The 72,089-nt window shown below is 41.2% G+C and overlaps 2 protein-coding genes and 2 pseudogenes across 2 annotated transcripts; all 4 read left to right on the plus strand.

The window, feature by feature from the left end:
- The first annotated feature begins 6,797 nt into the window (after positions 1–6,797).
- On the plus strand, positions 6,798–10,823 carry LOC140611432 (olfactory receptor-like protein OLF4; annotated as a pseudogene).
- A 21,541-nt stretch (positions 10,824–32,364) lies between these two features.
- On the plus strand, positions 32,365–33,297 carry LOC140611433 (olfactory receptor-like protein OLF4). The gene has a single exon (XM_072788191.1). It carries the CDS (start codon positions 32,365–32,367, stop codon positions 33,295–33,297), a length of 933 nt encoding a protein of 310 aa, XP_072644292.1.
- A 2,260-nt stretch (positions 33,298–35,557) lies between these two features.
- Positions 35,558–38,322, plus strand: LOC140611434 (olfactory receptor-like protein OLF4; annotated as a pseudogene).
- Positions 38,323–48,468: 10,146 nt separating this feature from the next.
- Positions 48,469–49,419, plus strand: LOC140611436 (olfactory receptor 7C1-like). The gene has a single exon (XM_072788192.1). The coding sequence runs from the start codon at positions 48,469–48,471 to the stop codon at positions 49,417–49,419; it is 951 nt and encodes a 316-aa protein (XP_072644293.1).
- Positions 49,420–72,089: the final 22,670 nt, after the last annotated feature.

The raw sequence follows: 72,089 nt of genomic DNA on the forward strand, positions 1-72,089 counted from the left end.
CAGGGAACTGTAAATATCTCCTCATCTCCAGTCCCTCAGCCCCTGCAACTTTGGACGGGAAGGGTCATGCTCCTTGTCTGGTTGTTCCAAGTCCTAATTCTGGCTGGGGGCCAATGCTACACTCCTTCCTGCTGCCTTGGCTGAGGACAGAGCTTGAGTCCCTATTCTCTGCTGTCCAGGGAGGAAGTCAGATTTCCTTTCCAAGGTGTCCTTCCTGTCAGACACCTCAGCCAGGTGAGTCCAACTCACAAGTGTACTGTGGATGAGAGGGTCAGAGAGAATGGAAGCCAAGAACATGGACCCGTCATCATCTGAGATCCAATCCAACTTAGCCCAGATCCAGTGATCACTGTGTTCGTTTGCTTGATTAGGTAATTAATGTATTAATTCAGTGCTAATGTCAATTTCACAGAGTGACTGCAGCTCAGACTCTTGAATGCCTTTCATATTGTTGATCATTAAATTATTATTGTAGCAATGTTAGAAAAAATATGTTGATATTGTTAAGTTCAATGTGTGGTTCTAATCAGGTGTGATTTTGTCCCCTGGGGGTCATTGGTCACTGTCTGAAGCCAACTTTGCCTGTCACACTGGAGAGGGGTGAGTGGAGGCCAGAGATGCTCTAAACACCCTATCATACACAGGACACACCCCACCTAGGGCAGGGTCTGGCCAGAATGTCGTTGGTGCATAGACAGAGAAACCCTCAGTTAAAGATTATTAGTGTTTTATGTGGGTGGAGCTAGAGTGTATTATGCTAAGTGAAATAAGTCAGTCAGATGAAGACCGATACCATATGATTTCACTCATATGTTGAATTTAAGGAAAAAAACAGATTAACATAGGGGAAGGTAAGGAAAAATAACATATGAAAAAAACAGACAGAGGCAAGATGTAAGAGACGTTGAACTCTAGGAAACAAACAGGGTTGCTGGAAGGGGTGGTGAAGAGATGGGGTAACTCTTGATGGGCATTAAGTGGGGCACATGATGTAATGAGCACTGGGTGTTACATGCAACTGATGAATCACTAAATTCTACCCCTGAACTAAAAATTAAGAAAAAAAGGGAAATACCAAATCCCTAAGCAATAAAAAAATCCTTTAATCATGAGGGAAAATAAAGAAAATCAGTATTTGGAACACAGTTGTCTTCAGGTTCTGTCTTCAATCTTATAACACTTTAATGTCAGCAAATTAATAGTAATTCCTTAGCTATCAGTTTAAAAGTTCCAACCACAAAGAATATAATAGCTCTGTAAGTTTCTTCCCCCAGGCTGCTGGGTGAAAGGACATTTCTTGTTTTCTTAAACTATCCCTCAGTTTTAGCAAACTTTATATATATGATGACTATTCTGATTGGCTTGATTTAGTTTTCTCTCCCTTCCCCGATGATTATCTGAAGTGTTTCTTATATTCCACATATGAATGAAATAAGATGATAATTGTCTTTCTCTGATTGACTTATTTCATTCAGTATATTACCTGCCAGTTCCAACCACATCGATGTAAATGGTAAGTTCATTTTTTTCTGATGGCTGAGTATATATGTATGTATACACACACAGCATATCTTTTTTATCCATTCATCTGTGGATGGACATCTTGGCTCTTTCCACAGTTTGGCTACTGGGGACATTGCTGCTATGAACATTGGGGTACAGGTACGCCTTCAGATCACTACATTTGTATCTTTGGGGTAAATACCTAGTAGTAAAATTGCTGGGCATTTGATTTTGAACAAGTGCACTCCTAAATCCCCATCAACTATTTCTCTAATTCCTCACCCACATCCTCTCTGGTAGCCATCAGTGTGTCCTCTATAGTTAAGGGTCTGTTTCTTGGTTTCTCTCTCTTTTTTTCCCACTTGATCATTTTTTCCCTTTAAACTCCATACATGTGAAATCATATGGTATTTGTCTTTCTCTGACTGACTTATTTCCCTTAGTATAATACTCTCTAGCTCCATCCATGTTGTTGCAAATGGTAAGATTTTATTCTTTTTGATGGCTGAGTAATATTCCATCATATATATGATATATTATTATATATCATATGATGGAATCATATATATGATAATATATTATAATACAATATAGTAATATATTATAATATAATATTTCTTAATTTTTCATTTATAATACAATATTAATATTATATAATTCATTATATATGAATATAATTCATATATATTATATATTATATTATATTATATTATATATAATTATATATTATATCATATATTGATATATTAATTATATATATTATTATTTTAATTATATATTAATTATAAATATATTGCATCTTTTTTTCTTCAGGTCTAGGATTAGAGTTAGGGTTAGGGTTACAGTTATATTTAGGGTCAGAGCGAGGGTATGTGCATGGCATCTTGCATTTCAGGGACCCCTCCAGAGGGTTAGGCCTCGGTTAGGGTTAGGCATTAAGGTGGGACTAGGGTTAGGGTTTGGGTATGTGTCTAGCATCCTGAAGTTCAGAGAACTCTTCAGAAAATAATACCCCAGATTTCTGCTGGGGTGAAAAAAAAATCACAGCCATGGGATCCCTGGGTGGCGCAGCGGTTTGGCGCCTGCCTTTGGCCCGGGGCGCAGTCCTGGAGATTCGGGATTGAGTCCCACGTCGGGCTCCCGGTGCATGGAGCCTGCTTCTCCCTCTGCCTGTGTCTCTGCCTCTCTCTCTCTCTGCGACTATCATAAATAAATAAAAATTAAAAAAAAATCACAGCCATCAACTGAGTAGAGGCAAGAGGGGATTTGAAGGTCTAAATTCTCTTTAAATAGATATCCAATTGTTCCTTCTGCTTTTATCTCTAACTTCGAGCAATTTAAAAAATATTGCCAGTTGTTTAATATTTGGGTTCCACTTCAGAATAATTAGGCTGAGGATGCCTGGGTGGCTCAGCAGTTGAGCGTCTGCCTTTGGCTCATAGTGTGATCCTGGAGTCCGGGGATTGAGTTCCACATCTAGTTCCCCGCATGGAGCCTGCTTCTCCCTCTGCTGTGTCTCTTCCTTGCCCTCTGTGTCTCTCATGAATAAATAAATAAAATATAAAAAAAAGAATAACTAGGCTGCCATACAGGTTTTCTTCTCATGAATTTAGGAGACAAAACAACCAAGCCTATGGAAAAAAGAGAGATACAGAGGCAAACCAGGAAACAGATTCTTCACTCTAGAGAACCATTGCTGGTTACCAGAGGGGTGGGGTTGAGAGAATGGATGAAATGAAGGATGAAGGAAGGCAATTGTGATGAGCAATGGGTGGTGTATGGAATTTAGTTGGATCACTAAATTCAACTCCTGAAACTAATACTACACAGTATGTTAACTAACTGGAATTTAAATAAAAACTTAAAAAAAAAAGAATTGATAATATTTCTGAAGATGGGTGTGAAGACAGAAATAAAACCAGAGGCAACTAAATAACAATTTAAAGAGCACTGAGTGTTATATATGCAACCAAAGAATTACTGGACACAGTATATAGTGTATCTGAAAATAATGATGTACTATATGTAGATTATTTGAATTGAAATGAAAAAAAAAGGAAAAATAAAGAGTATTGAGATCTCCAACTTCTTCTGCCTCAGCATGGTGGATGTATACTCTGTCTAGTGTCATCCTAGCAGAAGACACAGGTTTTGTTCTCTGGAGAGATCTCTGAACTGTAGGATGTAGGGTATATAACCTAACCTTAACACCAGCCCTTTCAAAAAATCTAACTCTAACCCTAGCTCCAAAAGTAACCCTTGCCCTACCCCTAAATATAACCCTAACCCTAACCCTAAATCTGGGAAAGTGGGTTCTTGAATGCATGATAAGAAAAGCTAAGAAGCAGCTGAGTTATTTTGGAGAAGACCCCAAACTTTTAAGTATTGGTAATATTTCTGAAAATGGGTATGAAGAGAGATAAAACAAGTAACAATTGAATTTCTATTCAAAAAGTATTAAAAAATACAAAATATTTAGAGTCCCAAATCCCCTCCTTGCCTCAGGTTGGTGGATATCTGCCCAGTTCATTCTCACCCCAATAGAAGTCAGGGGTTTTACTCTCCGGAGAAATCTCTGAGCTGCAGGATACTGGAGACACACCCTCACCCTCACCCTCCCCCTAAATCTGGGAAAATAGGTTCTCGACACTATTCATTTTAACCTGGCTTCATTACGCCTTCATTATTTTTATTCTATAACTTTTTATGTTCTTAGGTTTGTTTGTATATTCAGCAAATATAGTCATATACCTTTGTGGAAAAAAACCAAAAGTGAACAAAGAAGGTGAATTCCCTGCACCTCTGAATCCCCCATTGTAACAGTGAGGACAGAGTACAATGATATGAATCTGTGGATGACATCATGTCCTCAGGCATAATCATATGAAAAACCTTATTCAGTATAAAAAGATAGACAAAATGAGTGGGAAATATCAGAAAGGAAAAAAACAAAACAAAACAAAAAAAGGAAATATCAGAAAGGGAGACAGAACATGAGAGACTCCTAACTCTGGGAAATGAACTAGGGGTGGTGGAAGGGGAGGTGGGCGGGGGGTGGGGGTGACTGGGTGACTGGCACTGAGGGGGGCACTTGATGGGATGAGCACTGGGTGTTATTCTATATGTTGGCAAATTGAACACCAATAAAAAATAAATTTATAAATAAAAAAATAAAAAGACTGTCATAATATCAAAAGAATTTATAGAGCATGGTCTTGGGAGGCCTTTGTACATGGAATGGAATCTAGAATGAGGATTAGAGGTGCCCACTGGGCTTGTTAAGGACAGATCAATACCCAAAGCCCAAGAATATCAATGAAAGAATGCCACCAAAAAAAGGGATAAAGGAGAGGCACCAGGCTGGCTCAGAGGAGTATGTGACTCTTGATCTCAGAGTGGTGAGTTTGAGCCCTCCATTGGGTGGAGAGTAGTGGAAGTATGTAAAACTTGGGGAAAAAAGAAAAGGAATAAAGAAGCTAATCTCATCCCCTATCAAATTCATAAAAATGAACTGGTCAAATAATGGAGGAGGTACAAGGAAAACAAAATTTCTATGCTTGACTTTAAAAATGCCCATGTTTTGCTATTTTGTGCATAGTTCCTTTTGTGAAGTATTGATTGATCTCTTTGCTCATTTTCTCTTGGGTCTATCATGGGTGCTATTATTTGACAACAGAAATATATCACTATTTTTGTCTTTTGGAAGTTTATTTTGTTCTCTTACTATTTTTGGTAGGCATCAGGGAATGGATTCCTGTGTGGAAAGTTGCCAAAACTAAAGAAACCCACAGTTTTTCAGAGCCCTCCTGAGCTTACAAGACGTAAAACAGCCATACCAGCTGGAGCCCCAAGTTTATTTTTCCACAGGAGGCTTAAGAATTGAAATTTCTGCATTTTGCAGTGGAAAAATCACTGACCTGACCTACTTGGATTGAATCCATTCTTGGCATCACCAAGATGGTAGGGCTGAGAAAGACAGGGAAATAACACAACCCAGGAGGCCACAGTGTCTTGTGGCTGTATGACTTGCAGAGCATGATCAGTACCTACAGCAGGGTGCCAGGACTCATAAATCCCAAGGTGACACAATCCAGGGGCCAGAACTTAATCAAGACAGGCCACTAAGAAGTGGATCTGGCTCAATTCCTGGGATGCCTTTGCAACAGGATGAACACAGTGGGAGAGGCAGTGTGGATAGGGAAGTCCCTGTGCCTTGAGTTTCCAGAGATAGCAGATAGGCCACTTCCCCCCTCTGCATGTCTGACCGTGTCTCTCCTCAGTCTTCCTCCTACTAATTCTCCTTGCAGCAATAGTTGTACTTCTCTCTGAACATTTGATACAAATAGATTCCTTGGGGCCTTTGCACTGGTCATTCCCTCTACCAGGCACCACTCCCCACATAATCCTTCACCTACTTCCCTCCCTAACTTGAGGTCTTATTCCAATGTCACCTTGTTTGCAGAATTGGCCTAAATATTCATGAAAATAGAATACCCCATTCACTCTATCTTCTACCTATCACCATCTGAAGTAGCATTTTAAAAGGTTTTATTGGGATCCCTGGGTGGCGCAGCGGTTTGGCGCCTGCCTTTGGCCCAGGGCGCGATCCTGGAGACCCGGGATCGAATCCCACATCGGGCTCCCGGTGCACATGAATAAATAAATAAATAAAATCTAAAAAAATAAAAAATAAAAAATAAAATAAATAAAAGGTTTTATTTATTTGAGATAGAGAGAGAGAGAGAGAGAGAGAGAGAGAAGAGAGCACAGAGAGAGGCAGAGGGGAGTGAAACAAAGGGAGAAAATCCCAAGCAGACTGTGTGCTCAGCATAGCTGGGTACAGAGCTCATTTCCACAACCTTGAAGCATGACCTGAACCAAAACCAGGAGTCGGACACTTAATCAACTGAGCCACCCAGGTGTCCCATCTGAAGTGATATTTAATTTCATTATTTGCTTCATCATTGAATTTTAGAGACATTTGTTCTTTAGTACTCTAGACTCCTTGCTTAACAATTGGTAAGCACTCAATTTATAATCTTTAAAATTGGAAGGATATTTCATTAAAACTGTAGAATATATAAACCATTAAGTGAAAGAGTATTGGAAGAAAAATTGAATAACTAAGATGACATGGGGATCCCCTACAGGAGATGATGTACATACATAGAATACTAAAATAAATTTCTGGATGGCAAAATATAAAATGTAACATTTCAAATATGTGAATAATGCAAGTTTGTATGAAAATCAGTCAAGCTATTTTGTTCTTTCCCAGAAGTCACCTCCACCACATGGAATCAGGAAATGATACACAAATTTCTGAATTTTTTCTTCTGGGATTTTCAGAGGAACAAGAACAGCAGCCCCTCGTTTTCGGGCTTTTCCTCTCCATGTACCTCATCACTGTGTTTGGAAACCTGCTCCTCATCCTGGCCGTCAGCTCTGACTCCCATCTCCACACCCCCATGTACTTCTTCCTTGCCAATCTGTCCTTTGTAGACATTTGTTTCACCTCCACCACCATCCCCAAGATGCTGTGGAACATCCAGACTCAGAGCAAAGTCATCACCTATGCAGGCTGCATCACTCAGATGTACTTTTTCACCCTCTTTGCTGTGTTGGATGTCTTTCTCCTGAGTGTGATGGCCTATGACTGGTATGTGGCCATCTGTCACCCCCTGAACTACATGGTCTTCATGAACCCCCTGCTCTGTGGACTGCTGGTTATGGCATCCTGGATCATGTGTATCCTGAACTCCTTGTTACAAAGTCTAATGATGTTGCGGCTTTCCTTCTGTACACACCTGCATATCCCCCACTTTTTCTGTGAACTCAACGAAATGGTCCAACTTGCCTGTTCTGATACATTTCTTAATAACTTGGTGATGTATTTTGCAGCTGTCCTGCTGGGAGGTGGTGCTTTTGCTGGGATCCTTTACTCTTACTCTAAGATCGTTTCCTCCATACGTGGAATCTCATCAGCTCAGGGCAAGTATAAAGCATTTTCCACCTGTGCATCTCACCTCTAAGTTGTCTGTTTATTTTATTGTACAATGCTTGGTGTGTACCTTAGCTCTGCTGCTCCCCAGAGCTCCCACGCAAGCGCAATAGCCTCAGTGATGTACACGGTGGTCACGCCCATGCTGAACCCCTTCATCTACAGCTTGAGGAACAGAGACATAAAGAGGGCTCTGAAAAGAATTGTTAGGGTTCCAGTGATACCAGGGCCAATTGTCCCAGGTCTGAAGAAGTGCCCATGATTGCAGGGCTCACAGTCACAGAACCAGGATCTGCTATTATTTGATCAGGCTGTGGAAGTAGAATCTGCTGCTTATATTTATTTCCTGGAACTTCCATTTGTATGATTTCAACATATCCATACATTTAAGTAACTCACTTTATTAAGCTTCTGCTCTGTCTGATATACAAACAATTTCCTCTTTGTCCATTTTCAGACATTCCCAGTGTTTTCCCCAATCTTGGATCACAAATGCCTAGAAATTTCTGTATCTTACATTGGACATATTGGATTTCTTTTTAAAAAAGATTTTATATATTTATTAGACAGAGAGAGAGAGAGAGAGGCAGAGGGAGAAGCAGGCTCCACGCAGGGAGCCCAACCTGGGACTTGATCCCGGGTCTCCAGGATCATGCCCTGCTAAAAGCAGCACTATACTGCTGAGCCACCCAGGCTGCCCCATGTTGGATTTCTTAAAGATAATTTCATTTCAAATAACTATATCATGCCAAGTAAATTTTCCCTACTAGATTTCCCAAAAGAATAATCATGGGTTAAAAAAAAAAAAAAGAATAATCATGGGTTGTGTTATTCTTATGGAAAAAGAACTATACTTAAAAAAAAAAGAAAAAAAAAGAAAAAGAACTATACTTAGCCACTAGGCCTTTTACATAATTTTATTGTAGATAAAAATACAAAAACCCAGTTTTCACCTTGAGCCTGTCAATCTATTTACATCACTACTTTCACTCCTCTTCCTGATAATGTGGACTCTAATATTGCTCTGTTTAGGACTCAGGCTACTGACAGGGATGCTCAGGCTAGAAAAGCCTGGGCACTCCCTTGTACCGATGTGCTTGTGGACCTTCCCACAGAGACTTCTCTGAGCCTCTTCTGTGGCTGCACCTTCCCTTTGCCTCTTATTGGGATTGCAATGCATGCCTCAGCAACACCTATCAGAGAACTCTAACAAAACCAGGTTTATTATTCACAGGTCCTGGGTGATACATGGGCTGCCCAAAGGCCATTTGGGGAGATCTCAGGGCAGGGTGGGGAGAGGCATTGAGACAGAGACAGAGACAGAGACAGAGAGAGACACTGAGGGATCTATCTTCATTGGAGTCCATGGGTATGGTGGCTGGGAGTCTGTGGGCTCATTTTTTATTGGAGAATTAAAACATGGGTGGAGTTGGAGGATGGGCAAAATTGACAAAGGAGAGTGGAAATGGAGTTATAGAATGAATTAAGTCATAGGAATGGGAAAGTACAGCTTAGGGAATACAGTCAATTATATTGTACTAGTGATGTAATGGGACATAGGGCAATTAGAATTGGGGTCAAGACAGCATAAGGTTTAGAGGAGTTGAATTACTATGTTGTACATCTGAAACGAATGTAATATTGTGTGTCAATATACTCAAATAAAAAATTAAAGAGAAAGTAATAAAATATTTTCCTACAGTGCTTAAAAATAATAACAACAAAACCATACAAAGAGCACACTAATATAATTTGGTACAGAAAGGGAAAAATAGAGTCACTCATGATAGTTATCTAGATTACCAGGGCTTTCTAAAGGGGTGCTTCCTTGATGCAGTGGCCTCAGAGCTTATATAATAATTATGTGATACATACAACTGGCAATATGTTAATTTGAATGGCTGTCTTTGAAATGGATGCCTCAGAAATCAAAATCATAATTTCAGTCATGTACATTACAATCAAAAAGCTTAATGTCAGCCACTTACTCTACAAACCTGCTACTGTGTTTCCTAACTGGTCTCCTGCTTTAATTCTGTGATTCAGTATAATGTCCAGAAAGCCATCCATAGTCACTGCAAACACTGATTAGCAAGTATATATCTTCCAGTGGAATCTACATGGAAAGACAAATTTTAAGAAATACATTGTTCTAATGCATTCTTAGCATTAGAGATGTCCATAAATATGAGAAAGCAAAATTTCATTACACCCATCTTACTATGCAAAGCATTTCTGTTTAATGCTGTGCATGTATTTGTGGAAGCATGGAATATTAGTGTCAAAAACTGAAGAGATTTATTCATTTGGGTGAAGGGTTGATAGTGTCATATATATTTATTACCTAATTATCTTGTTTCTACTTGAAAACTTCCAATGCTACCTGTTAATCTGACTCTTCCTATTCTCACACGAATAAGCCTCCTTTCCTAATATTTGTCACAAATGCTAAGGGATGGCAATGAACAATACCAACATTATCCATTTCATACCTCCTTCCTTCTCTGAAATCCCTTCTCCCTGCATGACCAGAGGATGCTTCACAGGAGAGCTGGATGTCCTGCTGGTCATGTGGTTCAGGGTCACCAGTTCTTCTGCACAAATGTGCATGTCCTTCAAACTCTCCCAGTGCTCCAGAAGGGAGGCCACATATAGTCACTTGTTTGTAAAGACATCAGAAATAAACTTGAATAATGGAATTATCATGCCGTCTCTCCTTAATGTCAGATCATATATCCAAAGCAAGAAACAGCACATATTCTAATTGCCTCATGCATGTTTGCTTTGATTATTATGTCAGTCAGCTATTGTTCTATAACAGGTATTCCTTGTCAAATGGGATACCTTAATGGAATTACAATCAAAGGGAATTATATGCTGGGAGCATTTCTGATCTCTTCTGAGTCCTCATGGATCTGGAGTCAGGTGAAAATCTCTACATTGTGTTTCTAAATCTCATCCATGGTATTGTGTGTGGCTATAGTGGTGTTGCATGTGGCTATAGTGCTCTTCTGTTTCAGCCAATTTATGGTTAGATTACTATGTTTCTATATGTAAGTTGATCTATTTATAGATAAAAATTAGTTTACCATGTAAATTACTTAAATTTAATTACACTATTCATATAGTCATATTAACGCTTGGCTTTCTTCCCCATTAGAAGTGCTGTCTCCCACTCTTCTTTTTTTTTAAAGATATTATTTATTTATTTGAGAGAAAGAGCATGAGCAGGGGGAGGGGAAGAAGGAGAAGCAGACTCCCCACTGAGCAGGGAGCCTGATCCAGAACTCGATCCCAGGACTCTGAGATCATGACCTGAGCAAAAGGCAGTCATTTAACTACCTGACCCATCGAGGTGCCCCCTCCCACCTCTCTTAAGTGATAGTTAGCTACCTATGTTTTAGATCCAACCTGCAGCCATGCACCATTAGGTTTTTTTCCACTGAATAAATCACTGGAGAATAATTATACACAATAACCTGCATGTGTAAAGTGTACACTTTGATGAATGAAAGGAACTTCACAAAAATGAAGAGTATGTAGTGCAAGTTTCTATTTGTGTAAAATTAAACACTGTCACATGAGTTTTAACTGCTTTGTTAGGGGATTTTTGTTTTTTAAGTAGGCTCTACACGCTTCATGGAGCCCAGTGTGGGGCTTGAACTCACAACCTGACATCAAAACCTGAGCTGAGGGGCACCTGGGTAGCTCAGTTGTTGAGCACCTGCCTTTGGCTCAGGTTGTGATCCCGGGATCTGGGATGGAGTCCTGCATCAGGCTCCCTGCAGAGAACCTGCTTCTCCCTCTGCCTATGTCTCTGCCTCTCTCTGTGTGCCTCTCATGAATAGATAAAATCTGAAGAAAAAAACTCCAAAAAACCTGATCTGAGATCAAGAGTTGGACGCTTAACTGACTGAGCCACTGAGGTGCCCCAGTGCTTTATTAGGTAATTTCTAAAAATTTAAGGAGCCTGAGCCTTGGTCTCCTTATTTCTGAGGGCAGTGTTGCATACTGAACATAACTCCATGTGGTTATTGTGAGGATGAATGACACCTGTGGAACTTCCTTTCTTACCTCAAAGGTAAGGGTAAGGGTAAAAGTTGTGCATTGTGTATGTATGTGTTTGTATACATTTTCTTTTACATAAGCTCACTCATATAGGTACACATACATTTATGATTTCATCATTTATATTGAAAGGAAAACTTCCAGGAAGTTGGAAAGGGTACCATGATGAGAATGAATATTTGAATCAACATGAAATAAAAAGATGCAGAAATATAACCACAAAGACGTAAATTACAATAAGTGACCTTGATTTTGATCCTGAGTTCCTTTTCTGTGTCACAGCATCAGGGGCCTCAGAGTCAGACCATGCTCACATTTATATCACGAGGATTTCACTGTCCTAGCTGATGGGGAAGTGTACCTCCAAATCAAAATAAATTTTCCTATCTACCTACGGTGGGTTTCAACTTAAAATGCCCATTCCCAAGAGAAGCTGATGGATGAATGAAGATTGTATTCAGTTTCCTCAAATAATTCTGTTGATTATGTCCATATGATGTTCCTCCTGCTGCTGTAAAATATCGCCACACTAGTTGCTTAAAACAAACACATGCTCTTAGAATTCTGGAGACAGAAAGCTAGAAAGGAGTCTCATTGGGCTAATAACAACATGTCTGCAGGGTCGAGTTCCTTCTAGAGGCTCAAGGGAGGGAGGATCTGTTTCCTTTCCAATTCCAGTCTCTGTTGCTGGCCACCTGCATTCCTGGGCTCACGGCTCTTCTCCACCTTCAGGGTCAGCAGGGTAGGATTTTCAAAGTCTCTCTGACACCAACTCTTTTGTCTCCCTTGTCAACATTTGGAGAACCATTGTGATTACCTTTGTCCCACCTGGGCAGTCATAGCTAATCTTTTTATCTTAATGGCAGCTGATTAGCAACCTTGTTCAATCTGCTGTTTAATTTCCCCATGGTCCAGAAATTTCAAAACTTTTCATAAGTACTGATAAGGATGTGGACATATTTGGTAAGCCTTTATTCTGTCTTGTATTTTTTAAATATTTAAAAATTTTTATTTTGTTACTGAAGTTTGATTTACAAACATATAGTATACCACTCACTACTCATTCCATCAAGCGCCCTCCTCAGTTCGGTTTTCTAAAAAGTTTTTTCAAAAGTGTATTGTTTTCAATGTACAACATAGTCATTTGAGAAGTTCAAACATTATTCTCTGCTCACCATAATTATAGCTCCCATATGTCCCCATACAAATCTATTACAAGGTACTGACTGTATTCCTTATGCTGTAACTTTTATTCCTGTGACGTATCATTTCATATCTGGAAACCTGTATCTCCCACTGTTGGACTCCTGAAAATTTTTGTATATTTTTTATTGGAGTTTTATTTGCCAACATAGCGTATAACACCCAGTGCTCATCCCATCAAGTGTCCTTCTCAGTGCCCATCACCTGGGCACCCCATCCTGCTGCCCACCTCGCCTTCCACTAACCCTTGTTCATTTCGCAGAGTTAGGAGTCTCTCATACTTTGTCACCCTCTCTGATTTTTCCCTCTCATTTTCTCTCCTTTCCCCTATAAGGCCTTAAACTATCTTTTATATTCCCAGTATGAGTGAAACCATATGATGATTGTCCTTCTTGGATTGACTTACTTCACTCAGCATAATACCCTCCAGTTCCATTCATGTCAAAGAAAATGGTGGGTATTTGTTGATTCCAATGACTGAGTAATATTCCATTATACATATATTTAATTTATTTCATATATATATGAATATATATATGAAATATATATATTCATATATATATATACCACATATTCTTTATCCATTCATCTTTTGAGGGACACCGAGGCTCCTTCCACAGTTTGGCTATTGTGGTCATTGCTGCTATAAACATGGGGGTAAAGGTGCCTTGGTCTCTCACTCCATTTGCATCTTTGGGGTAAATCCCCAGCAGTGCATTACTGGGTCATAGGGCAGATCTATTTTTAACTCTTTGAGGAACCTCCACACAGTTTTCCAGAGTGGCTGCACCAGTACACATTCCCACCAACAGTGCAAGAGGGTTCCCCTTTCTCTACATCCTCTCCAACATTTGTTGTTTCCTGTCTTCTTAATTTTACCCATTCTCACTGGTGTGAGGTGGTATCTCATTGTGGTTTTGATTTGTATTTCCCTGATGGCCAGTGATGTGAAGCATTTTCTCATGTGCTTGTTGACCATGTCTATGTCTTCCTCTGTGAGATTTCTGGTCATGTTTTTGCCCATATCAGGATTGGATTGTTTGTTTCTTTGGTGTTGAGTTTAAGAAGTTCTTTATAGATCTTGGATACTAGCCCTTTATCTGATAGGTCATTTGCAAATATCTTCTCCCATTCTGTAGGTTGTCTTGTAGTTTTGTTGACTGTTTCTTTTGCTGTGCAAAAGCTTCTTATCTTGATGAAGTCCCAATAGTTCATTTTTGCTTTTGTTTCTCTTGTCTTCATAGATGTACCTTGCAAGAAGTTGCTGTGGCCAAGTTCAAAAAGGGTGTTGCCTGTGTTCTCTAGGATTTTGATGGAATCTTGTCTCACATTTAGGTCTTTCATTCATTTTGAGTTTATCTTTGTGTGTGGTGCAAGAGAATGGTCTAGTTTCATTTTCTGTATGTGGCTATCCAATGTTCCCAGCACCAATTAGTGAAGAGATTGTCCTTTTTCCAGTGGATAGTCTTTCCTGCTTTGTCAAATATTAATTGACCATAGAGTTGATGTCCCATTTCTGGTTTCTCAAATCTGTTCCATTGATCTATCTGTCTGTTTCTGTTCCAGAACCACACTCTTTTGATGATCACAGCTTTGTAATACAACTTGAAATCTGGCATTGTGATGCCCCCAGATATGGTTTTCTTTTTCAATATTCCCCTGGCTATTCAGGGTCTTTTCTGAATCCACACAAATCTTAAGGTGATTTGTTCCAACTCTCTGAAGAAAGTCCATGATATTTTGATAAGGATTGCATTAAATGTGTAAATTGTCCTGGGTAGCATTGACATTTTCACAATATTAATTCTTCCAATCCATGAGCATGGAATATTATTCCATCTCTTTGTGTCTTCCTCAATTTCTTTCATAAGTGTTCCATAGTTTTTAGAGTATAGATCCTTTACCTCTTTGGTTAGGTTTATTCCTAGGTATCGTACACTTTTGGGTGCAACTGTAAATGGGATTGACTCCTTAATTTCTCTTTATTCAGTCTAATTGTTAGTGTATAGAAATGCCACTGATCTGGGCATTGATTTTGTATCCTGACACACTGCCAAATTACTATATGAGTCCTAGCAATCTTGGGGTGGAGTCTTTTGGGTTTTCTATGTACATTATCATATCATCGGCGAAGAGGGAGAGTTTGACTTCTTCTTTGCCAATTTGAATGCATTTTATTTCTTTTTGTTGCCTGATTGCTGAGGCTAGGACTTCTAGTACTATGTTGAATAGCAGTGGTAAGAGTGGACATCCGTGTCTTGTTCCTGATCTTAGGGGAAAGGCTCCCAGTGCTTCCCCATTGAGAATGATATTTGCTGTAGGCTTTTCCTAGATGGCTTTTAAGATGCTGAGGAATGTTTCCTCTATCCCTACACTCTGAAGAGTTTTGATCAGGAATGGATGCTGTATTTTGTCGAATGCTTTCTCTGCATCTATTGAGAGGATCATATGGTTCTTGTTTTTTCTCTTGCTGAAATGATCTATCACATTGATTGTTGAACCAACGTTGCATTCTGGGAATGAACATGGTCCCACTTGGTCAAGTGAATAGTCTTCTTAATGTATTTTGGATCCTATTGGCTAGTATCTTGTTGAGAATTTTTGCATCTGTGTTCATCAGGGATATTGGTCTATAATTCTCCTTTTTGGTGGGGTGTTTGTCTGTTTTTGGAATTAAGGTGATCCTGGCCTCATAAACTGAGTTTGGAAGTATTCGCTCCTTCCTATCTTTCAGAACAGCTTTAGTAGAATAGGTATTATTTCTTCTTTAAACATTTGATAGAATTCACCTGGGAAGCTATCCGGCCCCGGACTTTTGTGTCTTGGATGACTGCTTCAATTTCCTCCCTGGTCATCGGCCTCTTCAGGTTTTCTATTTCTTCCTGTTCCAGTTTTGGTAATTATGTGGTTTTCCAGAAATGCATCTATTTCTTCTAGATTGCCTAACTTATTGGCGTATAGCTGCTCATAATAAGTTTTTAAAATCTTTTGTATTTCCTTGGTATTAGTAGTGATCTCTCTTTTCTCATTCATGATTTTATTAATTTGAGTCTTCTCTCTCTTCTTTTTAATAAGGCTGGCTAATGGTTTATCTATCTTATTAATTCTTTCAAAAAACGAACTCCTGGTTTTGTTAATGTGTTCTACAGTTCTTCTGGTCTCTATTTCATTGAGTTTTGCTCGAATTTTATTAACTTTCTTCTTATGCTTAGTGTAGGTTTGATTTGCTGTTCTTTCTCCAGTTTCTTTAGGTGCAAGGTTATCTTGTGTATTTGAGGTTTTTTCCAGTTTTTTGAGGGATGTTTGTATTGCGATGTATTTCCCCTTTAGGACTGCTTTTGTGGTATCCCAAATATTTTTAATGGTTTTATCTTCATTCTCATTAGTTTCTATGAATCTTTTTAATTCTTCTCTAATTTTGTAGTTGACCCATTTTCTTTTTAGGATGCTCTTTAACCTCCATGTGCCTGAATTTCCTCCAAATTTCTTCTTGTGATTGAGTTCTGGTTTCAAAGCATTGTGGTCTGAAAATATGCAGGGGACAATCTCAATCTTTTGGTATTGGTTGAGACCTGATTTGTGACCCAGCATGTGTTCTATTCTGGAGAAAGTTCCATGTGCACTTGAGAAGAATGTGTATTCAGTTGTGTTCGGATGCAAAGTTCTGTATATACATGTGAAATCCATCTGGTCCAGTGTATCATTTAAAGCTCTTGTTTCTTTGATGATGTTGTGCTTAGAAGATCTGTCATTTGCAGAAAGTGCCATGTTGAATTCTTCTACTACTAGTGTACCATTATCTAAGTATGTCCTTACTTCGGTTATTAATTGATTGATATACTTGGCAGCTCCCACATTATGGGCATAAATTTTTATGATTTTTAGGTCCTCTTGTTGGATAGATCCTTGTAGTTTGATATAGTGTCCCTCTTCATCTCCTACTAAAGTCTTTGGGATAATATTTTATTTATCTGACATGAGGATTGCTTCCCTAGCTTTCTTTTGAGGATCATTTGAATGGTAAATAGTTCTCCACCCTTTCATTTTCAGGCTGGAGGTGTCCTAGGGTTTAAAATGAGTCTCTTGTAGACAGCAAATAGATGGGTCTTGCTTTTTTATCCAGTCTGAAACCCTGTGTCTTTTGATGCGATCATTTAGTCCATTCACGTTCAGAGTTACTATTGAAAGATATGAATTTAGTGTCATCATAATACCTATTCAGTCCCTGGTTTTGTGGATTGTTTCTTTGGACTTCCTCTTTCTTTTACAGGGTCCCCCTTAATGTTTCTTGCAGAGCTGTTTGGAGGCCACATATTCTTTCAGTTTCTGCCTATCTTGGAAGCTCTTTGTCTCTCTTTCTATTCTGAATGACAGCCTTGCTGGATAAAGTATTCTTGGCTGCATGTTCTTCTCAGTTAGTATCCTTGATATATCCTGTGAGCCCTTTTTGACTTGCCAGGTCTCTGTGGATAGGTCTGCTGTTAATCTAATATTTCTCCCTATAAGTTAGAGATCTCTTGTCTCTTGCTGCTTTAAGGGTTTTCTCTTTATCTTTGGAATTTGCAATTTTCACTATTAATGTTGAGGTGTTGAAAAAAAAATTTTTTTTGGGTGGGGGACCTCTCTATCTCCTGGGCCTGAATGACAGTTTCTCTCCTCAAATTAGGGAAGTTCTCAACTATGATTGAGAATGATTTGTTCAAATATGCTTTCTGGTACTCTGTCCCTCTCGGCGCTTTCTGGAACCCCAATTATATGTAGATTTTTCCTTCTGAGGCTATCATTTATTTCCCTAACCTTTCCTCATGGTCTTTTAATTGTTTTTCTCATTTCTCTTCAGCTTCCTTCCTTGCCATCAACTTGTCTTCTATGTTGCTCACTCTTCCACCTCATTAACCCTCAGCATTAGGACCTCCAATTTAGGTTGCATCTCATTTAATTGACTTTGAATTTTGGTCTGATTAGATCTAAATTCTGCAATCATGAGGTTTCTTCAATCCTTTATGCTTTTTTCCAGAGCCACAGTAGCTTTATAATTGTGATTCTGATGGCTCTCTGACATTGAATTGTAATCCAAATTCTACAACTCTGTGGCAGAGAGTAGTTTCTGATTTTTTCTTCTGTGGTGTGTACTCCTGAAATTTATGTAACCTTGCTTGTCAATTCTACTACAAAACATTATAATATATAAATATATTTTAAAATCTCCCAAAAAACAAGTGCATCATTTTGTGTCACTCATGGGCCTGTATAAAAAAGAAACAAACATAGAATTTATGCAGTCTCTAGAATGAGGGGATGTACTATTCCCTCAAAAGTACATACAACCACAGTTTTTGGTGCAGAAGACATAAAACTACCTACACTTATCTCGAACACAGGATCACAGTCTTGATAATCAAAGAGTGGCCCACAGACTAGAATCTGACCATCAACATCACCCAGGAGCTTGCTAGAAATGCAGAATCTCTGGGGCCCAGGACCTGTGATCAGATTCTGCATTTGTAGTATGATCTGTGTGGATGCACACATATGTTGTAAAAATTGAACTTGGAGAAGTGCTGGTTTAGAATACATTTTCTTACTTTTCCCTCTGACTTTTGGCGCAGTATAATTCCATTTTTGGAGGATGCTTTCTTTTGGATGTAGACATTACAGCATTAGACATTACCAGGAATCCCTAGAGGAAAACTCATTTCTGGCTGAGAACCATTGCTCCAGAGCTTGAAAACTGGAAGGATCCTGGGAAAATCACACTCAATGCCCATCACATACTTGAACGTTAAGTTGGGGTAGATCACTAGATGCCACCACGTGCCACTCTTGCATGGAGAATGGAGCTGAGAAACGTACTTCCTCAAGGATAACATGTTTACCAAAATAAACATGTTATATAAATCGAACAATCCCTATAAGGTTCTCAGTACAAGTGATAGCATATACAGAGACCTAGGTATACCTCTTTAAATTAAGAAATGTATAATGAAGGACTAAATGACAGCTCTAATCTTGTGATAAAGATATCCCTAATTGTACCAGCAAAAATACATTAAAAAAGTGTCTCCAAACTCATCTTGGAGCCCATGCAGGGGCTTGAACTCACAACCCTGAGATTAAGAGTTGGGCACTTAACCCACAGAGCCACCTAGTTGCCTCTTACAATGGCAAAATTGTTGTGATGTTAATGTGTTTAGTGCCAAATGTTTATTATCAAGAATCTGAAAGCAATTAAAAGTAAAAAGTTAAACAAAAATCCACATTGCTCTTTTACAGCTTGGCTACAGAGCGGAGCTGAGATGTCCAGTGACAGATGAATGGATAAAGAAGCTGTCAAACACACACACACACACACACACACACACACACACACACAAACACACAGTGGAATATTGCTCAGCCATCAGAAAGGTTGAATACTTACCATTTATATCAAAATGGATGGAACTGGAGGGTATTATGCTGAATGAAGTAAGTCAATCAGAGAAACACAATTATCATATGATTTCACTTATATGTGGAATATAAGAGACAGAGCAGAGGATCATAGGGGAAGGGAGGGAAAACTGAATGGCAAGTCATCAGAGAGGGAGAAAAACTATGAGAGACTCTAGGAAAAAAACTGAGGATGCCGGAAGGAGGTAGGTGGGGGGGAATGGGGTGACTGGGTGATGGGCATTAAGGAGGGCATGTGATGTGTGTGATGAGGACTGAGTGCTATACGCAACTGATACATTGTTGAGCACTACATCTGAATCTAATGATGTACTACTATATGTTAGCTAATTGAATTCAAATAAAAAAATTGCTGCACTAATGCTTCAATAAAGCTTATTTTTTTTCACGGAAATAAATTTATCCTTTGGGGGATTCCCTCTCCACATTGTGTCAAGAAAAAATAAGTTTTAATCCAGAGGGTGATCTGGCTGTGGGGTCAGGAAGGGGATGAGGGGCACCCAGCAGGGATGGACCATCGAGTTAAGGCTGGAAGGTAGGTTGTTGTGTGTCTCTGGGGGCTGTTGGGTGGGGAGATCTCCCTGGAAGGGGGAGAGCTCAGTCTTCTCCTCCTGACTGACCTGGGACTTCAACCCTTAAAGTAACTTTTTTCTTCCCTTCCACAAATGTCCTCTCCTCCCTTCTCAGCCTTTTGTTTCAAGAACCCAGTAACCACTCTGAAGAGTGACAAAGGAGCTCTTGACACAATTCCTGCCAAAACCAACTAAATCCTCTATTTCTCTAAAAAAATCCCAGCCCCTTCTTCCTGGTTGGGCTTGCAGTTTTTTAAAGGCCTGGCATGCTGCAGCCTCCTTTGCCTGGCAAAGCAATAAAGCTAGTGTTCTTTATCCCAAACTATGCCTTCCCATTGTACTTTGGCTCCAAAGCTCAGGGGTATGTTTTAAAAAAACAAACCAGCTTTTCCACCTTATTAAAAAATCTTCTCCCTGTGAGGAGATAGTGGGGCTGGGTCCCCATCACAGGTCAATGATTTGAAGATCAAGAGACCTAACCCAGGTGGTTACTTGGTCACAGACTTTGAGAAAATTATAACTTCAAGCTGGGATAAGATGCTAGGGGATTCACACATCAGGAAGATGGTTAAGTTCAGAGAAAGGGAATAAAAATAAATCAACTGGAATTTAAATAAAAACTTAAAAAACCTGGATTCACCACTTCTAAACAGGTCTCCTGGGAACAAAGATTCATTAGAGAAATTTCCTTGTGTGCAAAACAATTTTCCACTTGGGAACCATGCTGGAGACACAAGAGGGAAAGATGCCTAATAAGCAGATACAGAGAACTGTAAATACCTCTTCGTCTCCAGTCCTTTAGCCCCTGCAACCTTGGACAGGAATGGCTATGCTTCTTATCTGTTTGGAGGCCGATGCCTCACTCCTTTCTACTTCCTTGGCTGAGGACAGAGCTTGAGTCCCTATCATCTGTCATCCACGGAGGAAGTCTGAATTCCACAAGGTGACCTCCCTGTCATAAGGACTCACCTCAGCCAGGTGAGTCCAACGCTCCAATAGACTGTAGATGAGAGGGTCAGAGAGAATGAAAGCCAAGAACATGGACCCGTCATCACCTGAGACCCAATTCAACTTAGGCCAGAGCAAGAGATCATTGTGTTTGTTTGCTTTAATAATTAATGTATTTATCTAGTGCTAATGTCACAGAGTGACTGCAGCTCAGACTTTTGAAGGTCTTTCATATTGTTTATCATTAAATTGCTGTTATTGCAATGCTAGAAAAAGTATGTTGAGATTGTTAAATTCAATGTGTGGCCTAATTGGGTGTGATTTTATTTCCAATGTCCCTGGAGGACATTGATCACTGTCTGGAGCCAGCTTTGCCTGTCACACTGGAGAGAGTGGGTGGAGGCTAGGGATGCTCTAAACACTCTACCGCACTCAGGACACACCTCACTCCAGGGCAAACTCTGGCCAGAATGTCCTTGGTGCAGAGACAGAGAAACCCTGAGTTAAAGACTATCAGTATTTGGAACACACCTGTCTTCAGAATCTGCCTTCCACCTTGTAACACTTATTTTCTGCCAGAAAATTCACAGTAACCCCTTGGCTATCAGTTTAAAAGTTCCAACTACAAAGAATGTAACAGCTGTAAGCTTCTTCTCCAGGTTGTGGGTGATAGTGATGTTTCTTCTTTTCTTTTCTTTTTTTTCTTTTCTTTTCCTTTCTTTTCTTTTTTTCTTTCTTTATTTCCTTTCTTCCTTCCTTCCTTCCTCTTTCTTTCTTTCTTTCTTTCTTTCTTTCTTTCTTTCTTTCTTTCTTTCTTTCTTTCTTTCTTTCTTCCTTCCTTCCTTCCTTCCTTCCTTCCTTCCTTCCTTCCTTCCTTCCTTCCTTCTTTTGATTTTATTTATTTATTCATGACAGACAGAGGGAGAGAGGCAGACACATAGGCAGAAGGAGAAGCAGGCTCCTCACAGGGAGCCTGATGCAGGACTCGATCCCTGGACCAGAATCATGCCCTGAGCCAAAGGCAGATGCTCAACTGCTGAGCCATCCAGGCATCCGTCTTGTTGTTTCTGTCAATTTCAGTGAACTTCAGATATTTGATGGACAATCTGTTTGGAATTTATTATTATATGCCTTTATGTTACTCTCTTTATTTAAAAAACATTATCAGCATTTCAAATGATGTCCTCAGATCATTGTTTCTTAATTGATATTTGGAAGATATTTTGACCATAAAATTTTAGTTTTATTTAAATATGTCTACCTACTTACTTCTGAGTTTCTTTCTTTATTTAAGTGGTGTTTCCCATCTGTAAATTTTGTGTAGTTTTCTTGATGTTTTATTATATTTTATGGTTACACACTGACATCATAATCCCTCTGGGTTTTTATAAGATCTGAGGGATGGGACCAATTTCATATTGTTACAGATAGATATTCCTTTATGCCAGCATTTATTTAGCAATTCAAACTTTCCCACTGAAATTAAATACTATCTTACCATATGGTAGATGCCCTGCGACACCCTCAGATACACTGAGACCTAATTCTTGACTCTTTTTTTAAATAATAAATTTATTTTTATTGGTGTTCAATTTGCCAACATACAGAATAACACCCAGTGCTCATCCCGTCAAGTGCCCACCTCAGTGCCCACCACCCAGTCACCCCCACCCCCTGCCCTCCTCCCCTTCCACCACCCCTAGTTCATTTCCCAGAGTTAGGAGTCTTCCATGTTCTGTCTCCCTTTCTGATATTTCCCACTTATTTTTTCTCCTTTCCCATTTATTCCCTTTCACTATTTTTTTAATTTATTTTTTATTGGTGTTAAATTTACTAACATACAGAATAACCCCCAGTGCCCGTCACCCATTCACTCCCACCCCCCGCCCTCCTCCCCTTCTACCACCCCTAGTTCATTTCCCAGAGTTAGCAGTCTTTACGTTCTGTCTCCCTTTCTGATATTTCCCACATTTCTTCTCCCTTCCCTTATATTCCCTTTCACTATTATTTATATTCCCCAAAGGAATGAGAACATATAATGTTTGTCCTTCTCCGACTGACTTACTTCACTCAGCATAATACCCTCCAGTTCCATCCACGTTGAAGCAAATGGTGGGTATTTGTCATTTCTAATAGCTGAGTAATATTCCATTGTATACATAAACCACATCTTCTTTATCCATTCATCTTTCGTTGGACACCGAGGCTCCTTCCACAGTTTGGCTATCGTGGCCATTGCTGCTATAAACATCGGGGTGCAGGTGTCCCGGCGTTTCATTGCATTTGTATCTTTGGGGTAAATCCCCAACAGTGCAATTGCTGGGTCGTAGGGCAGGTATATTTTTAACTGTTTGAGGAACCTCCACACAGTTTTCCAGAGTGGCTGCACCAGTTCACATTCCCACCAACAGTGTATGAGGGTTCCCTTTCCTCCGCATCCTCTCCAACATTTGTTGTTTCCTGCCTTGTTAATTTTCCCCATTCTCACTGGTGTGAGGTGGTATCTCATTGTGGTTTTGATTTGTATTTCCCTGATGGCAAGTGATGCAGAGCATTTTCTCATATGCATGTTGGCCATGTCTATGTCTTCCTCTGTGAGATTTCTGTTCATGTCTTTTGCCCATTTCATGATTGGATTGTTTGTTTCTTTGGTGTTGAGTTTAATAAGTTCTTTATAGATCTTGGAAACTAGCCCTTTATCTGATATGTCATTTGCAAATATCTTCTCCCATTCTGTAGGTTGTCTTTGAGTTTTGTTGACTGTATGCTTTGCTGTGCAAAAGCTTCTTATCTTGATGAAGTCCCAATAGTTCATTTTTGCTTTTGTTTCTTTTGCCTTCGTGGATGTATCTTGCAAGAAGTTACTATGGCCGAGTTCAAAAAGGGTGTTGCCTGTGTTCTTCTCTAGGATTTTGATGGAATCTTGTCTCACATTTAGATCTTTCATCCATTTTGAGTTTATCTTTGTGTATGGTGAAAGAGAGGGGTCTAGTTTCATTCTTCTGCATGTGGATGTCCAATTTTCCCAGCACCATTTATTGAAGAGACTGTCTTTCTTCCAATGGATAGTCTTTCCTCCTTTATCGAATATTAGTTGCCCATAAAGTTCAGGGTCCACTTCTGGATTCTCTATTCTGTTCCACTGATCTATGTGTCTGTTTTTGTGCCAGTACCACACTGTCTTGATGACCACAGCTTTGTAGTACAACCTGAAATCTGGCATTGTGAAGCCCCCAGATATAGTTTTCTTCTTTAAAATTCCCCTGGCTATTCGGGGTCTTTTCTGATTCCACACAAATCTTAAAATAATTTGTTCTAACTCTCTGAAGAAAGTCCATGGTATTTTGATAGGGATTGCATTAAACGTGTATATTGCCCTGGGTAACATTGACATTTTCACAATATTAATTCTGCCAGTCCATGAGCATGGAATATTTTTCCATCTCTTTGTGTCTTCCTCAATTTCTTTCAGAAGTGTTCTATAGTTTTGAGGGTATAGATCCTTTACATCTTTGGTGAGGTTTATTCCTAGGTATCTTATGCTTTTGGGTGCAATTGTAAATGGGATTGACTCCTTAATTTCTCTTTCTTCAGTCTCATTGTTAGTGTATAGAAATGCCACTGACTTCTGGGCATTGATTTTGTATCCTGCCACGCTACCGAATTGCTGTATGAGTTCTAGCAATCTTGGGGTGGAGACTTTTGGGTTTTCTATGTAGAGTATCATGTCATCGGCGAAGAGGGAGAGTTTGACTTCTTCTTTGCCAATTTGAATGACTTTAATGTCTTTTTGTTGTCTGACTGCTGAGGCTAGGACTTCCAGTACTATGTTGAACAGCAGTGGTGAGAGTGGACATCCCTGTCTTGTTCCTGATCTTAGGGGAAAGGCTCCCAGTGCTTCCCCATTGAGAATGATATTTGCTGTGGGCTTTTCATAGATGGCTTTTAAGATGTCGAGGAATGTTCCCTCTATCCCTACACTCTGAAGAGTTTTGATCAGGAATGGATGCTGTATTTTGTCAAATGCTTTCTCTGCATCCAATGAGAGGATCATATGGTTCTTGTTTTTTCTCTTGCTGATATGATGAATCACATTGATTGTTTTACGGGTGTTGAACCAGCCTTGTGTCCCAGGGAGAAATCCTACTTGGTCATGGTGAATAATTTTCTTAATGTATTGTTGGATCCTATTGGCCAGTATCTTGTTGAGAATTTTTGCATCCATGTTCATCAGGGATATTGGTCTGTAATTCTCCTTTTTGGTGGGGTCTTTGTCTGGTTTTGGAATTAAGGTGATGCTGGCCTCATAGAACGATTTTGGAAGTACTCCATCTCTTTCTATCTTTCCAAACAGCTTTAGGAGAATAGGTATGGTTTCTTCTTTAAACGTTTGATAAAATTCCCCTGGGAAGCCATCTGGCCCTGGACTCTTGTGTCTTGGGAGGTTTTTGATGACTGCTTCAATTTCCTCCCTGGTTATTGGCCTGTTCAGGTTTTCTATTTCTTCCTGTTCCAGTTTTGGTAGTTTGTGGCTTTCCAGGAATGCGTCCATTTCTTCTAGATTGCCTAATTTATTGGCGTATAGCTGTTCATAATATGTTTTTAAAATCGTTTGTATTTCCTTGGTGTTGGTAGTGATCTCTCCTTTCTCATTCATGATTTTATTAATTTGAGTCTTCTCTCTCTTCTTTTTAATAAGGCTGGCTAATGGTTTATCTATCTTATTAATTCTTTCAAAGAACCAACTCCTGGTTCTGTTGATCTGTTCCACAGTTCTTCTGGTCTCGATTTTGTTGAGTTCTGCTCGAATCTTTATTAACTCCCTTCTTCTCTTGGGTGTAGGATCTATTTGCTGTTTTTTCTCTAGCTCCTTTATGTGTAAGGTTAGCTTTTGTATTTGAGTTCTTTCCTGTTTTTGAATGGATGCTTGTATTGCGATGTATTTCCCCCTTAGGACTGCCTTTGCTGCATCCCAAAGATTTTGAACGGTTGTATCTTCATTCTCATTAGTTTCCATGAAGCTTTTTAATTCTTCCTTAATTTCCTGGTTGACCCTTTTATCTTTTAGCAGGATGGTCCTTAACCTCCACGTGTTTGAGGTCCTTCCAAACTTCTTGTTGTGATTTAGTTCTAATTTCAAGGCATTATGGTCTGAGAATATGCAGGGGACAATCCCAATCTTTTGGTATCGGTTCAGACCCGATTTGTGACCCAATATGTGGTCTATTCTGGAGAAAGTTCCATGTGCGCTTGAGAAGAATGTGTATTCAGTTGAGTTTGGATGTAAAGTTCTGTAGATATCTGTGAAATCCATCTGGTCCAGTGTATCATTTAAAGCTCTCGTTTCTTTGGAGATGTTGTGCTTAGAAGACCTATCGAGTATAAAAAGAGCTAGATTGAAGTCACCAAGTATACGTGTATTATTATCTAAGTATTTCTTCACTTTGGTTAATAATTGATTTATATATTTGGCAGCTCCCACATTCGGGGCATATATATTGAGGATTGCTAGGTCCTCTTGTTGAATAGATCCTTTAAGTATGATATAGTGTCCCTCTTCATCTCTCACTACAGTCTTTGGGGTAAATTTTAGTTTATCTGATATAAGGATGGCTACCCCTGCTTTCTTTTGAGGACCATTCAAATGGTAAATTGTTCTCCAACCTTTTATTTTCAGGCTGTAGGTGTCCTTCTGTCTAAAATGAGTCTCTTGTAGACAGCAAATAAATGGGTCCTGCTTTTTTATCCAGTCTGAAACCCTGCGCCTTTTGATGGGGTCATTAAGCCCGTTCACATTCAGAGTTACTATTGAGAGATATGAGTTTAGTGTCATCATGATATCTATTCAGTCCTTGTTTTTGTGGACTGTTCCACTGAACTTCTTCTTAAAGGGGAATTTTAAGAGTCCCCCTTAAAATTTCTTGCAGAGCTGGTTTGGAGGTCACATATTCTTTTAGTTGCTGCCTGTCTTGGAAGCTCTTTATCTCTCCTTCCATTTTGAAGGAGAGCCTTGCTGGATAAAGTATTCTTGGTTGCCTGTTCTTCTCATTTAGGACCCTGAATATATCCTGCCAGCCCTTTCTGGCCTGCCAGGTCTCTGTGGAGAGGTCTGCTGTTACCCTAATACTCCTCCCCATAAAAGTCAGGGATTTCTTGTCTCTTGCTGCTTTAAGGATCTTCTCTTTATCTTTGGAATTTGCAAGCTTCACTATTAAATGTCGAGGTGTTGAACGGTTTTTATTGATTTTAGGGGGGGATCTCTCTATTTCCTGGATCTGAATGCCTGTTTCCCTTCCCAGATTAGGAAAGTTTTCAGCTAGAATTTGTTCAAATACATATTCTGGCCCTCTGTCCCTTTCGGCGCCCTCGGGAACCCCAATTAAACGTAGGTTTTTCTTTCTCAGGCTGTCGTTTATTTCCCTTAATCTATCTTCATGGTCTTTTAATTGTTTGTCTCTTTTTTCCTCAGTTTCCCTCTTTGCTATCAACTTGTCTTCTATGTCACTCACTCGTTCTTCCACCTCGTTAACCCTCGTCGTTTGGACTTCTAGTTTGGATTGCATCTCATTCAATTGATTTTTAATTTCTGCCTGATTAGCTCTAAATTCTGCAGTCATGAAGTCTCTTGAGTCCTTTATACTTTTTTCTAGAGCCACCAGTAGCTGTATAATAGTGCTTCTGAATTGGCTTTCTGACATTGAATTGTAATCCAGATTTTGTAACTCTGTGGGAGAGAGGACTGTTTCTGATTCTTTCTTTTGAGGTGAGGTTTTCCTTCTAGTCATTTTGCTCAGTGCAGAGTGGCCAAAAGCAAGTTGTATTGGGAAAAAGAGAAAAAGAGAGGAGAGAAAGAAGGAAAGAAAAGAGAAAGAGAAAAAAAAGGGAAGAAAAAAAATGAAAAAAAAAAAGAGGAAAAAGAGAAAGAAAAAGAAAGGAGGAAAAAAAGGGGGGTGGGGGAAGGAAACAAATCAAAAAGCACATACACACAAAAAAAGAACCATGGGGGAGTATCTTCTGATTCTGTGTACTTTAAGTCCCTTGGCTTCTCCTGGAAGTTGTCAGTCTAGCTGGTGTTCTGGGGGAGGGGCCTGTTGTGCTGATTTTCAGGTGTTAGCACTTGGGGGAGCTGCTGTGCCCCTGCCTGGTGCAGGGCTCAGTGGGGGTTGTTTACCCTGTGAGGCCGCAGGAGGAACAGCCCCAGTGGCGGGGCCAGCTCTGGAAACCTGGATTCAGCCCCTGCAGGAACTCCGTCTGCCGGGCCTGGAGGCTCCGGGGCGGGGCCGCTGATGTGCTCAGCTGGGGCAGGAGCGTCCTTGCTGTCCTGGGCCCTCCCGGCCTCTGCCTGTCCTGGGGGGAGGCGGGATCCTGGGCTGTGTCCCGGCGCCCTGTGCTCCGGAGCCTGCGCTGGTGGATTCACACTCCCGGGCCGCGCAACCCCCTCCGCGGAGCCGCCGCCCAAGTCCCTCCGAGCTGCTCCTGGAACCGCGCAGCCCCCTCTGCACGGAGCCTTTTCCTCCGCCCGAGCCCCTCCGAGCTGCTCCCGCCCCGCAGCCCCCTCCGCGGAGCCGCCCCGGAGCCCCTCCGAGCTGCTCCGGGTCCCGCCGGGTCCCGCCGTGCGTGCTGCAGCCCTTAGGGAGCTCGGCGCACTCTCCTGGGCGCGCAGGTGTCTGTTAGTGTCCCAGGGAGCCCGAGGGCATCCCCGCCCTCCTGGGTCCTGCTCCAACTCCCCGCGAGCCCCTCTCCGCCCGGGAAGGTTGGTGCAGCTCCTGCTCCTCCTGGACGGGGCTCTCCTGTCCTGGGGACACTCGCCCCGGCCTCAGCCCGGCTCCTCGCGGGGCCCCTCCCCCTTGGAGGCCTTTGTTTTATTTCTTTTTCCCATCTTCCTACCTTGATAGATGCGCGAACTCTTCTCACTGTAGCATTCCAGCTGGTCTCTCTTTAAATCTCAGGCCGAATTGATAGATTTTCAGGATAATTTGAAGGTTTTCTAGGTAATTTGGTGGAGACAGGTGATTTGGGGACCCTACTCTTCCGCCATCTTGCTCCTCCCCCTTTCACTATTATTTATATTCCCCAAATGAATGAGACCATATAATGTTTGTCCTTCTCCAATTGACTTATTTCACTCATCATAATACCCTCTAGTTCCATCCATGTTGAAGCAAATGGTGGGTATTATAATTCTTGACTCTTAACAAATAAAAACTGAGCATTCTTGGGACATTATATATTACACTCTTTTGTGTAGGCCTTTGACAAGTTTATTATTGATCCATGTTGATATTAATAATTGCTATTTCATATATGATTTCATTTAGTTTTAATCTTTCATATAATTTTGCCTAGGACAGTTGGTTGGAAACTTACCCATTTTAACCTGGTTTCATTATCCTCTCATTTTTTTTTATTCCATAACTTTTCATCTTTTTTAAAGATTTTTATTTACTTATTCATGAAAGACACCGAGAGAGAGAGAGAGAGAGAGAGAGAGAGAGAGAGAGGCAGAGACACAGGCAGAGGGAGAAGCAGGCTCCATGCTGGGAGCCTGATGTGGGACTTGATCCCGGGACTCCAGGATCACGCCCTGGGCTGAAGGAAGGCGCTAAACTGCTACGCCACCCAGGGATCCCACTTTTCATCTTCTTAGATATTTTTATGTTAAACACATATATTTGTAGATTTTGTGACAAAATGAAAAATGAACAAAGAAGGCGAAGTCCCTTCTTTTTTTTGCATGTTGCAGTATAGCATTGAGGACAGAGTACAACAATATAAATGTACAGGTGACATAACGCTCTCAAGCATAGTCATATGAAGCAAAATTGTTTGGTATAAAAAGATAGACTGTCATAAATCAGCAAGATTTATAGAGCATGGTCTGCATGTACCTTTGCACATTGGATGAAATCAAGAATGAGGATTAGAGTATGCCCAATGTCTTTGTCAAAAGAGGGATCAACACCCAAATCCCAGGAATATCAATGAATGGCTGCCACTTAAGGGAAGGGAGAAAGGGGCTAACTTCACCCCCATCAGACCACATAGAAATAAATCAGCCAATTATGCAGGAGGCACATGAAAAATAAGTCTTCTATGCTTGATATTTCAAATGCCCACCTTTTGTTGTATTATGTATACTTGCTTTTGTGAAGTACTGGTTTTACCTTGCTCAATTTTTCTCCTGGGTCTACCATATAAAAGTTTTTGACATTATAAAGGTATCACTACTTTTGTTTTTTGGATGTGTTTAATTTTTTCTCCTATTATTTTTGCTGGGCATCAGGGGATATAATCAAGGTGGAATGCTGCCAGAAATAAGGGAGAATATCCTTCCTCAGAGTCTCTCAGGGGCACCTGAGCTTATTATTATTTTTTATTTCACGTCCCCCTCTCTCACTCTTTTTCTTTCCTCTTCTTAGATTTTTAAAAAATGTTTGTGAAATATACAGCAGAAGATGGCCATCTGAATATGGTGACCCAGTTCTATTTGTCCATGGAAGATGTAAGAATTGGCATTTCTGGGAGCCACTTCTGCATTTTGCAGGGGAAAGATCACTGACCTGACCTATTTGGGTTGGGTTCATCCTGGCATCATCAGGCTGACAAAGTTGAGAAAGGCAGGGGAATAACACAACCCAGGAGGCCATGCTGTCCTGTGGTTGTGTGACTTGTAGAGTGTGAACAGTCCCCATAGTAGGGTGCCAGGACTCATAAATCCCAAGCTGACACAATCCAGGGGCCAGAACTCAATCTAGGGAGGCCACTAAGAAGGGGATCTGGTTCAATTCCTGGGATGCCTTTGCAGCAGGATAAACACAATGGAAGAGGACAAGGAAGTCTCTGTGCCATGAGGTTTCAGAGGTAGCAGAGAGGCCACTTCCCTCTTCAGCATGTCTGACCATGTCTTTCTTCCATCTCCCTCCTGATCATTCCCCTTGCAGCACTGGCTATGCTTCTTTGACTTGAACATTGGAGACAACTACCTTCCTTGGGGCCTTTGCACTGGCCATTCTCTTCAGGTACACACTGCTACACAACCATGAAAATAGAATGTCCTATTCACACTCTGCTTTATCCCTGTTCTCCTTTTCTTCCTAGTACTTCTTACCATCTGAAAAGTTCTATAATTTTGTTACTTGCTTATCCATTCTTTCTCCATCACTGTAGGGACTTCTGTTCTTTAGCACTTTATGCTCATTGCTTAGTTAGTGCCTGAAACTTGGTCAGAGATTTATATTCCTGAAATATTTGAAGTATTTCTCAGTAAAATTATAAATATATGATTTCTTATGAAGGAATCTAATTTAAAAAACATGTCAGATGTGGCAGAGGAGATCCCCTAAAGGTGACCATACCACAAAAACTTATTAAGAAGTATTCCTGGGGGCATCTGTTTGGCTAGGTCCATTGAGCAGCTGACTCTTGATTTCAGCTCAGTTTTTTAAGAGATTTTATTTATTTGTTTGAGGGAGAGAGAGAGAGAGAGAGAGAGAGAGAGAAGGAGTGAGGCGGAGGGGAGGGAGGGAGAAGCAAGGAGCCCAATGTGTGACTCAATCCCACCACCCCAGGATCATGACCTGAACCAAAAGCAGACACCTACCCGACTGAGCCACCCAGGCACTCTCAGATTAGGTCTTGATCTAGGGTCATTGCATTGCTTCAAGCACCATGTTGGACTCCATGCTGGGGAATCAAAAACAGAACAAAACAAAAACAAAAAACAAAATAAGAAATATCTCTGGCGTTTCTCATGTTTTGTCACCCTCTCTAATTTTTCCCACTCATTTTCCCTCCTTTCCCCTATAATCCCTTTCACTATTTCTTATATTGCCCATATGAGTGAAACAATATAATGATTGTCCTTCTTGGATTGACTTACTTCACTCAGCAAAATACTCTCTAGTTATACTATATGTTGGCAAATCAAACTTCAATAAAAAAATATAAAATAAAATAAATTAAGTTATTGGTTATCACAGGGGAGAAAGTTCAGTAAAACATAAGATTCCACATTTAGATCTTTCATCCATTTTGAGTTTATCTTTGTGTATGGTGAAAGAGAGTGGTCTAGTTTCATTCTTCTGCATGTGGATGTCCAATTTTCCCAGCACCATTTATTGAAGAGACTGTCTTTCTTCCAATGGATAGTCTTTCCTCCTTTATCGAATATTAGTTGCCCATAAAGTTCAGGGTCCACTTCTGGATTCTCTATTCTGTTCCACTGATCTATGTGTCTGTTTTTGTGCCAGTACCACACTGTCTTGATGACCACAGCTTTGTAGTACAACCTGAAATCTGGCATTGTGATGCCCCCAGATATGGTTTTCTTTTTTAAAATTCCCCTGGCTATTCGGGGTCTTTTCTGATTCCACACAAATCTTGATTCCAGCACACAAAAACCACTTTTCTACCATGGTTTATTGCATATTGTCATCCTTTTGTTGAAGCTACACTACCCAGCACTAGTGGAAATAAAATTTATATGGGATAAAAAAAAAAGAGGTATCTCTGGGCTGCAAAATATAAAATAGAGCATTTCAAGTCTTTGAGTAATGCAAATTTGTATGAATATCAGTTATGTTATTTCCCTATTTTTCCAGAAGTCAACTCCACCACATGGAATCAGGAAATGATACACAAATTTCTGAATTTTATCTTCTGGGATTTTCAGAGAAACCAGAACTACAGCCCCTCATATTTGGACTTTTCCTCTCCATGTACCTGATCACTGTGTTTGGAAATCTGCTCATCATCCTGTCCATCAGCACAGACCCCAATCTGCACACGCCCATGTACTTCTTCCTTGCCAACCTGTCCTTTGTAGACATTTGTTTCACCTCCACCACCATCCCCAAGATGCTGTGGAACATCCAGACTCAGAGCAAAGTCATAAGCTATGCAGGTTGCATTACACAGATTTATTTCCTCATACTCTTTGCTGTGTTGGATGTCTTTCTTCTGAGTGTGATGGCTTATGACCGGTATGTGGCCATCTGCCACCCCCTGCACTACATGGTCATCATGAACCCCCTGCTCTGTGGACTGCTGGTTCTGGTATCCTGGATAATATGTATCCTGAATTCCTTGCTACAGAGTTTAATGATGTTGCGGCTTTCCTTCTGTACACACTTGAATATCCCTCACTTTTTCTGTGAACTCAATGAAATGGTCCAACTTGCCTGTTCTGACACCTTTCTTAATAACTTGGTGATGTATTTTGCAGCTCTCCTGCTGGGTGGGGGTCCTTTTGCTGGGATCCTTTACTCTTATTCTAAGATCGTATCCTCCATACGTGGAATATCATCAGCTCAGGGCAAGTATAAAGCATTTTCCACCTGTGCATCTCACCTCTCGGTTGTCTGTTTATTTTATTGTACGATGCTTGGTGTGTACCTTAGCTCTGCTGCTACCCAGAGCTCCCACGCAAGTGCAGTGGCCTCGGTGATGTACACGGTGGTCACACCCATGCTGAACCCCTTCATCTATAGTCTGAGGAACAGAGACATAAAAATGGCTCTGAGAAGAATCATTGGGGTTCCAGTGATGTAAGGGCCAATTGTCACGGGGCTGTACAAGTGCCTGTGATTGCAGGACTCATAGTTGCAGAGCCAGTCTTTTATCAGACTGAGGAAGTAAAAATCTATACCTTCTATTTATTTCCTGGAATTTCCATTTCTTTGAATTAAACTGTCTTCATATATTTAAGTACCCCTTTTTTAAGCTTCAGCTCCTTCTGTTATACAGTTTCTCCTTTGTCCATTTTCAAAGGATCCAATGTTTTCCCCAACCTTGGATCACGAATGCCTAGAAATTTCTGTATCTTACATGGGACATGTTGGATTTCTTAAAAATAATTTCATTTCAAATGACTTGTATCATGTCAAATAAATTTTCCTTAGATTTCCCGAAAGAATAGTCATGGGTTGCGTTCTTCATATGGAAGAAACTCCACTTGTCCATTAAGCCCTTCAAGTAACTTTATTGTACAGGAGAATACAAAACCCCAATTTACACCCTGAAAATCTTTTCTGTCACTACCTTCACTCTTCTTACTGATAATGTGAATTCTAACACTGTTCTGTTTACGTCTTACGCTCCTGACAGGGATGCATAGGCTAGGGAAGCCGGGCACTCCCCTGTGCCCATGTGCTTGTGGACATTCCCACAGATTCTTCTCTGACCAGAGCCTCTGCTGTGTGCCTTTCATTCTTATTGTGATTGCAAGACATGCCGAAGCAACACCCATCAGAGAGCTCTAACAAACCATGTTTATTCCTCACGAGGCCTTGAGGGCATATGGGATGCCCAATGGTCATTCAAGGAGGTCTCAGAGATGGGAATACGTCAATCAGAAGGAGAGAGAGTGTAGCTGAGGATCTGCCTTTATTGAGGTCCATGGCCAGAGTGGGCTGTGGGTTCCCCCTTTTGTAGAATATTGTATGAGTAGAATTCAGGTGCTGAAAGGAAAAGCAGAGTCACTCATGTGTCAGTCTCAAGGTTACTCAGGGCTTTCTGAAGAGGTATTTCATGGCTGGGGCAAATTGAGTGCTTATCTGGTAATTGTGTCTCATCTGATGAGGTGTTTCTTCAACATAACTGTCTTTGAAATGGATGCCTCAGAAATAAAAAACTTAAAGTCAGGCACTTATATTACAATAAAAAAGATTAATGTCAGGCACTTACTCTACAAATACGCTCTTGTGTTTCTAAATTGGTCTCTTGCTTTTATTCTGTGATTCACCTAGATGTCCAGAAAGCCTATCATAGTCCCTGCAAACACTGATTAGCAAGTATATATCTCTCAAGGGAATCTACATGGAAAGACAAATCTGAATAAATAGATGGACTGGGTATGTTCTTAGCATCAAGATGAACATAAATATGATGAAGCAAAATTTCTAAATACTTATTTTGTTACTACACAAAATCTTTCTTTCTTTTTTCTCTTTTCTCCTTTCTTTCTTTCTTTCTTTCTTTCTTTCTTTCTTTCTTTCTTTCTTTCTTCTTTTTTTTAAATTTATCTTTTTTGGTGTTCAATTTACTAACATACAGAATAACCCCCAGTGCCCGTCACCCATTCACTCCCACCCCCCGCCCTCCTCCCCTTCCACCACCCCTAGTTCGTTTCCCAGAGTTAGCAGTCTTTACGTTCTGTCTCCCTTTCTGATATTTCCCACACATTTCTTCCCCCTTCCCTTATATTCCCTTTCACTATTATTTATATTCCCCAAATGAATGAGAACATATAATGTTTGTCCTTCTCCGACTGGCTTACTTCACTCAGCATAATACCCTCCAGTTCCATCCACGTTGAAGCAAATGGTGGGTATTTGTCATTTCTAATAGCTGAGTAATATTCCATTGTATACATAAACCACATCTTCTTTATCCATTCATCTTTCGATGGACACCGAGGCTCCTTCCACAGTTTGGCTATCGTGGCCATTGCTGCTATAAACATCGGGGTGCAGGTGTCCCGGCGTTTCATTGCATTTGTATCTTTGGGGTAAATCCCCAACAGTGCAATTGCTGGGTCGTAGGGCAGGTATATTTTTAACTGATTGAGGAACCTCCTTTCTTCTTTCTTTCTTTCTTTTTCTTCTTTCTTTCTTTCTTTCTTTCTTTCTTTCTCTTTCTCTCTTTCTATCACTGTTCATGCTGTACATCTATTTACTGAAGCATGTGGACATCAATGTCCACAATGAGAGGGTTTATTCTTTGAGGTGAAGGGTTGGTTAGTGTTTTGTATGTTTTATCACTGAATTATCTTCCTGTTTCTACTTGAAAATTTCCAATGTTACCTGCTATCATGACTCTTTCTGTTGGTACACAAAATGACTCCCTTTTCCCAATATTTGTCACAAATGCTAAGGGAGGGCAGATGAACAGTATTAATATCATCCATTTCCTATCTCCTTCCTGCTCAGAAATCCCTTCCCCCTGCATGACCTGAGGATGCTTCACAGGAGAGCTTGATGTCTTACCATTTATGTGGGTCAGGGTTACCAGTTCTGCACAAACATGCATGTCTTTCAAATTCTTCCAGGGACCTGGAAGAGAGCCCACATGTAGTTACTTGTTCATAAAATCATTGGAAATAAGCTTGAATGACAGAATGCTCATGAGTGCTCTCCTCATTTGTCAGAACATATGCTACAAATAAAAAGTAGCACATATTTTAATTGCCTCAAGTCTGATCACTTAGATTACTGTGTCAATTCTTGATATATAACAGGCTATCCTTGTCAAATGGAATATCATTTATGATGTGCGCTGCTACATGCAAAGGTCAGGACAGAATTCTTGAGTCATTTTATGATGGAAAAATGTGCTTTTACTATAGCAAGGGTCAGGACTCATGGACAGAGAGAGCTGCATGGGGACTGTGAGGAAGACTGGTTATACACTTTTCAGCTTGTGGATGGAGGGTGGTAGAGATAACAAGTTTCTAAGGACTTTCTGTAGGCTGAATGTGAGGTTCACAGGACTTTAGAACTTGGCTATTGTCAAGTTAAGCTTGCTTTGAGTCTCTAATGAAATATAAACATTAAAACAACCATGTCTTACATAATTCCTTAAACTTGATCAGCAGTCAATTTATATTCCTGAGATATTTGAAGAATTTGTAAAACTATACAATATATGATTTGTTTTTTTTAAAAGATTTTATTTATTTATTCATGAGAGACACAGAGAGAGAGGCAGAGACACAGGCAGAGGGAGAAGCAGGCTTCATGCAGGGAGCTTGACGTGGGAGTCGATCTTGGGTCTCTAGGATCACATCCTGGGTTGAAGGTGGTGCTAAACCGCTGGGCCACCGGGGCTGCCCAGGTGATGAAGAATATATGAATCATGAAGAATATATGATTTCTTAGGAAAGAAGCTAGTTGGTAAAAAAATGATTAGATATGATGCAGTGGGTTCTTTAAAGGGGGCCATATCCATGCACAACATATTAAAATTAATTCATGGGCTACAAAATATAAAAAGTTGATTTTCAAATCTGTGATTAATGCAAGTCTTGATGTGGGAAACAAAGGCAAAAGAAATTCAGCTTAAATTAAATTTTGTAAGGCTTGCAGCCCATTGATATATACTTGAAACATGCAGAGCATGACCATTTTCATGGAAGGAAATCATGGCTGCTGTGAAGTATTAAAGTTTATGACTAAAAAGAGCTTTATCTTTTTTTTTAATAATAAATTTTTTATTGGTGTTCAATTTGCCAACATACAGAATAACTCCCAGTGCTCATCCCGTCAAGTGCCCCCCTCAGTGCCCGTCACCCATTCACCCTGATCCCCCGCCCTCCTCCCCTTCCACCACCCCTAGTTCGTTTCCCAGAGTTAGGAGTCAAAAAGAGCTTTATCTTAAAAGCAGTTAGCCCCTTAGCATTCTGAAAACCTTGCTTCTAAATTCCTTAGAGACTTAGGCTATCCATAACCCTCACTGACTAAAAAGTACATAATCACTCCTCACAACCCCAGTGTAGCAGCTCTTTCTGCCCACAGGTCCTGTTTTGAGCTTTAATAAAATCACCTTTTTTGCAGCAAAGACATCTCAAAGATTCTGTTTTGGTCTTTGGCTCTGAATCTCACCAACATTCCAAAACTACATTAGTTTGAGTGGAAATCAGTCACGTTACTTCCTTCTTCCCAGAAGTCACTTCCACCACATGGAACCTAGCAAGGGAACAAAAATTTCAGTTTCTTCTTCTGGGATTATCAGAGGAACCAGAATTACAGCCCCTCCTATTTGGGATGCTCCTCTCCATGTACCTGATCACTGTGCTTGGAAACCTGCTCATCATCCTGGTCATCAGCACAGATCCCAGCCTCCTCACCCCCGTGTACTTCTTCCTCACCAACCTCTCCTTTGTCAACATCTGTTTCACCTCCACCACTGTCCTGAAGATGCTGCAGAATATCAAGACTCAGAGCAAGGTAATCACCTATGTAGCCTGCATCACACAGATGTACTTTATAGTAATCTTTACAGTGTTGGACATGGATCTTCTGGCCGTGATGACTTATGACCGACATGTGGCCATCTGTCACCCCTGCACTACATGGTCATCATGAACCCCTGGTTCTGTGTGTGGCTGGTTCTTGTGCCCTGGGTCATAGGTGTCTTGTATTTCTTGTTATAAACCTCAATGGTGTTGCAACTGTCCTTCTATAGAGAGGTGGAAATCCCTCCCTTTTTCTGTGAACTCAGTCAGATGACCCAACTTGCCTTTTCTGACATCTTTCTTAGTAAAATGGTAACGTATTTTGTAGCTACGTTTCTGGGGTTGGTCCCCTCACTGGGATAATTTACTTTTATTCTAAGATAATCTCCATATGTGGAATCTCATCAGCTCAGGGCAAGTATAAAGCATTTTCCACCTGTGCTTCTCACCTCTTTGTTGTCTCCTTATTTTATTCTATGGACCTAGGAGTGTACCTTAGTTCTGCTGCTCCCCAGAGCTCCCACTCAAGTGCAGTAGCCTCAGTGATGTATGTGGTGGTCAACCCCATGCTGAACCCCTTCATCTTCAGCCTGAGTTTGTTTCTTATAGTTAAGTGTCTCTGATAAAACATTTGCAAAAATATCCCATTCTGTAGGTTGTCTTTTGGCTTTGTCCAGTGTTTCCTTCACTGTGCAAAAGATTTTATCTTGATGAAAGTCCTGATACTTCATTTTTTTTTTTTGCATTTGGAGACATGTCTAGCAAAAAGTTTCAGCAGCAGAGGTCAAAGAGGTTTCTGCTCGAGTTCTCCTCTAGGAATTTAATGAATTCCTGCTGCACATTTAGGTCTTTTATTTGTTTTGAGTTTATCTTTGTGGATGCTGTAAGAAAATGACCCAGTTTCATTCTTCCATGTGGCTGCAATTTTTCCAACACCATTTGTTGAAGAGATTGTCTTTTTTCCATCGGATAGTCTTTCCTGCTTTGTTGAAGATTGACTGTAGAGTTGAGGGTCCATTTCTGGGCTCCCTATTCTGTTCCTTTGATCTACGGCTCCATTTTTGTGCGAGTATTCTACTGTCTTAATGATTACAGCTTTTTAATAGAGCATGAAGTCCTAAATTTTGATGCCACCAGATTTGGTTTTCTTTTTCAACAGTCCTTTGCCTATTTGGGGGATTTTCTGGTTCCATGCAAATTTTAGAATCATTTGTTACAGCTCTGTGAAAAATGTCAATGGGAGGGAGGCAGGGCAAGAAGGCGGAAGAGTAGGGTCCCCAAGTCACCTGTCCTCACCAAATTACCTAGATAATCTTCAAATCATCCTGAAAACCTACAAATTCCGCTTGAGATTTAAAGAGAGAACAGCTGGAATGCTACAGTGAGAAGAATTCATGCTTCTATCAAGGTAGGAAGACGGGGTGGGGTAAGAAAGAAACAAAAAGCATCCAAGGGGGAGGAGCTGCATGAAGGCCGGGGCGAGTGCCCCCAGGACAGGAAAGCCCCATCCTGGAGAAGCAGGAGCTTCACCAATCTTCCTGGGCAGAAAGACGCTCTCAGGGAGTTAGAGCAGGACCCCAGGAGGGGCTGGGATGCCCTCAGGCTCCCTGGGACACTAACAGACACCTGCGCCCCGGGGAGAGCGCGCCACACCCCCAGGCTGAGCTTCCTAAAGGGCTGCAGCATGCGCTAGGCTGGACCCGGGAGCAGCTCGGTGGGGCTCGGGTGGTGGCTCCGCGCGGAGGGGGCTGCGCGGCCGGGAGCACAAATCCAACAGCACAGGCCGGGAGCACAGGGCACCGGGGACACAGCCCAGGATCCGGCCTCCCCCCGGGACAGGCAGAAGACAGGAGGGCACAGGACAGCAAGGACACTCCAGCCTCCGGGCGGGCGGCAACGAGCTGAGCACATCAGCGGCCCCGCCCCCGGAGCATCCAGGCCCCTGCAGACTGAGAGCTCCGTAGTTGCTGCAGGAGCTGAATCCAGCTGCTACTGTTGATGTTCCTCCTGGGGCCTCACAGGATAAACAACCCCCACTGAGCCTCACAGTGGCCTCACAGGATAAACAGCTTAAACATCTTTCACTGAGCCCTGCACCAGCCTGGGGGCTAAGCAGCTCCCCCAAGAGCTAACTCCTGAAAATCAGCACAGCAGGCCGCTCCCCCAGAAGACCAGCTAGACGGACAGGGAAAAAACAAATTATTGACCAAGCAGCACTGGAAAGTTCCAGGGGAAGTCGAGGGACTTACAGTATACAGAATCAGAGGTTACTCCCCTTGTTTTTTTTTTTATTTCTGTTTGTTTCCCCCCTTTTTCTTCTCTTTTTTTCCTTCTTTTTTTTCTTTTTTCTTTTTCTTTTTCTTTTCTTCTTTCTCTTCTCTCTTTTTCTCCTTTTCCCAATACAATTTGTTTTTGGCCACTCTGCACTGAGCAAAATGACTAGAAGGAAAACCTCACCTCAAAAGAAAGAATCAGAAACAGTCCTCTCTCCCACAGAGTTACAGAATTTGGATTACAATTCAATCTCAGAAAGCCAATTCAGAAGCACAATTATAAAGCTACTGGTGGTTCTAGAAAAAAAGCATAAAGGACTCAGGAGACTTCATGACTGCAGAATTTAGATCCAATCAGGAAGAAATTAAAAATCAATTAAATAATATGCAATCCAAACTAGAGGTCCTAACGACTAGGGTTAACAAGGTAGAAGAAAGAGTGAGTGACATAGAAGACAAGTTAATGGCAAAGAGGGAAACTGAGGAAAAAAGAGACAAACAAAAGACCATGAGGATAGATTAAGGGAATTAAATGACAGCCTCAGAAAGAAAAATCCCAAAGATTTTGAACAGTTGTATCTTCATTCTCATTCGTGTCCATGAATCTTTTTAATTGTTCCCTAATTTCCTGGTTGACCCTTTCATCTTTAAGCAGGATGGTCCTTAACCTCCACGTGTTTGAAATCCTTCCATACTTCTTCTTGTGATTTAGTTCTAATTTCAAAGCATTATGGTCTGAGAATATGCAGGGGAGGATCCCAATCTTTTGGTATCAGTCCAGACCTGATTTGTGACCCAGTATGTGGTCCATTCTGGAGAAAGTTCCATGTGAATTTGAGAAGAATGTGTATTTAGTTGAGTTTGGATGTAAAGTTCTGTAAATATCTGTGAAATCCATCTGGTCCAGTGTATCATTTTCAGCTCTTGTTTCTTTGGAGATGTTGTGCTTAGATTTGTCAATTACAGGAAGCTGTGTTCCAGATCCCAGTATAAGTGTATTATTATCTAAGTATGTCTTTACTTTGGTTATTAATTGAGTGATATACTTGGCAGCTCCCACATTATGGGCATAAATATTCATGATTGTTAGGTCCTCTTGTTGAATAGATCCTTTAAGTATGATATAGTGTCCCTCTTCATCTTTTACTACAGTCTGGGAAAACTTTAATTTATCTGATATGAGGATGGCTACCCCTTCTTTCTTTTGAGGACCTTTTGAGTGGTAAATGGCTCTCCAACTTTTTATTTTCAGGCTGTAGGTGTCCTTACGTCTAAAATGAGTCTCTAGTACACAGCAAATAGATGGGTCTGCTTTTTTATCCAGTCTGAAACCCTGTGCCTTTTTATGGGATTGTTAAGCCCATTCACATTCAGAGTTACTATTGAAAGATATGAATTTAGTGTCATCATGATACCTATTCAGTCCCTCTTTTTTTTTTTGGATTGTTTCCTTGAACTTTGTCCTTCTTTTACAGAGTCACCCTTAATATTACTTGCAGAGCTGGTTTGGAGGTCACATATTTTTTCAGTTTCTTATTTATTTATTTATTTATTTATTTATTTATTTATTTATTTATTTTTAATAATACATTTATTTTTTATTTTTTATTTATTTATTTATTTTTAATTTATTTTTTATTGGTGTTCAATTTACTAACATACAGAATAACCCTCAGTGCCCGTCACCCATTCACTCCCACCCCCCGCCCTCCTCCCCTTCTACCACCCCTAGTTAGTTTCCCAGAGTTAGCAGTCTTTACGTTCTGTCTCCCTTTCTGATATTTCCCACACATTTCTTCTCCCTTCCCTTCTATTCCCTTTCACTATTATTTATATTCCCCAAATGAATGAGACCATATAATGGTTGTCCTTTTCCGATTGACTTCTTTCACTCAGCATAATACCCTCCAGTTCCATCCACGTTGAAGCAAATGGTGGGTATTTGTCATTTCTAACAGCTGAGTAATATTCCATTGTATACATAAACCACATCTTCTTTATCCATTCATCTTTCAATGGACACCGAGGCTCCTTCCACAGTTTGGCTATTGTGGAATAGAAGGGAAGGGAGAAGAAATGTGTGGGATATATCAGAAAGGGAGACATAGCGTAAAGACTGCTAACTCTGGGAAACGAACTAGGGGTGGTAGAAGGGGAGGAGGGCGGGGGGTGGGAGTGATTGGGTGACGGGCACTGGGGGTTATTCTGTATGTTGGTAAATTGAACACCAATAAAAAAAATAATAAATAAAATTAAAAAATAAAGAAAAGAAAAAAAGAACTGAAAGGATTGTTCCAGAAATGTCTATTATGGAGTCTAGGGGATCCTTACTAAAACAGAATCAAGAGAGTACAGTTAGCTTATGTTTTCTTTAAGGGAAATCCCCAAATTTACATAAAAGTGGAGGACTACTGTAATGAGCTCCTATGTCCCTAACATACAGCTGCAGCATTTCTCAACATCCTTCACACTTGCTGAGGTACTAGACGAGGCTCAGGTAAAAAGGACTTAGCTGTCCCAAGGCATAACAGAGCTTCCAGAAGAGATGAGACTCTAAGGGTCAAAGCTAGGTATGTCATCAGCTAACTTGAAAGAGCATGAACTGGAAATATCTAGAATAGACTGTAATTTAACCCTTAGCCTAAATAAACCACATAATATGATCTACTCAATCTATACCTTGTTTGAATTCCAAAATTTCCTTGCAAACAAGCAAATACTTGGGAGTAGCCAGGATGTCTGTGATATCATGAGGCCACACCAAGCTCACCTAACTTTCCTATAGCCCAGTAATATCACTTAGTTGGCACTCTGCCCACTTGGCTGCATTCCACTTGAAAAAAGGGCATCCTATGTTTTATTTTTAAAATCTTTACTAACAAATTGTGAAAGTAAAACTATGTCAGGAAAATCTCAGCATTAATTAAAGAAGTTACAGTTTTATTAACTGTAATGCTTTAAAAAAAAGAAAAATGTGAATTTAATGTCATCATGATACCTATTCAGTCCCTGTTTTTGTAGATTGTTTCTTTGGACATCGTCTTTCACAGAGTCCCCCTTAATATTTCTTGCAGAGCTGGTTTGGTGGTCACATAGTCTTTCAGTTTCTGCCTATCCTGGAAGCTCTTCATCTCTCCTTCTATTTTGAATGAGAGCCTTGCTGGATAAAGTATTCTTGGCTGCAGACCCCAGAAATAAAACCATGATTATATGGTCAATTAATCTATGACAAAAGAGGCAAGAATATGGGGAAAAGACAATCTTTTCAGTAAATGGTGCTGGAAAACTAGAGCTACGTGTAAAATAATGAAACTGGACCACATTCTAATAGCATATACAAAAATAACTGAAAAAGGATTAAAAAACCTAAATAGCCTAAAACCATAAAAATCCTATTGAGAGCACATGCAGTAATTTCTCTGACGTGAGTCATAGCGCATTTTTCTAGATAAGCCTCCTAAGGTTAGAGAATCAAAAGCAGAACTACTATTGGGACAATATCAAACTTAGAGGCTTTTACACATCAAAGTAAACAAACAATAAAACAAAAAGTGGTCAGGTGACATAGCTATATCTTTGAGTCAGACACTAGAGACTGTCACTCACAACAGCTCAGAGGCTCAGTGTGGGCTTTTGATGTGCCTACATGAGAGGTTATGTACGTTGGAGAGATGTCCACTCCAGGGGGATGGACCCATTGGTAGAAAGGGAATATGCACCTGGATCCCAAGGTGGACACATGGGAACTGAAATGGCAGAAAATTTTCCTTTGTTTTTAGGCCCTTGGTTTCAGTGGAGCTGGATTGTTTAGAGAACTGAGCAATATGAAAGTAATTTACTTAATAAGGTGCTCTGAGAATTCAGTCTCTGAATCCACCTTCTCAGGGCTCACCTGCTGTTCATCAACTGCAGGCCAAGAGCATCCTCCTCTTGGTGCCTCTCTGAGATGTCCAACCACTCCAAAGAACCAGCACCTGACCCCATTTCTTGTCCTTTCTACATCAACTGTCCTTGGCAGGAAGGACCAGTAGAGCCACATCCATTGGATGAGGCATCAGAAGAAGCCAGAACAGTCCAGTAAGTACTCTGGGAAAATTGTGTGGAGAGAAGGAAAGTTTTATTAACCATGTCTTCTGGGGAAACAGTCAGATTGATGAGATAGTGTGATGGGACTGATTCCAAAATTGCCCACTTCATGCCTGCAGAGGATTCTTCTTTTTTACATGTTTTAATTGAAATTCAATTTTCCAACATATAGTATAACACCTAGTGTTCATCCCATCAAGTACCCTCCTTAGTGCCTGCCACCCAGTTACCCCATACCACCACCCACCTCCCCTTCTTCAACCCTTTGTTTGTTTCCCAGAGTTAGGAGTCTATCATGGTTTGTCTCCCTCTCTAATTTTTCCCACTCAGTCCCCCTCTTTTCCCTTATAATCCTTTTCACTATTTCTTATATTCTTTTTTTAATTTTTATTTATTTATGATAGTCACATCAGAGAGAGAGAGAGAGACAGGCAGAGACACAGGCAGAGGGAGAAGCAGGCTCCATGCACCGGGAGCCCGACGTGGGATTCAATCCCGGGTCTCCAGGATCGCACCCTGGGCCAAAGGCAGGCGCCAAACTGCTGCGCCACCCAGGGATCCCTCTTATATTCTTCATATGAGTGAAACCATATGATGATTGTCCTTCTCAGATTGACTTACTTCACTCAGCATAATACCCTCCAGTTCCACCCACGTTGAAGCAAATGGTGGGTATTAGTCTTTTCTGATGGCTCAGTAATATTCCAATGTGTATGTAGACCACATCTTCTTTACCCATTCATCTTTCAATGCACATTATGGCTCTTCCACAGTTCAGCCACTGTGAACATTGCTGCTATGAACATTGGGGTACAGGTGTCCTGGCATTTCACTACATCAGTATCTTTGGGGTAAACACCCAGTAGTATAATTGCTGGATCATAGAGTATCTCTATTTTTAACTTCTTGAGGAACCTTCACACTGTTTTCCAAAGTGAGAATGCCAGTTTGCAGAGGATTCTTGCTCCCCATTCCTTCTCAGCCCTTCTTGTTTCTCTTCTCAGAGCATCATTGCAGGGCCCCTCTCCTCCTGCAGGAACCAACCTTCCCTTATGTCTGCTCTCCTCTCGGGTTCTGCTTTATTCCAACATTAGCCTTTCCTCTTATTTGTGAAGCATTGACTGCCTAAGACAGCCCTGCAGAGTGAGAATAGCCTTGACTTGCAGTCAGGCAGATGTGAGTTGCAATCGCCCCTTTCTATCTAGTGCCTGATGGACTTGGAAATGTTTCTTTTATTCTGTGGATATTGTTCCCATCAGCACAAGAGTAAATATAAAGAGGTCTCAGAGAATGCTTATGGGAGGGCAAATGTGATGGATTGAGAGTCCATGCCATGGTGGCATCTGAAAAACATCATTTATCTACTCATTCACTCATTCACATGACATTTTCCAAAAGAATTTTAAGGAACCTACACAAAACTTAGAACAAAACAAAACACCTTAAACATATATGATAAGAGAAATAGTGTGGCCAAGAGAAAGGAGACATAAAACTAGGTGAATAATTACATGAGCAAACCAAATATCTACCATGAAATGTTACATTGTTGCCAAAATTGGGCCCTTGATATGACTGAGAATTCCAGTGAAGGTAGAGGACTGTGTTTGTGCTGTTAGGATGAAATATGGCTACATAAATACATAGAAAAATTAAGAAGGAATAGTGTCCCTATTCCTTTAGGGGTTAATTTGTCTCCCTCATCGAAGAAGGGGCATGATGTCTCTATGCTAATATGATGGACAAGGGTCTATTCCATCTCTGCTTCCACACCCACACTATGTGGTTTTCCAAGATATGTCATCTATGGGAGTTCCAGTGTCATGTATGAATTCTAGGCAAGAAGGAGATATAAAATGGAAAGTCTTCTAAAGGGCATTCTAGTATTCCCACTCAGCAATTCTCATACTCTCTACCCACTGTCTGTGATTGAAAAAGAAGTTGGGAAATATAGTATCTTAGCTGGCATATGATCACTTCCAAATTTAATCCGATTCCAATAACATGGAAGAAGAGAATGGATTTGTTATGTCAGCAATCTCTAGCCCAGTGATCAATTGGAAGGGTCACAGTATCCATAATGTGACAACAAATAATCACTTGAGAGAAGCATGACACTTTCTGACACTAAGGAAATAAAGACAGTGACCTCCTCAATTCTCATTGTGTGATGGAAGGAGCAATTTGTGCAGCCAATTTTCTTCACAGAATCCAAGATGCAATTTAAAGTTCTTGAAATGTTTCTTAATGCAAGCTAGAGGCATCACACATAGAGTAAGAGCCACAAGAGGTGAAGCAGGAGCACTATTATCATGGCTCAAGTATTAAAGTGACTGGGTGATGGGCACTGAGGGGAGAACTTGATGGGATGAGCCCTGGGTATTATACTATATGTTGACAAATCGAACTCCAATCAAAAAATATACAAAAAAATAAAGTGTATTGAAAAAAATCAGCAGTAAAACTTGATCAAATTTAAAGGTACCTAATCCATCTCAGCTACAAGACTATTCAGATTCTTGAGTAGTGAAAACTAATTGCACAGTCTTGGTTAGCTGTACTAATATTAATTTTGGTGGCTCCAAATAACAAGTCACCATCTGATACTACTTTGATACTCAAATTAATATTTCCTGGACCTGTTGTAATTTCTATGTACTGATCTTACATGATTTTGACAAGAAAGATTTCTGTGCCCTGTTGGGTGTAACCTGAGTGAATGGGTGACGGGCACTGGGGGTTATTCTGTATGTTAGTAAATTGAACACCAATAAAAAATAAATTTAAAAAAATTGTTATCAGACCCAGGATGGGTATCATTTTCCTGTCTTTCATCCTTGGAATTATTTTCATTTTTTTGGTCCTCCCTCACTATCTATATGAGAGCCATGGGGATGGTCTTGGAATTATCTTAGGTGAGGCTGAGTGCATTCAGGGGCATCACCATATCTCTGAATGAAAGTACTAGAATTCTTATGGGCCTTGAACCCATGTGTATCTCATTCCCTTTGAGTGTAGGGAAATCCCAATTAGGGACTCTGGGATTGTTTCCTTGGGCATCTTTCAGAGTGGAGCCTTAAGCTGAAAAAGGAATTGCTCTCCTTACAAAAGAACCCCTGTGTCTGTGGTACAGACATGTACCACATGTAGTAAGGGAATTTAACAAGGAAGCAAAGGTTCACTTCCTTTTTCAAAATCAGAAACTATTTTTTACATTCCTAGATACTGTTAGTTGTCCCCAGTAATTTCAATTCTTTTGTGAAATATTGGGCCTTTGGAATTCCCTACGCTATCATTTTCCTTGACACTATCTTGTGATTGTCTATCTTTTTAAAACATGTATATAATGTATATATGTATATGTATATCAAAACTTTCAGTCCTACCTTTAAAAACAAAACATGCCCAAGTATAACAATGGCCTAATGCGTGGTGCTTCTTCATTTTTAAAAATAGTATTTAGGGCAGCCCAGGTGGCTTAGCAGTTTAGCGCTACCTTCAGCCCAGGGTTTGATCCTGGAGACCCGAGATCAAGTCCCACATTCATGCTTCCTGCATGGAGCCTGCTTCTCCCTCCGCCTGTGTCTCTGCCTCTCTCTCTCTCTCTGTGTGTCTCTCATGAATAAATAAAAACTTTTTAAAAATAGTATTTAAAGAAATTCTACTCAAAAATAAAAGAAAGAAGGCATAATGGCAGATTTTCCCATGACAAAAACAGTGTTACAAACAAACATGCAAAATAATATAATCTGAATCATAGAAACTAGACAAATCATTGTGAAAGTTGTAGATATTTCCATTAGAAAACTAAATATAGGATTCATTCCCAGTGTTTGGAATAGTCAAGGCCAGTGTATGACAATGTTTTACTCCACAGAGATGGCAGAGAAAAAAAACCCTGTAATTATTGGGCTCTCTTTTTGCCTACATATCAAGTAAGGAGGTTTGAAGGAAGGTGTAGAAGAAAATAAAGGTGAGGAGATAAGAGTTAAAGGACTAGAAGCTACAGATTTTCTAGAACAACACTATTGAGTCATGAATGAGCAGGGGGAAAAAACCATGACCTTCTCACAATGTGGATTCTGATTCAGCAAGTCCGAATGCAGCCTGGGACTCTGCATTCAAAGAAGCCCTGGGCAATGCTGCTCCTGCTGGTATACAGACCACACTCTGAGTACCTAGGCTATAGGGGGGAATGACTGCTGTGGAACTGCGATTACATTTTCCAGAAAGCAGTGGCACCAGAAGGAATGATGGAAGCATTTCAAATTCTCCAAAACAAGGCAATTATAACAGGGTAGTACTTTATTATCCATTTGCGTGAAATTAAAGACAATCACATTTTTGTGCTGTCAAGGTGAAGGTAATTGAATGTTGATTTTTCTCTTTCCTGTTAGTTATTTCATCCACATGAAATCAGGAAATCAAACACATGCTTCAGAATTTCTCCTCCTGGGATTTTCAGAGAAGTCAGAGATTCAGTTCATGCTCTTTGGGTTGTTCCTGTCCATATACTTGGTCTCGTTCACTGGGAATCTGCTCATCATCCTGGCCATCTGCTCAGACTCCCGTCTCCACACACCCATGTATTTCTTCCTTGCCAACTTGTCCTTTGCTGACATCTGTTTCACCTCCACCACAGTCCCCAAGATGCTGGTGAACATCCAGACTCAGAGCAAAACCATAACATATGAAGGATGTCTCAGCCAGATATTTTTTTTCTTTGTGTTTGGATGCCTGGACAATTTACTCCTGACCGTGATGGCCTATGACCGCTTTGTGGCCATCTGTCACCCCCCGCACTACTCACTCATCATGAACCCGCAGCTCTGTGGGTTGCTGGCCCTGGGGTCCTGGTGCATCAGTGTAATGGGCTCCCTTTTCGAGACCTTGACCCTTTTGAGGCTACCCTTCTGCACAAACATGGAAATATCACACTTTTTTTGTGATCTTCCTGAAGTCTTGAAGCTTGCCTGTTCTGACACCCTTATCAATAACATAGTGGTGTATTTTGTGACTATTGTCCTAGGTGTTTTTCCTCTCTCTGGGATCCTTTTTTCTTATTCTCAGATTTTCTCCTCCATCTTGAGAATTTCCTCAACTGCAGATAAGTACAAAGCCTTTTCCACATGTGGGTCTCATCTCTCAGTGGTCTGCTTGTTCTATGGCACAAGCCTAGGGGACTACCTCAGTTCTGCAGCAACTACATCCTCCAGGACAAGTCTGGTGGCCTCAGTGATGTACGCCATTGTCACCCCTATGCTGAACCCCTTCATCTACAGCTTGAGGAATGGGGACATGAAGGGGGCCCTGGGTAGGTTGGTGCCTCTCAGCATCAGGACCATTACAGGACTCTCCTGAGTCACCGGCATACAATATGAAGGCCCAGAGATCCTGGCTTCCTCCATTCAATATTTTTATTTTTTTCCCCAGGTGTACACATTTTAAAGCAGTTCTCTCCTTGGGTCTTCCTGTCTTCTCTATTTTTGTTCAGGTTATATCTTAGGTTCCCCTTTTCACTTTATAACCAGTCATCTTCATTTAGTGTGAATATACTAAGTATTTTCTCAGTAATCTTCAGATAATTTGGATTTCTTTTAAAAAATAAGTCAAACATCATGTAGTTAATATCTATCCTCAGAGTGATGGGATGTGTGCCTATTTTGGAAATGTCCTGAAAATTCATTCCAGAGATGTTTTCTCAGGTCACATGAATAAAATCAACGGAAAGATCTGACCCCCTCCCTTTTTTCCCAATCTGATTTACTTTCCTTCCAGTCACATCAACTTTACTAAATTTCTTTGCTTGTCCACAATACAGACTCCTTTAATTTCAGAACTATCTCTTAACTAATTTTGAAACTACAGTGTCTAGTACAGTTCTCAGGATGGAGTTTATTCTCAGTGAATCCTTGTTGAGTAAAAAATTAAATACAGTCAAAACCCAAAGATAAAAATATACTGATTTAATGAAAGCTTTTGAGCTAGAAAAGAAATTTGGTGGGATTTTTGTTTGTTTTTAGTAGGCTCCATGCCCAGCATCAAGACCATGGAAGAGACTGAACCCAAGACCCTAAGATCAAAAAGTCAGCAGTTTAACTCACTGAGCCATGCAGATGCCCCCAAAATTTGGTTATTGATATGGATCTTGATAACAAAAAATAATAATAACACTCTATAAATGTTTTTACACATTACCTCATGTAAGTTTTTTAATACCATTTACAGAAGAAGAAGCAGAGCTTACGCTATCTAGCTGACTCACTCAAGGTCAAGGCTGCGGTGAAAAGGCTCAACCCTTCTGAGGTCTGTGAGGGCTGCCTGGTTCAGACTGTCTCTCAGGCATCACATTATGTTGCCTCCAGACAAATCTTATAATAATTGTTTCATCCCTAACATATAAATGTTTGCTTCTAGAAATCAGCTCCCCAGCTAAGAAATAAGAAATGTTCAGTCTCTGGGGGCTGCAGCCTTAGAAATAAATCACACCCCATGCTGAGATTTATTAAGGTTTCCCTAATATTATCATTTCACTTCATTTGATTGTTACAATGTTTAGCATATTTTCACATTTATATATTTATTCACATGTATTTATTTTTTTGTTTTTTTAATAATAAATTTATTTTTATTTTATTTATTGGTGTTCAATTTGCCAACTTACAAAATAACACCCAGTGCTCATCACGTCAAGTGCCCCCCTCAGTGCCTGTCACCCATTCACTCCCACCCCCTGCCCTCCTCCCCTTCCACCACCCCTAGTTCGTTTCCCAGAGTTAGGAGTCTTTATGTTCTGTCTCCCTTTCTGATATTTCCCACCCATTTCTTCTCTCTTCCCTTCTATTCCCTTTCACTATTATTTATATTCTCCAAATGAATGGGAACATATAATGTTTGTCCTTCTCCGATTGACTCATTTCATTCAGCATAATACCCTCCAGTTCCATTTTCACATTTTTTGTCTGCATCCTTAGATCTTCTCTCATCTTAGGTATTTTTATTCTAAATTGTTTTAAAAGAACTTTTTAAATGTCTACACTTTATGCATTCTAATAAGAAATGTGTTCTAAAAATTTTCACTAATTTTACATGTGTTTTTAAATTTTCTTTATCATTGACCTATAAGTTTTTACATTCTGGAATCCATCAATTATGTTCTTAGTTCCTTTACTTTCATCTGGTTTATGCCCAGAGGATTAATCTAATCTGTCTTTTATAAGTCAACTGCTATTTTATATTTTTTCTACTACTTAATTTTAGTCATTTTATTTTTCTACAAGTTCATTCACTTTATGTCAACAAGTGGTTGGTGTTAAGATAGAAATTTAATGTTATTTTGCCTCTAGCTAATAAAAATTGTCCAAGCACCATTTATTTAAAAAGCTTGTTTTCTTCAATTATTTCTGTTTGGTTGGTTGGTTTTTGTTTTTGTTTTTGTTTTTGTTTTGAGAGAGAGAGAGAGAGAGCAAGCAGCAGTGGGGAGAGATGGGCAGAAGGAGAGACAGAATTTCAGCAGGGAGCCCCACCCAGGGCTCTATTTCACAACCCTGAGATCATTACTTGAGCTGAAATCAAGAGTTGGATGCTTAAACCAACTGAGCCACCCAGGCACCCCTCCTCATTGGTTTAAGAGTTCTGTGTCTCTTATGGTTTGCTTCTCTCTCAATTTTCATCTTATTTTATTTTTCATTACCTTACCCTATATTCATCTGTTTTGTTTCTTAAATTCTCCATATGAGTGAAATCATCTGATATTTGTCTTTCTCTGACTTATTTTGCTTAGCATAATACCATTTAATTCCATCCACATGGTTGCAAATGGCAAGATCTTATTTTTTTGATGGATGAGTAGTATTCTATTGTATGCTACATCTTCTTTATTCATTCATCTGTTGATGGACACTTGGCCCCTTCCATCTTGTAGGTATTGTAGACATGTTGCTATAAACATTGAGGTGCAGGTGCCCATTCATATCACTGTTTGTATCCTTTAGATAAATACCTGGTACTGCAGTTGCTACATCATAGGGTAGCTCTATTTTAACTTTCTGAGGAACCTCCATACTGTTTTCCAGAATGGCTATACCAGCTTGCATTCCCACCAGCATTGTAAGAGGGTTCCGTTTTCCCTATATCCTCATCAACATCTGTTGTTTCCTGAGTTGTTAATTTTAGCCATTCTAACACTTTACCCACATACCCTCTATTCCAAATCAGCACATTCAGTGCCACAGATCTTCTCAGCCAGGTACTTCACTGGAGAATGTGAGAGTGTATGAGTGCCCGCCTGACTTCCCCAGTTGTGCAGGAAGCTGCCAGTGATGCCCATTTCATTCCCTACCCACCCAGAAAAAGTGTCCCAAAGGCAAAGGAATCTGAAACTCACTTCCTGTCCTAAGAGTTCTTTTTTTGTGCCATCATGAGCTGAGGAAATGTGGAATTAAATGTAACAATAGTCCCTGTGGATGGAGAACCTGCTCTGTGCCAGAGAATTTCCTTTGAGCTCTAAAATATTTCTAACTTCTCAGACTGAATCCAGATTACAGATAAGGGAACAAAGATTTGAAAGGCCCATTTTATGTCTTTTTTTTTTTTTAATTTTTTTTTATTTTTATTTATTTATGGTAGTCACAGAGAGAGAGAGAGAGAGAGAGGCAGAGACACAGGCAGAGGGAGAAGCAGGCTCCATGCACCGGGAGCCCGATGTGGGATTCGATCCCGGGTCTCCAGGATCGCGCCCTGGGCCAAAGGCAGGCGCTAAACCGCTGCGCCACCCAGGGATCCCCCCATTTTATGTCTTGAGGAAAAAGAGACACCTATAAACTTGTTTGACCACCTAAAGACAGATCTGAGGTGGTTGGGGGGATTCTGGGAGGAGAAGAACACACTTGACTCTGATAATGGACCACAGCCTTAACACACAAAAGTGTCACAGACCAAGACAGCCAATTTCAATGACTGGGAGCTAGTTATAGAAGCAGACTCTCTGGGCAACCCTAGACATGCCATATTAATAGTAGTACTAGCCCAGCTATGACAGCCAAAAATTTCTCCAGATATTTCCAAGTGTCTTCTGGAGAAATAATCATCCCTGGCTGAGAACCACTGGCCTATCTTGTTGCATTCCAATAAAAGCACATCAGTTCATAATGACCCAGTTCATAATTCTGGGTCAATCACTCAACCATTTTGAATCACATTTCTACAAATGTAGAAAGAGACTGAAAGAGAGACTGTATAATTTTACAGTCCCCAAGAATGGCTTTGTTGGAAATAAATAATACAATCCATATAAGATTCTAAGCTCAGCCTATGGTGTCTTTAAAGTTCTAAATAGATCTATTATAATACCAATGGTTTTAAAAGTGAAGGACTGGAGAGGAGGGGGCAAGATGACGTAAGACTAGGGTCCCCAAGTCACCTGTCCCCACCAACTTACCTAGATAACTTTGGAATCATCCTGAAAACCTACGAATTCGGCCTGAGATTTATTTTTTTGAAGATTTTATTTATTTATTCATGATAGTCACACACACACAGAGAGAGGCAGAGACATAGGCAGAGGGAGAAGCAGGCTCCATGCCGGGAGCCCGAGTTGAGACTCGATCCCGGGATCCCAGGATCGCGCCCTGGGCCAAAGGCAGGTGCTAAACCCCTGCACCACCCAGGGATCCCCGGCCTGAGATTTAAATAGAGAACAGCTGGAATGCTACAGTGAGAGGAGTTCACACTTCTATCAAGGTAGGAAGATGGAAATAAATAATTTAAAAAGCATCCAGTGGGGGAAGGGTCCCTGGGAGGAGCCGGGCTAATGCTGGGCTGTGAGTGCCTCCAGGACAGGAAAGCCCAGGCCCGGAGAAGCAGGAACTTAACCAATCTTCCCTGACCATAAGGCGCTTGCAGGGAACTCGGGCAGGATCCCAGGAGGGGCAGTGGAGCCCCCAGGTTCCCGGGGTCACTAACAGAGGAAGTGCAACCCAGGGGAGAGCGCGTCACACACCACAGGCCGAGCACCCTAACAGGCTGGAGCCCGCGCCCAGCGGCCCTGGGAGCAGCTCAGGCGGCTCAGGCGGGGGCTCTGAGTGGAGGGGGCTGCGCAACCCCGGGAGCGTGATTCCAGCTGCACAGATCCCGGAGCCCAGGGCGCCAGGGGTCAGAGCCCAGAATCCAGCACTCTCCCTGGGACAGGCAGAGGCCAGTGGGAACAGGACAGCGAGGACGCTCCTGCCACCGGGTGCCCCCGAGCTGTGCAGATGGGCACCCCTGCCCCTGGAGCATCCAGGCCCCTGCAGACTGTGAGACTGCAGTAGTTACTGCGGGAGCTGACTCTAGGGCTGGAGAGCTGGCTGCCACCACTGTTGATGTTCTTCCTGGTGTCACCTTGCGCCTGGGACTGAGCAGGGCAGCCAGGGAGCAGGGACCACACAGGATAAACAGCTCCCACTGAGCCATGGACTTGGAAGGGGCCGGGCAGCTACCCCAGGTGCACACACCTGGGAATCAGCACAGCAAGCCCCTCCCCCAGAAGATCCGCTAGAAGGACAGGGGAAGAACAAGTTTTTAACCAAGTAGCACTGGAAAGCTCCAGCGGAAGTCGAGGGACTTACAGTATATAGAATCAGAGGATACACCTCCTTGGGTATTTTTGTTTTGTTTTGTTTTTTGTTTGTTTTCCCGCTTTTTTCCCCTTTTCCTTCCTTTTTCCAATACAACTTTTTTTTTGCCACTCTTCACTGAGCAAAATGACTAGAAGGAAGAACTCATCACACACACACAAAAAGAATCAAAACAGTATTCACTCCCACAGTGTTACAGAATTTGGATTACAATTCAATGTCAGAAAGACAATTCAGAAGGACAATTATAAAGCTACTGGTGGTTCTGGAAAAAAGCATAAAGGATTCAAGAGACATTAAGACTGCAGAATTTAGATCTAATCAGGCCAAAATTAAATATCCATTAAATGAGATGCAATCCAAACTGGCGGTGCTAACGACGAGGGTTAATGAGGTAGAAGGAGTGAGTGACAAAGAAGACAATTTGATGGCAAGGAAGGAAGCTGAGGAAAAAAGAAAAAAAAGAAATAAAATATCAAGGAAAGGTTAAGGGAAATAAATAACAGCCTCAGAAGGAAAAAACTACGTTTAATGGGGATTCTAGAGAGCGCTGAAAGGGACAGAGGACGAGAAAGTACATTTAAACAAATCATAGCTTAGAACGTCCCTAACTTGGGAAGGGAAACCAGCATTAGGATACAGGAGATAGAACCCCCCACCCCCCAAATTCAATAAAAACCGTTAAACACGAAATATATTTCTGAGGAGCAAGATGGCGGAAGAGTAAGGTCTCCAAATAACCTGTCTCCACCAAACTACCTAGAAAACCTTCAAATTATCCTGAAAATCTATGAATTCGGCCTGAGATTTAAAGAGAGACCAGCTGGAATGCTACAGTGAGAAGAGTTCGCGCATCTATCAAGGTAGGAAGACGGGGAAAAAGAAATAAAGGAACAAAGGCCTCCAAGGGGGAGGGGCCCCGCGAGGAGCCGGGCTGAGGCCGGGGCGAGTGTCCCCAGGACAGGAGAGCCCCGTCCCGGAGACGCAGGAGCTGCACCGACCTTCCCGGGCGGAAAGGGGCTCGCAGGGAGTTGGAGCAGGACCCAGGAGGGCGGGGATGCCCTCGGGCTCCCGGGGACAGTAACAGCAACTGCGCACCCAGGAGAGTGCGCCGAGCTCCCTAAGGGCTGCAGCGCGCACGGCGCGACCCGGCGGGACCCGGAGCAGCTGAAGGGGCTCGGGCGGCGGCTCCGCGGAGGGGGCTGCGCGGCCCCGGGAGCAGCTCGGAGGGGCTCGGGCAGAGGAAGAGGCTCCGTGCGGAGGGGGCTGCGCGGTTCCAGGAGCAGCTCGGAGGGGCTCGGGGGCGGCTCCGCGGAGGGGGTTGCGCGGCCCGGGAGCGCGAATCCACCAGCGCAGGCCCCGGAGCACAGGGCGCCGGGACACAGCCCAGGATCCCGCCTCCCCCGGGACAGGCAGAGGCCGGGAGGGCCCAGGACAGCAAGGACGCTCCTGCCCCAGCTGAGCACAACAGCGGCCCCGCCCCGGAGCCTCCAGGCCCTGCAGACGGAGTTCCTGCCGGAGCTGAATCCAGGTTTCCAGAGCTGCCCCGCCACTGGGGCTGTTCCTCCTGCGGCCTCACGGGTAAACAACCCCCACTGAGCCCTGCACCAGGCAGGGGCACAGCAGCTCCCCCAACTGCTAACACCTGAAAATCAGCACAGCAGGCCCCTCCCCCAGAACACCAGCTAGACTGACAACTTCCAGGAGAAGCCAAGGGACTTAAAGTACACAGAATCAGAAGATACTCCCCGGTGGTTCTTTTTTTTGTTTGTTTGTTTTTGTTTTTGTTTTTGTTTTGTTTTGCTTTTTGATTTGTTTCCTTCCCCCACCCCCTTTTTTCTCCTTTCTTTTTCTTTCTCTTTTTCTTCTTTTTTTTTCGTTTTTTTTTCTTTTTCTTCCCTTTTTTTTCTCTTTCTCTTTTCTTTCCTTCTTTCTCTCCTCTCTTTTTCTCTTTTTCCCAATACAACTTGCTTTTGGCCACTCTGCACTGAGCAAAATGACTAGAAGGAAAACCTCACCTCAAAAGAAAGAATCAGAAACAGTCCTCTCTCCCACAGAGTTACAAAATCTGGATTACAATTCAATGTCAGAAAGCCAATTCAGAAGCACTATTATACAGCTACTGGTGGCTCTAGAAAAAAGTATAAAGGACTCAAGAGACTTCATGACTGCAGAATTTAGAGCTAATCAGGCAGAAATTAAAAATCAATTGAATGAGATGCAATCCAAACTAGAAGTCCTAACGACGAGGGTTAACGAGGTGGAAGAACGAGTGAGTGACCTAGAAGACAAGTTGATAGCAAAGAGGGAAACTGAGGAAAAAAGAGACAAACAATTAAAAGACCATGAAGATAGATTAAGGGAAATAAACGACAGCCTGAGGAAGAAAAACCTACGTTTAATTGGGGTTCCCGAGGGCGCCGAAAGGGACAGAGGGCCAGAATATGTATTTGAACAAATTCTAGCTGAAAACTTTCCTAATCTGGGAAGGGAAACAGGCATTCAGATCCAGGAAATAGAGAGATCCCCCCCTAAAATCAATAAAAACCGTTCAACACCTCGACATTTAATTGTGAAGCTTGCAAATTCCAAAGATAAGGAGAAGATCCTTAAAGCAGCAAGAGACAAGAAATCCCTGACTTTTATGGGGAGGAGTATTAGGGTAACAGCAGACCTCTCCACAGAGACCTGGCAGGCCAGAAAGGGCTGGCAGGATATATTCAGGGTCCTAAAGGAGAAGAACATGCAACCAAGAATACTTTATCCAGCAAGGCTCTCATTCAAAATGGAAGGAGAGATAAAGAGCTTCCAAGACAGGCAGCAACTAAAAGAATATGTGACCTCCAAACCAGCTCTGCAAGAAATTTTAAGGGGGCCTCTTAAAATTCCCCTTTAAGAAGAAGTTCAGTGGAACAGTCCACAAAAACAAAGACTGAATAGATATCATGATGACACTAAACTCATATCTCTCAATAGTAACTCTGAATGTGAACGGGCTTAATGACCCCATCAAAAGGCGAAGGGTTTCAGACTGGATAAAAAAGCAGGACCCATCTATTTGCTGTCTACAAGAGACTCATTTTAGACAGAAGGACACCTACAGCCTGAAAATAAAAGGTTGGAGAACCATTTACCATTCGAATGGTCCTCAAAAGAAAGCAGGGGTAGCCATCCTTATATCAGATAAACTAAAATTTACCCCAAAGACTGTAGTGAGAGATGAAGAGGGACACTATATCATACTTAAAGGATCTATTCAACAAGAGGACTTAACAATCCTCAATATATATGCTCCGAATGTGGGAGCTGCCAAATATATAAATCAATTATTAACCAAAGTGAAGAAATACTTAGATAATAATACACCTATACTTGGTGACTTCAATCTAGCTCTTTCTATACTCGATAGGTCTTCTAAGCAAAACATCTCCAAAGAAACGAGAGCTTTAAATGATACACTGGACCAGATGGATTTCACAGATATCTACAGAACTTTACATCCAAACTCAACTGAATACACATTCTTCTCAAGCGCACATGGAACTTTCTCCAGAATAGACCACATATTGGGTCACAAATCGGGTCTGAACCGATACCAAAAGATTGGGATTGTCCCCTGCATATTCTCGGACCATAATGCCTTCAAATTAGATCTAAATCACAACAAGAAGTTTGGAAGGACCTCAAACACATGGAGGTTAAGGACCATCCTGCTAAAAGATAAAAGGGTCAACCAGGAAATTAAGGAAGAATTAAAAAGATTCATGGAAACTAATGAGAATGAAGATACAACCGTTCAAAATCTTTGGGATGCAGCAAAAGCAGTCCTAAGGGGGAAATACATCGCAATACAAGCATCCATTCAAAAACTGGAAAGAACTCAAATACAAAAGCTAACCTTACACATAAAGGAGCTAGATAAAAAACAGCAAATAGATCCTACACCCAAGAGAAGAAGGGAGTTAATAAAGATTCGAGCAGAACTCAACGAAATCGAGACCAGAAGAACTGTGGAACAGATCAACAGAACCAGGAGTTGGTTCTTTGAAAGAATTAATAAGATAGATAAACCATTAGCCAGCCTTATTAAAAAGAAGAGAGAGAAGACTCAAATTAATAAAATCATGAATGAGAAAGGAGAGATCACTACCAACACCAAGGAAATACAAACGATTTTAAAAACATATTATGAACAGCTATACGCCAATAAATTAGGCAATCTAGAAGAAATGGACGCATTCCTGGAAAGCCACAAACTACCAAAACTGGAACAGGAAGAAACAGAAAACCTGAACAGGCCAATAACCAGGGAGGAAATTGAAGCAGTCATCAAAAACCTCCCAAGACACAAGAGTCCAGGGCCAGATGGCTTCCCAGGAGAATTTTATCAAACGTTTAAAGAAGAAATCATACCTATTCTCCTAAAGCTGTTTGGAAAGATAGAAAGAGATGGAGTACTTCCAAATTCGTTCTATGAGGCCAGCATCACCTTAATTCCAAAGCCAGACAAAGACCCCGCCAAAAAGGAGAATTACAGACCAATGTCCCTGATGAACATGGATGCAAAAATTCTCAACAAGATACTGGCCAATAGGATCCAACAGTACATTAAGAAAATTATTCACCATGACCAAGTAGGATTTATCCCTGGGACACAAGGCTGGTTCAACACCCGTAAAACAATCAATGTGATTCATCATATCAGCAAGAGAAAAACCAAGAACCATATGATCCTCTCATTGGATGCAGAGAAAGCATTTGACAAAATACAGCATCCATTCCTGATCAAAACTTTTCAGAGTGTAGGGATAGAGGGAACATTCCTCGACATCTTAAAAGCCATCTATGAAAAGCCCACAGCAAATATAATTCTCAATGGGGAAGCACTGGGAGCCTTTCCCCTAAGATCAGGAACAAGACAGGGATGTCCACTCTCACCACTGCTATTCAACATAGTACTGGAAGTCCTAGCCTCAGCAATCAGACAACAAAAAGACATTAAAGGCATTCAAATTGGCAAAGAAGAAGTCAAACTCTCCCTCTTCGCCGATGACATGATACTCTACATAGAAAACCCAAAAGTCTCCACCCCAAGATTGCTAGAACTCATACAGCAATTCGGTAGCGTGGCAGGATACAAAATCAATGCCCAGAAGTCAGTGGCATTTCTATACACAAACAATGAGACTGAAGAAAGAGAAATTAAGGAGTCAATCCCATTTACAATTGCACCCAAAAGCATAAGATACCTAGGAATAAACCTCACCAAAGATGTAAAGGATCTATACCCTCAAAACTATAGAACACTTCTGAAAGAAATTGAGGAAGACACAAAGAGATGGAAAAATATTCCATGCTCATGGATTGGCAGAATTAATATTGTGAAAATGTCAATGTTACCCAGGGCAATATACACGTTTAATGCAATCCCTATCAAAATACCATGGACTTTCTTCAGAGAGTTAGAACAAATTATTTTAAGATTTGTATGGAATCAGAAAAGACCCCGAATAGCCAGGGGAATTTTAAAAAAGAAAACCATATCTGGGGGCATCACAATGCCAGATTTCAGGTTGTACTACAAAGCAGTGGTCATCAAGACAGTGTGGTACTGGCACAAAAACAGACACATAGATCAGTGGAACAGAATAGAGAATCCAGAAGTGGACCCTGAACTTTATGGGCAACTAATATTCGATAAAGGAGGAAAGACTATCCATTGGAAGAAAGACAGTCTCTTCAATAAATGGTGCTGGGAAAATTGGACATCCACATGCAGAAGAATGAAACTAGACCACTCTCTTTCGCCATACACAAAGATAAACTCAAAATGGATGAAAGATCTAAATGTGAGACAAGATTCCATCAAAATCCTAGAGAAGAACACAGGCAACACCCTTTTTGAACTCGGCCATAGTAACTTCTTGCAAGATACATCCACGAAGGCAAAAGAAACAAAAGCAAAAATGAACTATTGGGACTTCATCAAGATAAGAAGCTTTCGCACAGCAAAGGATACAGTCAACAAAACTCAAAGACAACCTACAGAATGGGAGAAGATATTTGCAAATGACATATCAGATAAAGGGCTAGTTTCCAAGATCTATAAAGAACTTATTAAACTCAACACCAAAGAAACAAACAATCCAATCATGAAATGGGCAAAAGACATGAACAGAAATCTCACAGAGGAAGACATAGACATGGCCAACATGCATATGAGAAAATGCTCTGCATCACTTGCCATCAGGGAAATACAAATCAAAACTACAATGAGATACCACCTCACACCAGTGAGAATGGGGAAAATTAACAAGGCAGGAAACAACAAATGTTGGAGAGTATGCGGAGAAAAGGGAACCCTCTTACACTGTTGGTGGGAATGTGAACTGGTGCAGCCACTCTGGAAAACTGTGTGGAGGTTCCTCAAACAGTTAAAAATATACCTGCCCTACGACCCAGCAATTGCACTGTTGGGGATTTACCCCAAAGATACAAATGCAATGAAACGCCGGGACACCTGCACCCTGATGTTTCTAGCAGCAATGGCCACGATAGCCAAACTGTGGAAGGAGCCTCGGTGTCCAACGAAAGATGAATGGATAAAGAAGATGTGGTTTATGTATACAATGGAATATTATTCAGCTATTAGAAATAACAAATACCCACCATTTGCTTCAACGTGGATGGAACTGGAGGGTATTATGCTGAGTGAAGTAAGTCAGTTGGAGAAGGACAAACATTATATGTTCTCATTCATTTGGGGAATATAAATAATAGTGAAAGGGAAAATAAGGGAAGGGAGAAGAAATGGGTGGGAAATATCAGAAAGGGAGACAGAACGTAAAGACTGCTAACTCTGGGAAACGAACTAGGGGTGGTAGAAGGGGAGGAGGGCGGGGGGTGGGAGTGAATGGGTGACGGGCACTGGGTGTTATTCTGTATGTTAGTAAATTGAACACCAATATGTAAAAAAAAAAAAAAAAAAGAAACGTTAAAAAAAAATAAAAAAAAAAACCGTTAAACACCCCAACATTTAACAGTGAAACTTGCAAATTCCAAAGATAAAGAGAAGATCCTTAAAACAGCAAGAGACAAGAAATCCCTAAACTTTATAAGGGGGAAGTATTAGGTTAACAGCAGACCTCTCCACAGGGACCTAGCAGGCTAGAAAGGGCTGGCAGGATAATTTCAAGCTCCTAACTGAAAAGAACCTTCAGCCAAGAATACTTTATCCAGCAAGGCTATCATTCAAAAAAAAAAAAAAAAAAGGAGAAATCAAGAGCTTCCAAGATAGGCAGAAACTGAAAGAAGAACCTCCACACAGTTTTCCAGAGTGGCTGCACCAGTTCACATTCCCACCAACAGTGTATGAGGGTTCCCTTTTCTCCGCATCCTCTCCAACATTTGTTGTTTCCTGCCTTGTTAATTTTCCCCATTCTCACTGGTGTGAGGTGGTATCTCATTGTGGTTTTGATTTGTATTTCCCTGATGGCAAGTGATGCAGAGCATTTTCTCATGTGCATGTTGGCCATGTCTATGTCTTCCTCTGTGAGATTTCTGTTCATGTCTTTTGCCCATTTCATGATTGGATTGTTTGTTTCTTTGGTGTTGAGTTTGATAATTTCTTTATAGATCTTGGAAACTAGCCCTTTATCTGATACGTCATTTGCAAATATCTTCTCCCATTCTGTAGGTTGTCTTTGAGTTTTGTTGACTGTATCCTTTGCTGTGCAAAAGCTTCTTATCTTGATGAAGTCCCAATAGTTCATTTTTGCTTTTGTTTCTTTTGCCTTCGTGGATGTATCTTGCAAGAAGTTACTATGGCCGAGTTCAAAAAGGGTGTTGCCTGTGTTCTTCTCTAGGATTTTGATGGAATCTTGTCTCACATTTAGATCTTTCATCCATTTTGAGTTTACCTTTGTGTATGGCGAAAGAGAGTGGTCTAGTTTCATTCTTCTGCATGTGGATGTCCAATTTTCCCAGCACCATTTATTGAAGAGACTGTCTTTCTTCCAATGGATAGTCTTTCCTCCTTTATCGAATATTAGTTGCCCATAAAGTTCAGGATCCACTTCTGGATTCTCTATTCTGTTCCACTGATCTATATGTCTGTTTTTGGGCCAGTACCACACTGTCTTGATGACCACTGCTTTGTAGTACAACCTGAAATCTGGCATTGTGATGCCCCCAGATATGGTTTTCTTTTTTAAAATTCCCCTGGCTATTCGGCGTCTTTTCTGATTCCACACAAATCTTAAAATAATTTGTTCTAACTCTCTGAAGAAAGTCCATGGTATTTTGATAGGGATTGCATTAAACGTGTATATTGCCCTGGGTAACATTGACATTTTCACAATATTAATTCTGCCAATCCATGAGCATGGAATATTTTTCCATCTCTTTGTGTCTTCCTCAATTTCTTTCAGAAGTGTTCTATAGTTTTGAGGGTATAGATCCTTTACATCTTTGGTGAGGTTTATTCCTAGGTATCTTATGCTTTTGGGTGCAATTGTAAATGGGATTGACTCCTTAATTTCTCTTTCTTCAGTCTCATTGTTTGTGTATAGAAATGCCACTGACTTCTGGGCATTGATTTTGTATCCTGCCACGCTACCGAATTGCTGTATGAGTTCTAGCAATCTTGGGGTGGAGACTTTTGGGTTTTCTATGTAGAGTATCATGTCATCGGCGAAGAGGGAGAGTTTGACTTCTTCTTTGCCAATTTGAATGCCTTTAATGTCTTTTTGTTGTCTGATTGCTGAGGCTAGGACTTCCAGTACTATGTTGAACAGCAGTGGTGAGAGTGGACATCCCTGTCTTGTTCCTGATCTTAGGGGAAAGGCTCCCAGTGCGTCCCCATTGAGAATTATATTTGCTGTGGGCTTTTCATAGATGGCTTTTAAGATGTCAAGGAATGTTCCCTCTATCCCTACACTCTGAAGAGTTTTGATCAGGAATGGATGCTGTATTTTGTCAAATGCTTTCTCTGCATCCAATGAGAGGATCATATGGTTTTTGGTTTTTCTCTTGCTGATATGATGAATCACATTGATTGTTTTACGGGTGTTGAACCAGCCTTGTGTCCCAGGGATAAATCCTACTTGGTCATGGTGAATAATTTTTTTAATGTACTGTTGGATCCTATTGGCCAGTATCTTGTTGAGAATTTTTGCATCCATGTTCATCAGGGATATTGGTCTGTAATTCTCCTTTTTGGTGAGGTCTTTGTCTGGTTTTGGAATTAAGGTGATGCTGGCCTCATAGAACGAATTTGGAAGTACTCCATCTCTTTCTATCTTTCCAAACAGCTTTAGGAGAATAGGTATGGTTTCTTCTTTAAACGTTTGATAAAATTCCCCTGGGAAGCCATCTGGCCCTGGACTCTTGTGTCTTGGGAGGTTTTTGATGACTGCTTCAATTTCCTCCCTGTTATTGGCCTGTTCAGGTTTTCTATTTCTTCCTGTTCCAGTTTTGGTAGTTTGTGGCTTTCCAGGAATGCGTCCATTTCTTCTAGATTGCCTAATTTATTGGCGTATAGCTGTTCATAATATGTTTTTAAAATCGTTTGTATTTCCTTGGTGTTGGTAGTGATCTCTCCTTTCTCATTCATGATTTTATTAATTTGAGTCTTCTCTCTCTTCTTTTTTTTTTTTTTAAATTTTTATTTATTTATGATAGTCACACAGAGAGAGAGAGAGAGAGGCAGAGACACAGGCAGAGGGAGAAGCAGGCTCCATGCACCGGGAGCCAGACGTGGGACTCGATCCCGGGTCTCCAGGATCGCGCCCTGAGCCAAAGGCAGGCGCTAAACCGCTGCGCCACCCAGGGATCCCCTCTCTCTTCTTTTTAATAAGGCTGGCTAATGGTTTATCTATCTTATTAATTCTTTCAAAGAACCAACTCCTGGTTCTGTTGATCTGTTCCACAGTTCTTCTGGTCTCGATTTCGTTGAGTTCTGCTCGAATCTTTATTAACTCCCTTCTTCTCTTGGGTGTAGGATCTATTTGCTGTTTTTTCTCTAGCTCCTTTATGTGTAAGGTTAGCTTCTGTATTTGAGTTCTTTCCAGTTTTTGAATGGATGCTTGTATTGCGATGTATTTCCCCCTTAGGACTGCTTTTGCAGCATCCCAAAGATTTTGAACGGTTGTATCTTCATTCTCATTAGTTTCCATGAAGCTTTTTAATTCTTCCTTAATTTCCTGGTTGACCCTTTTATCTTTTAGCAGGATGGTCCTTAACCTCCACGTGTTTCAGGTCCTTCCAAACTTCTTGTCGTGATTTAGTTCTAATTTCAAGGCATTATGGTCTGAGAATATGCAGGGGACAATCCCAATCTTTTGGTATCGGTTCAGACCCGATTTGTGACCCAATATGTGGTCTATTCTGGAGAAAGTTCCATGTGCGCTTGAGAAGAATGTGTATTCAGTTGAGTTTGGATGTAAAGTTCTGTAGATATCTGTGAAATCCATCTGGTCCAGTGTATCATTTAAAGCTCTCGTTTCTTTGGAGATGTTGTGCTTAGAAGACCTATCGAGTATAGAAAGAGCTAGATTGAAGTCACCAAGTATAAGTGTATTATTATCTAAGTATTTCTTCACTTTGGTTAATAATTGATTTATATATTTGGCAGCTCCCACATTCGGGGCATATATATTGAGGATTGCTAGGTCCTCTTGTTGAATAGATCCTTTAAGTATGATATAGTGTCCCTCTTCATCTCTCACTACAGTCTTTGGGGTAAATTTTAGTTTATCTGATATAAGGATGGCTACCCCTGCTTTCTTTTGAGGACCATTTGAATGGTAAATGGTTCTCCAACCTTTTATTTTCAGGCTGTAGGTGTCCTTCTGTCTAAAATGAGTCTCTTGTAGACAGCAAATAGATGGGTCCTGCTTTTTTATCCAGTCTGAAACCCTTCGCCTTTTGATGGGGTCATTAAGCCCGTTCACATTCAGAGTTACTATTGAGAGATATGAGTTTAGTGTCATCATGATATCTATTCAGTCCTTGTTTTTGTGGACTGTTCCACTGAACTTCTTCTTAAAGGGGAATTTTAAGAGGCCCCCTTAAAATTTCTTGCAGAGCTGGTTGGAGGTCACATATTCTTTTAGTTGCTGCCTGTCTTGGAAGCTCTTTATCTCTCCTTCCATTTTGAATGAGAGCCTTGCTGGATAAAGTATTCTTGGTTGCATGTTCTTCTCCTTTAGGACCCTGAATATATCCTGCCAGCCCTTTCTGGCCTGCCAGGTCTCTGTGGAGAGGTCTGCTGTTACCCTAATACTCCTCCCCATAAAAGTCAGGGATTTCTTGTCTCTTGCTGCTTTAAGGATCTTCTCTTTATCTTTGGAATTTGCAAGCTTCACTATTAAATGTCGAGGTGTTGAACGGTTTTTATTGATTTTACGGGGGGATCTCTCTATTTCCTGGATCTGAATGCCTGTTTCCCTTCCCAGATTAGGAAAGTTTTCAGCTAGAATTTGTTCAAATACATATTCTGGCCCTCTGTCCCTTTCGGCGCCCTCGGGAACCCCAATTAAACGTAGGTTTTTCTTCCTCAGGCTGTCGTTTATTTCCCTTAATCTATCTTCATGGTCTTTTAATTGTTTGTCTCTTTTTTCCTCAGTTTCCCTCTTTGCTATCAACTTGTCTTCTAGGTCACTCACTCGTTCTTCCACCTCGTTAACCCTCGTCGTTAGGACTTCTAGTTTGGATTGCATCTCATTCAATTGATTTTTAATTTCTGCCTGATTAGCTCTAAATTCTGCAGTCATGAAGTCTCTTGAGTCCTTTATACTTTTTTCTAGAGCCACCAGTAGCTGTATAATAGTGCTTCTGAATTGGCTTTCTGACATTGAATTGTAATCCAGATTTTGTAACTCTGTGGGAGAGAGGACTGTTTCTGATTCTTTCTTTTGAGGTGAGGTTTTCCTTCTAGTCATTTTGCTCAGTGCAGAGTGGCCAAAAGCAAGTTGTATTGGGAAAAAGAGAAAAAGAGAGGAGAGAAAGAAGGAAAGAAAAGAGAAAGAGAAAAAAAAAGGGAAGAAAAAGAAAAAAAAAACGAAAAAAAAAGAAGAAAAAGAGAAAGAAAAAGAAAGGAGAAAAAAGGGGGTGGGGGAAGGAAACAAATCAAAAAGCAAAACAAAACAAACAAACAAACAAACAAAAAGAACCACTGGGGAGTATCTTCTGATTCTGTGTACTTTAAGTCCCTTGGCTTCTCCTGGAAGTTGTCAGTCAGTCTAGCTGGTCTTCTGGGGGAGGGGCCTGCTGTGCTGATTTTCAGGTGTTAGCATTTGGGGGAGCTGCTGTGTCCCTGCCTGGTGCAGGGCTCAGTGGGGGTTGTTTACCCCGTGAGGCCGCAGGAGGAACAGCCCCAGTGGCGGGGCCAGCTCTGGAAACCTGGATTCAGCTCCGGCAGGAACTCCGTCTGCAGGGCCTGGAGGCTCCGGGGCGGGGCCGCTGATCTGCTCAGCTCTGGGCAGGAGCGTCCTTGCTGTCCTGGGCCCTTCCGGCCTCTGCCTGTCCAGGGGGGAGGCGGGATCCTGGGCTGTGTCCCGGCGCCCTGTGCTCCCAGTCTGCGCTGTTGGATTCGCGCTTCCAGCCGCGCAGCCCCCTCCGTGGAGCAGACGCCCGAGCCCCTCCGAGCTGGTCCTGGAACCGCGCAGCCCCCTCCGCACGGAGCCTCTTCCTCTGCCCGAGCCCCTCCGAGCTGCTCCTGGAACCGCGCAGCCCCCTCTGCACGGAGCCTCTTCCTCTGCCCGAGCCCCTCCGAGCTGCTCCCGCCCCGCAGCCCCCTCCGTGGAGCCGCCCCCGAGCCCTCCGAGCTGCTCCGGGTTCCGCCGTGCACACTGCAGCCCTTAGGGAGCTCGGCGCACCCTCCTGAGCGCGCAGTTGCTCTGTTACTGTCCCAGGGAACCCGAGGGCATCTTCGCCCTCCTGGGTCCTGCTCCAACTCCCTGGGAGCCCCTTTCCGCCCGGGAAGGTTGGTGCAGCTCCTGCGTCTCCTGGACGGTGCTCTCCTGTCCTGGGGACACTCGCCCCGGCCTCAGCCCGGCTCCTCACGGGGACCCTCCCCCTTGGAGCCCTTTGGTTCTTTATTTCTTTTTTCCCGTCTTCCTACCTTGATAGAAGCGCGAACTCTTCTCACTGTAGCATTCCAGGTGTTCTCTCTTTAATTCTCAGGCCGAATTTATAGATTTTCAGGATAATTTGAAGGTTTTCTAGGTAATTTGGTGGAGACAGGTGAATTGGAGACCCTACTCTTCCGCCATCTTGCCCCTCCTCCAAATTCACATTTTTCAATAGTAACTCTGAACATGAATGGGTTTAATGACCCCATCAAAAGGCACAGGGTTTCAGATGGGATAAAAAAGCAAGACCCATCTATTTGCTGTTTACAAGAGACCCATTTTAGACATAAGGATGCCTACAGCCTGAAAATAAAATGTTGGAGAAACACTTACCATTCAAATGGTCCTCAAAATAAAGCAGGAGTAGCCATCCTTATATCAGATAAACTAAAGTTTATCCCAAACACTGTAGAAAGAGATGAAGAGGGACACTATATCATATATCATACTTCAAGGATCTATTCAACAAGAGGACCTAACAATCATCAATATTTATGCCCTGAATGTGGGAGCCACCAAGTATATCAATCAATTAATAATCAATGTTAAGACATACTTAGATAATAATACACTTATACTTGGTGACTTGAATATAAGGTTTTCTACAATTGACAGGTCTTCTAAGCACAACATCTCCAAAGAACCAAGAGCTTTAGGGATCCCTGGGTGGCGCAGCGGTTTGGCGCCTGCCTTTGGCCCAGGGTGCGATCCTGGAGACCGGGGATCGAGTCCCACATCGGGCTCCTGGTGCATGGAGCCTGCTTCTCCCTCTGCCTGTGTCTCTGCCCCAATCTCTCTCACTGTGTGCCTATCATTAATAAGTAAAATTAAAAAAATTAAAAAAAAGAACCAAGAGCTTTAAATGATACACTGGACCAGAAGGATTTCACAGATATTTACAGAACTTTACATCCAAATGCAACTGAATACACATTTTTCTCAAGCGCACACGGAACTTTCTCCAGAATAGACCACATGTTGAGTCACAAATCAGGTGTTAACTGATAGGAAAATATTGATATCATCCACTGCATATTTTCAGACCATAATGCTTTGAAACTAGAACAAAATCACAAGAAGAAGTTTGGAAGAATTTCAAACACGAGGAGGTTAAGGACCATCCTGCTAGAAGGTGAAAGGGTTAACCAGGATATTAGGAAATAATTAAAAAGACTCATGGAAACTAATGATAATGAAATACAAACATTCAAAATCTTTGGGATACAACAAAAGCAGTAGAAAGGAGGAAATATATCACAATACAAGTATCCCTCAAAAAAAAAATGGAAAGAACTCAAATACAAAAGCTAACCTTCCTGGGATCCCTGGGTGGTGCAGCGGTTTGGCCCCTGCCTTTGGCCCAGGGCGGGATCCTGGAGACCCGGGATCGAATCCCACGTCGGGCTCCCGATGCATGGAGCCTGCTTCTCCCTCTGCCTATGTCTCTGCCTCTCTCTCTCTCTCTGTGACTATCATAAATAAAATAAACTGAAACTTAAAAAAAAACAAAAAACAAAAAAAAAACAAAAGCTAACCTTCCAACTATAGGAGCTGGAGAAGGAACATCAAATAAAATCTTCATGCAGCAGAAGAAGAGAGTTAATAACGATTCGAGCAGAACTCAATGAAATAGAGACCAGAAGAACTGTGGAACAGATCAACAAAACAGGTGTTGGTTCTTTGAAAGAATTAATAAGAGAGATAAACCATTAGCCACCTTATTAAAAAGAAGAGAGAGAAGACTCAAATTTATAAAATCATGAATGAGAAAGGAGAGACCACAGCAAATAACAAGGAAATACAAATGACACTAAAAACTTATTACGAGCAGCTATACGCTAATAAATTAGGCAATCTAGAAGGACACATTTCTGGAAAACCACAAACTACCAAAACTGGAACAGGAAGAAATAGAAAACCTGAACAGGCCAACAAACAGGGAGGAAATTAAAGTAGTCATCAAAAACCTCCCAAGGCACAAAAGTCCGGGGCCAGATGGCTTCCCTGGGGAACTTTATCAAATGTTTAAAGAAGAAATCATACCTATTCTACTAAAGCTGTTTGGAAAGATACAAAGAGATGGAACACTTCCAAACTTCTTCTATGAGGCCAGCATCACCTTAATTCCAAAACCAGACAAGACCCCACCAAAAAGGAGAATTACAGACCAATATCCCTGATGAACATCGATGCAGAGATTCTCAACAAGATACTAGCCAATGGGATCCAACAGTACATTAAGAAGATTATTCACCATGACCAAGTGGGATTTATCCCTGGGATGCAAGGCTGGTTCAACCCTCATAAACAATCAATGTGATTGATCATATTAGCGAGAGAAAAAACAAGAACCATATGATCCTCTCAATAGTTGCAGAGAAAGCATTTGACAAAATACAGCATCCATTCCTGATCAAAACTCTTCAGAGTGTAAGGATAGAGGGAACATTCCTCAGCATCTTAAAAGCCATCTACAAAAAGCCCACAGCAAATATCATTCTCAATGGGGAAACACTGGGAGCCTTTTCCCTAAGATCAGGAACAATACAGGGATGTCCACTCTCACCACTGCTATTCAACATAGTACTGGAAGTCTTAGCCTCAGCAATCAGACAAAAAAAAGAAATAAAAGGCATTCAAATTGGCAAAGAAGAAGTCAAACTCTCCCTCTTTGCAGATGAGTATGATCCTCTACATAGAAAACCCAAAAGCCTCCACCCCAAGATTGCTAGAACTCATTCAGGAATTTGGCAGTGTGGTGGGATACAGAATCAATGCCCAGAAGTCAGTGGCATTTCTATACACTAACAATGAGACTGAAGAAAGAGAAATAAAGGAGTCGATCCCATTTACAATTGCACCCAAAAGCATAAGATACCTAGGAATAAACCTAACCAAGGAGATAACGGATTTATAGCCTCCAAACTGCGGACCACTTCTGAAAGAAATTGAGGAAGACACAAAGAGATGGAAAAATAGTCCATGCTCATGGATTGGAAGAATTAATATTGTGAAAATATCAATGCTTACGAGGGCAAATCACACGTTCAATTCAATCAGAGTTGTAACAAATCATCTCAAGATTCGTGTGGAATCAGAAAAGACCCCGAATAGCCAGGGGAATTTTATAAAAGAAAACCATATCTGGGGGCATCACAATGCCAGATTTCAGGTGGTACTACAAAGCTGTGGTCATCAAGACAGTGTGGTACTGGCACAAAAACAGACACATAGATCAATGGAACAGAATAGAGAACCCAGAAGTGGACCCTGAACTTTATGGTCAACTAATATTCGATATAGGAGGAAAGACTATCCATTGGAAGAAAGACAGTCTCTTCAATAAATGGTGCTGGGAAAATTGGACATCCGCATGCAGAAGCATGAAACTAGACCACTCTCTCACCATACACAAAGATAAACTCAAAATGGATGAAAGATCTAAATGTGAGACAAGATTCCATCAAAATCCTAGAGGAGAACACAGGCAACACCCTTTTTGAACTCAGCCACAGTAACTTCTTGCAAGATACATCCACGAAGGCAAAAGAAACAAAAGCAAAAATGAACTATTGGGACTTCATCAAGATAAGAAGCTTTTGCACAGCAAAGGATACAGTCAACAAAACTAAAAGACAACCTACAGAATGGGAGAAGATATTTGCAAATGACGTATCAGATGAAGGGCTAGTTTCCAAGATCTATAAAGAACTTATTCAACTCAACAACAAAGAAACAAACAATCCAATCATGAAATGGGCAAAAGACATGAACAGAAATCTCACAGAGGAAGACATAGACATGGCCAACATGCACATGAGAAAATGCTCTGCATCACTAGCCATCAGGGAAGTACAAATCAAAACCACAATGAGATACCACCTCACACCAGTGAGAATGGGGAAAATTAACAAGGCAGGAAACCACTAATGTTGGAGAGGATGCGGAGAAAAGGGAACCCTCTTGCACTGTTGGTGGGAATGTGCACTGGTGCAGCCACTCTGGAAAACTGTGTGGAGGTTCCTCAAACAGTTAAAAATAGACCTGCCCTACGGCCCAGCAATTGCACTGTTGGGGATTTACCGCAAAGATACAGATGCAATGAAATGCCGGGACACCTGCACCCCGATGTTTCTAGCAGCAATGTCCACAATAGCCAAACTGTGGAAGGACCCTCGGTGTCCATCGAAAGATGAATGGATAAAGAAGATGTGTTTTATGTATACAATGGAATATTACTCAGCCATTAGAAACGACAAATACCCACCATTTGCTTCAACAT

This window comes from Canis lupus, chromosome 19, assembly GCF_048164855.1.
Source record: "Canis lupus baileyi chromosome 19, mCanLup2.hap1, whole genome shotgun sequence".
In the NCBI taxonomy this organism is placed as follows: domain Eukaryota; kingdom Metazoa; phylum Chordata; class Mammalia; order Carnivora; family Canidae; genus Canis; species Canis lupus.

Coding starts and splice junctions, on each gene's coding strand:
- LOC140611433 (XM_072788191.1), top strand. CDS start 32,365: ATGGAATCAGGAAATGATACACAAATTTCTGAATTTTATCTTCTGGGA.
- LOC140611436 (XM_072788192.1), top strand. CDS start 48,469: ATGAAATCAGGAAATCAAACACATGCTTCAGAATTTCTCCTCCTGGGA.